General features: G+C 44.3%; 2 protein-coding genes across 2 annotated transcripts; one reads left to right on the forward strand and one right to left on the reverse strand.

Moving 5' to 3' along the window:
• The first annotated feature begins 21,997 nt into the window (after positions 1-21,997).
• On the forward strand, positions 21,998-37,781 carry LOC104840286 (interleukin-2 receptor subunit alpha-like). The gene is made up of 7 exons (XM_010581111.1): positions 21,998-22,058; positions 32,015-32,200; positions 32,423-32,545; positions 32,851-33,078; positions 34,306-34,324; positions 35,585-35,632; positions 37,664-37,781. Exons 1-7 carry the CDS (start codon positions 21,998-22,000, stop codon positions 37,779-37,781), a joined length of 783 nt encoding a protein of 260 aa, XP_010579413.1.
• An 8,858-nt stretch (positions 37,782-46,639) lies between these two features.
• LOC104840220 (endonuclease domain-containing 1 protein-like) lies at positions 46,640-51,504 on the reverse strand. The gene is made up of 3 exons (XM_010581018.1): positions 51,427-51,504; positions 49,419-49,739; positions 46,640-47,195 (listed from the first exon to the last, which is right to left on the reverse strand). Exons 2-3 carry the CDS (start codon positions 49,701-49,703, stop codon positions 46,650-46,652), a joined length of 831 nt encoding a protein of 276 aa, XP_010579320.1. The 5' UTR covers positions 49,704-49,739; positions 51,427-51,504; the 3' UTR covers positions 46,640-46,649.
• Positions 51,505-71,611: the final 20,107 nt, after the last annotated feature.

Here is a 71,611-nt window from a genome sequence, read left to right on the forward strand (position 1 = left end):
TCCCAAAGAAACACAATTTCTTTTTGGTTTTCACGGTGCACATCCAGTGTAATCGGCGCTCTGAGCTTTGTTTCCCTCCTCATGCCAGGAATCCAGTCCCTGATGTGCCTTGTGGGTCCTGCAACAGGGTGAGACCATGATGATGGTGGGAGCTGGGGTCCCCCATAATTGAGGTAGCCCCAGAATTTTGAGTACTTTGCTGTGGTGGGAGATCACAGACGCACTCTGGGGGAGTTCCCAGCTGAGCTGAATAAGACGGGAGTCGTTCATCTCATGGTCTGCATGGGATGTTCGGCATGTCTCTGTAATGATCCCTGCAATAACCCTTTCAAAGAAGGTGCATGAAACCATGGGAATAGAGACAAACAACAATAAACGTAAAGTAAACTTTATTTTGGCAGGATGGTTTAATGCCAAACAGCAAACACTGTCGGATGCTCCGTATAGCTCACATAAAGACAGCCACTTCAAATCCCAGTGGCAACAGCAATACAAAACCCTATGTTAGTCCTGCACTCAGACTTTGAACGATCGTTAAGAGCCGTCAGGGTTTTTCAGGTTTAAAAGCTCGTATTGTATCGCTGCTGAGAAAAATAATCATTATAGGTGAATTGTGAGGTTTTGGGGAGATGGAGTCCAGCATGGAGATGTGTCCCTGAAATACAATGAGCTGCCCCTGACCCTTATTTAGTTGGAGCTATACTGGAGTTTGAAGCAGATTTAGGAATTCTATTGGCAGATGACAGGACTGTATTTATGCCCATCACTGTATTTTCTCTGTATGTTATATCACAGTTCTCTATACTGTATTTCTAACTCCTTAAGAAATCTGTGGTAGCTTCTTGAATGAGTGATCTGGCAGCTTGCCTCCTTGGGCATTCAGCACTTCTAATTACTTACTAAGCACACCTTAATTTGGGGGGAAAAAAATGGAAACAATAATATGAGCCTCTTCTGAGTTTGACAGCAGAGTTGTAGCGAAAAAGTTCAGAAGAAAGAAAACTTACACTCATGTCCCATCAAGTGTATTTCAAACATCCCCATCTACTATTCAGGCATGTTTGTTACCATTTCACTATGCTATTGCTCCCACTAATACTGAGGTCACTGAGTAATCATGTTATTGCAAAGTACTTGGCTATTAGAATTATTTATAGACTTATGTCATTTGGGCCTAAAGTGGGCTGGTTTGGTTGATTCTCTGATTGTCTAGCTGCAGAAATAATTTTTTTTCCCAAAACAATCCCTAAAATTCTGTATCTGTCCGAGCTTGTACACACCTGTTTCCCATCTTTTCCAGGTAGCTCACCCCAAAGTCTTGCACTAATTATTTGGAGTCTTCCTTTTGACAGCAGCAAGAATGGATTTTCTTTTTTGCTTATAATGGGCAGGTGTATCTCCAGCTCGTACCAAGCATGTCAAATGGGATGAGCTGAGAGTTCTAAGAATTATGGCCACTCATACCACATGATAAAGCGGTGCAAATAAACATGCAACATTGTCTGCAAAGCAAAGCACAACCTTCAACCCCAAAGCAGACAGCATTGTCACTTCAAACTCAAAATACTACAAGCACTATCTCTATATTAATCAGAAAGTCCTTATCTCCAGCATTGCTTTCGACTGTGGTACTATGCAGTTTATTTCCCCATGGTTAGCTGAAAAAATGGTGCTAGTAAGCAAAGCTACTACTTAAAAAAGATCTGATTTTAAGTTCTAGGCTATACTAGACTGTTCCCCTCCTAGTTATGCTGCTTTCTACTACAGCAATCTTTCTAGGCAGTGCATTTACAGATGGGTCTATTTTCATAATAACAATGAAAGCTTCTTAAATATAAGCAGAAATTGTCTTCACTTTATTTATGGAGGATCTCCCAGGTATCTTCCTTTGGTTTCTTGCCCTTGCAATGCCTGCTTTTTTAAAGGAAGGATTGATATAATTCACATATCTGTAACTTTGTGGAAGAAAGAAAATCAGCAGGACACTTGAATACTAATTTTACAGAATGACAGAATGACATTGAGAAAAGGACTGGTATCCTATGTTAAAGGAAGGAATCAAATAGTTAATTGTATCAAAAGGTACAGAGAGAAATCACTGTGGATTGAAATGTCACAAAGCAATATCACAGCATGACAGTCATTGGGAAAAACTAAAAAGAGACTAGAGTCTGCAAAGGTAGAAAACACAATAATAACGGGAGACTTCAATTCCCTCTAGGAACAAGTCACAACAGGGAGGGCAAAGGCTAAATTATTAGACCCATAAATAACTACCTATTAAAGCAATGAATCAGATAATTCACAAGAAGAGAAGCAGCTCTTGGTTAAGTCTGGAAAGTGCATTAGGCGTGGATCAAAATTTATCCATCACTGTTTGTAATAATAACTACAATATACTTGTACACACCTGTATAGGAGCAAAGAAGCCAACAAAATCCATCTAATTAAATTCAGGAAGGCTGCAGGCAGGTAGAGAAATCTCACACAGCTGCCAAGTCTAGAGGTCCCAGACAGACTGGAAATGCAGGAGACATTTGCAGGCTCATCCCCAGCAGTACACATCTTGGAGGCAGGTGCCTGAAATCTCTTTTTCAGCTATATCTGCAAAGGTGGGGAAGCATTGGCCAGCTCTGCACCCTCCGACAGACCCTCAATGATGCTGAAGTCTGATCTTCCAACTATCTTTATTTTTTTCCTTTAGGATTTTAAACCTTTCCATGTTGGTGTTTTTCCTCTTGAATCCCACTAACAATTGCCATGTCATCAGTCCTACCTCTGTACCTGTCTTTCTTATCTCATCTGGCTCTGCTCTATACCTTTTCTTGCAGCTCTTTCTCCCAACTTAGCAATTTTCTCAGCAGTTTGAGATGAGTTTGATGCAGCTGTGTCTCCTAAACTCCTGGGAGAGGAGAGGAGGGGGATTATGGAAATGGAGCTACAGGCAAGACCAAAAGGCTGTGAATGAACTCTTGATTTTCACACTGTGAGAAGTGCCACCAGCCTGGGTTGGGACACCTCATCATACCGACAAGCAACCTGGAAAAGGTGAACAGCCAAGGTGATAAAATTTGCGGTGGATCCTAAATTATTCAGAGTAATCAGCCAAAAGCTGAAAGCAAAAAGTTGCAGAAGGATGGCGTAACGCTGGCTGCGTGATGAGATGGCAGATGGGACGCAGTGTTAATGAATGCAAAGCAATGCACGCAAGAGAAAATAGCACTAACAAAACACACACAGCGGCAGGCTCTAAATCAGCTGCTTCCATTAAGGAAAGAGATGCTGCATTCATTGTGGATAATTTTCTAGAAATGCCTACTCAGTGCTCTGAAGGAGGCAAGAAAGCATACAGGCTGCTAGGAAGCATTAAAATAAAAAAAAAAAAAAGGAGAAAACATACTCATAAATCCAACATGCACATGCACCTTTGAGTGGCCATCTGCACTCCGGGGCATCGCATCCCCTCCAAGAAGCAGCAATGCAATGCAAAAACTTAAAGAAATCAGATGCGTTGACTGAAAGAGACAGCTGAAGGGGATCTTGAAAGCATTTAGCATCCAAAATGGTATACAAAAGGTAAATAGGGAGTTCTCATTTTTCTCCTTGATGGTGATCTCTGAGAAGGTGTAAAATGAAACAATGCTGGCAAAAAAAAGCAGCCTATAAATGCCTCATTTCTTGTAATTTCCCTTAAGCATTGCTAGCAGGTTTTGCTGGATGTGGATAATTTGTACTACGTATTACAGATCTCTGCTGAGGACAAGGGTTGCTAATATGCCAAAATGGCATTAGAGGGCAGTGTGTCGCAACCTAACTGAAGGTCTTTAGCGTGGCAATCGTGGTTGCAGGAAACCCCCCGAAAACCGCTGGGGAGCAGGAGAGCAGAGCGGTTCCCACCCACACAGGTGGGAAATGGTGGGGACCACAACGTGGCACAAAAGCTAAACATCAGGGCTGCTCAGAGAAGTGTCGATCGGGTTAAAAAAGTGGTTAAATACCATCAGATGGTGGTGGTTTCCAGCCAATGGTGGAGGTGCGAAGCAGAGAACCAACCCCGCTGCACATCACATTTTTTGTGGTGGCCCTGGCAGCACCTTCAAACCTTTCTGTACTTTTTTTCTTTCTTTTTTTTTTTCAGCAAATACCTGCTTGGTTAGCACTGCCATCTTCCTAATGCCCTTCAGCACTGCCCACAAGGCAAAATGAAATATGAAGAGTATAGTGCCAGAAGAAAATTTATCCTGGCTTGGGAAGATTGGCTTTGGTTTGCTGGCTTGAAAAAAAACAACTTGAAGGCATAACAACCTGAAAGAATTGAAAATAGTTAGAAAGGCATTTGAAATATTCTTTCTTCTACTAAGGGAACAGCCAAAAATGCCACTATGAAAGCAATGAAGAAAACGGCATATTTTTGCCATATGTAGAATGACCCAAAACCCCAGAAAATTGTGGCTTTTTTTCACCTAGATTTTACTTACTTCACATTTTTACCTCATTTCATATTTTGGCTGAGTTCCGTAACGAAAATGACTAAGTGTCTCAGAACAGAAATATTTCATCACAGATGAAGTTTCTGACACACATATTCAATATTTTTGATCACAACTAAAGAAACCTCCGTTGCTATTGACACTGCACAGTGGAGTGTTTTTGTTTGGCCAGTGATGGGGAAAAAAAAGCTACAAATGAGGAAATGACCATTTTGTCCTACTGTCACTGTCTTAAGCTTGTTTGAAGAACTGAGAAAACACGTTGAAAATGTAACAGTGAAAATATTACACATGGCTAGACTCGGTACAGATGGGATGTCTGCTGTCATTGAGGGAAAAAAATGGTTGTGCTGCTCTGCTAGAGGAAGGGTTTGGATAGGAAGTTATTCAGATCGCCTGCATTAGCCATAAAGAGACTTTTTGTGCCAAAAATGCAGGTTTCTTACATGCTTAAAATCCCACTGTCTGAAGCATCAATAAAATCAGAAGGATTTCAGGAGGTTTGTGTTTACTGGGAGTTGGACTTGATGATCCTTGTGGGTCTCTTCCGTCTTGAGATATTATAGGATTCTATGATTTTACAAAAATGAAGAGAGGGGGAGGAAAAAAAAGTTAAACCTCCATTGCATTGGTCATCAGCTTTAAAACTAATAGCTTTGAGAAAGATTTTGGAAGCCAAGGCAAACAGTAAAGAAGGATTTGGAAGAGAAGGAGAAAATCAGCTTTACAAGCTGGCTTGCCTGCCTTTCCAACCATTATTGTGCATGTCTGTGGTGCGGTGTAAGCTTTCACTCTAGCCTTACCATCTCTTTTAGTTTTCTCTAATATCAGAGCCAAACCTTAGCTGAACCATTATTTTTTTCAAAAATTTCATTAGCTTCCACTCCTTTTTAAAGATCAAGTGGTGTTAACTGCTACAGTGGAGATCCTTCACTATTAGACTTGTCTCCAGGTTTGAAGATTTTGTGCCAGGAAAGACCATTTGTTAAATTCACTGAACCTTTTACCTTGTAAAAGGGCTGGTTCCCTTTTAGAATCATTTAGCCTCTTCAGTTTTCCATCCTAAAATATTGCTTCAATCTACTGCAGGTTTAATAGTGACACTAATGCATTTCCTATGGTTTTGAGAGCCCAACTGGAGACCGTTTGAAAGGTTCTGGGCATCTGTTCTCTGCAAATGAAAATATCTTGAGTTGAGTACTCAAAACCAGAAGGAGTCTCAGACAGCAATTTTCACCATCAGTTGAAACATCTGAATGAAAGCTCCCTCCAAATTTACAGGTACATTTTTTTGAACTGAAATACAATTCTGGATTTGAGATTAAATTCTAAGAACTGTGGGTTGTTACTGAGTGATATGACATCTCTCTGGAAATGCATCTGTACTGATGATCTACAGATAGGTAAAGCTAACCTTCCGCTTGCTGCAGATTATGTCAAATTCTGATGAACAACCATTTTCAGTCCAAAACAGCTGAATCCAAGAACTTAAGGTTGCAATGAGAATACTCTGAGCTCCTGTCATGATGGCCATCATGACATTCTTGGCATAACCAGAACTGTCTGGTGTTCTGGTGTTAATAGCACACTGATGGGCACTAAGATGTTCATAGATAGTAATAGGTTGCCCAGAGAGGTTGTGTAGTCTCCATCCTTGGAGGTTTTCAAGACCCAGCTGAATAAAGCCAGTTGGGGTCTCATAATCAACCTTATTTTAAGCAACAGGTTGGACCACTCCTTTCCAATCTGAATTATTCTGTGAGTCTGTGATTATGTCTATGGGTTTGTTACTTGCTATAACTCTCCAGAGAGGTGAGACCAAGGAAAGGACTTAGCATCCAAGCTTGCTCTGGATTACTGACCAAGTGCTCTGACCACTAGGGAAATGTGCAAAAGGAGTTCTCCTCCTCCTCGTCCTCCATTAGCTCAGAAATGGCATGAGTACTGTAAAATGCAAGTGGACAGTGGCATGTGCTGTGTTTCCTGAATCAGCAACCTGCTCAGCCTCACCTCAGTGAATTTCCTGTTGCCTCATTCCAGGTGACATCTTGTTCTCCGTAGAGGAGCACTATGCCAGATGTCCAGATAAGACCTGTTATGTCAATGGAGAGAGCTGGGTATTTCCCTTGAACCCTTTGAATCATTCTAGGAACACCCTGCATTCTTGCTAGTGACCACATGGATAGCCCAAATACTTATGATCATAGAATCATAGAATCATAAAGTGGTTGGAAAAGACATTAAAGATCACCTAGTTCCAAACCCCCTGCCATGGGAAGGGACACCTTCCACCAGACCAGGTTGCTCAAAGCCCCATCCAACCTGGTCTTGAACACTTCCAGGGATGGGGCATCCACAACCTCTCTGGGCAGCCTGTGCCAATGCCTCACCACCCCCACAGTAAAGAATTTCTCCCTTACATCTAATCTAAATCTACCCTCTTTCAGTTTAAAGCCATTACCCCTTGTCCTATCACTACATGCCCTTGTAAAAAGTCCCTCTCTGGCTTTCTTGCAGGCTCCCTTTAGGTATTGAAAGGCTGCTATCAGGTCTCCCTGGAGCCTTCTCTTCTCCAGGCTGAACAACACCAACTCTCTCAGCCTGTCTTTACAGGTGAGGTGCTCCAGCCCTCTGATCATTTTTATGGTCCTCCTCTGGTCTTGCTCCAACAGGTCCATGTCTTTCCTGTACTGAGGACCCCAGAGCTGAACGCAGTACTGCAGGTGAGGTCTCACCAGAGTGGAGCAGAGGGGCAGAATCACCTCCCTTGACCTGCTGGTTACGCTTCTTTTGATGCAGCCCAGGATATGGTTGGCTATCCTAAAATATCATGTCAGATTATTTTACCCAGGCATCTAAAAGGTGTAGGCCACCTAAATAGTCCCTCCATTTCTGATCATCAGCCTACATCCCACATAGTAATCTCATTTTACACATTCCAACACCCTAGTGCAATCTTTTGAATGAAGGGCTGCTGGTTTGGAGTAGTCCTAGAGGACTAGGAGAATCCTGGAGGATTTACACATCAACCCTTCAAGATTGTCTCTGCCACAGAGGTCCTTGATGCAAACAGGGACAGGTATATTGGAACATCCTCATTCTCGAGGTTGGGAATGGACCACTCTGGTCTAAATGGTACTACTCTGCTTTAGGATTCAGACCTTCAGCAAGCCCCAGGCAGCACTTTCCAGCTGTTAAGCAACGACGCCTCCCAGACCAGAGTAGGACTGCGTATATTGGATATATAGACATAAAAGATCAAGCAAGGTGCCTTATACAATTATAGTATAATTCACCTCACCCAATTTTAGCTATCTAAAACTGAGATGCCCAGTAAGTTTTCAAGTGTGAGCTATAGCCAGGTGGTGAATCATCTCTAGAAGACATCCATGGAACAGCACTTTCTTAATTAACTGGGACAGTTTCCATATTCCACCTTATGTCCCAGGAGTTATTCTTGTTCATAGTTTTCATTTTATAAAAAACGTTTGTGTGCCTTGAGGTTTTTGGTAACTCTACAATTCACAACATACTGCTGTATAAGAAACAGAGCACCATGTGTTTATTCAAAGTACGCCATCTCATGCAGGAGACAACTTTTATCTTCCATATTATAAAACAACCCAATGACTGGATGTTAAGACAAGATTAAGGACAAAGGCCGATTATTCCAATTATTCTGCACTTTTCCAGGTATGATTTCTTGCCTCTTCCTTTGGAGATACTATCCTGATAATTGGAAAAGGGCCTGATACTGAACTACATTCATGGGTAATCTAGCCCAGCCTGTCAACTCCTATGTTTCATAAGAAAAAGCACTGTGGCCGGAGATAGGGTACCCTGAAGTCCTTAATGATCTGGTCCCATGGCATCAAGGGAGGCAAATGGAGAAAATTGAATGCTGAGCTTTCATCTTTTAAAATATGAAAATGTTCACCGTGTCTCTTGTTTTTCCTTCTACACTCTTTCCAATTTATGTAAAACCAAGACCTTAACCATAAGCGAGCAATGGCCAGGTGTGAACATTGTCCATCCTTCTGTTCCTGAAAACCAAGGAAGGTATCAGAAAAAAAAAACCAACCCACTCTTCAGGTAACAGCCTTGTAAACATCATTATCTTCACCATCAGAGCAGACCACATGCACGTAAAAGGATGTGTTATCAAAAATATCTATTATGGTGACCTTAAAAAAGTACAAGAAGTGCTAATGAATTTCTTGTTATTTTAGAAAGGGACTTTCTTCTCCGTTGGTACGGAGAGCTTCCTGAAGCAAAAACAAATGAAGCTCTTCTCTATTTCTTTTAAAATGTAAGGTAGAAAACTTTTTGACTAAGCTTCTGCTTGTTTTTTTTCTAGCTATTCAGAATTTGGAGGTGATGCTCTGAATGAAGACTTTTAAAGTATTGTCTTTGCTGAAAGACTGCATGGCGTTAAGCAGAAGAACATAGAGGCATCTCTGCAGTTACAATCAAGATTGTTATCAACAGTTTATTGTTATCAACAGCTTACAGATATTGGGCAGGGAGGAAAGCAGGGAAGTGACTTCCCCGGGCCACATTTGGAGTTAGTGGAAGAGCCAAAGTTAGGATGAGGTGCTCTCAGCTGTATCCTCTGGGCTCATCCTTCTGATGCTTGTTGCCTTCAGTGGCAGGTCCTTCTCATGAAGCTCTCCCTCTCTTAGTTCATCTGCTTTCTCAGTTACATTTGTTGGTTATGATTTCTCATTTTAAAGCCCTGTGATGGAGCTGGATGTTGCTGGGATGGAGCCTTCCAAGGGCAGAGCCAGGCTGTCCCACCATGGGGAGCTCATGGCAATGCTTGTGGCAATGAATCAGTACCAGCACCTCTGCTCTGACAATGTCACTTTTCAGGGAGCCTGAGAAGCTGAGGTTTGGCTGTGCATGGCCATTTGGGATGCCACAGCAACCAGAGTGCAAACCCAATTGCTTTACAACAGGTGCAGTTACCTCCTCCCTCCTGAAACCCAAAGGGGAATTTTTTCTTCTGAGTTTCTCCTGCTAAAAATTATTCCATATGTTAATGCTGACTGGCACTGCAGGCCACACTGAGCCGCAGTGAGAAGAGGGTGCTGGTTTTGTGCTGAGCTGAAGCAAGCTATATCCTTAGTACTCATCCAGTTTCACCATGTTTTCTTCTCTCCCCTCCCTCTATGGTTAATTTATCAAAGCACAAGGGCAGTGCCCATTGAAGACACAGCAGAAAGACTCCAAATCTGGACTCTGTCACACTGCAGAACTTGATAAGGTGGAAAAAGGAGCAAGCTATACATAACAATGTCTGGGCCAAGAACTGGGAAAGAAACCATTCATTTTAATGTCTTCATGCAAATCTTTAATTTCATAATCTTCTTAATTTCACTTAGGAGAGATGATACAGATATGATCATCTTGGTGGACATGGTTTGAACACTAAACAGTCAAGCAGGTAGGTACTATCCTTCTATTATACTTTATATTTTCATATTATCCTTTATCTGTTCTTTCTATAGTATCTCAGCTACACATATCTGGCATAACATCTGGAGTAGTTTCCTCTAACTTTAAATGAGCTGACAAAACACTCCAAATTGAGGAGGCTTAGTATCTGGCTTTTATTAGTCACATCAAATATCTCGGATTTTCCACTTGCTCACCATGAAAATGGCTAATGAGATTATTTTCTGTTGAGTGCTACTCTTTGTGTCATGCAGGTAACAGATGCAATGAAGATGGTCATGAGGGCATCTGAGCAAGGGGCAGTTGGAATCTGACTGATATGAAGTAAATCAGCCCCAGGAAATCTCGTCCTCTCTTCACTGCTTCAACACAAGTCACAACACAGCCTCTGTGTAACATGAGGCCATGTGAAACCCCACCCCCAAAATCCTCACTTTCAGAAACTTCTTTCTTCTACTTTGAAAAGAAAAATTTTTTTTAATAATTTCCTATATTAAAAGAAAGTTACAGTTGCAAGTCAAACTCTCCAGATGAGGAAATGTTGATCTCTGGGAATTAGAAATAAAGAAATTTAGGAGCTTGGAGCATGCACCTTAGGACAGAGCCTGTAATTGTAAGTTAATACTTTCTTCATAGGACCCTATTCTCCTATATGGCTGTTTGTGGTTACCAACATGCAGTGATCAAAATAGACAGGACTTCAGAAGGGCTGAACTGTGATAATCATCAGAGGTATTAATAGAGAGTGCATGTATGCCCATAAGAGATACAAAAGATCCCACATGTTGCTTTTCCATCCAATTTCTTGCCTGCAGTAAATGTTGCTGTACCCTTTCGAAGCACGAGATCATCCCACATGTGACGGGATTCTGCCGGATGAAAGTGGTCTCCAGCAAAGTTTGCACATTTCTTGTGCAGTTGGGAAATGCAATCAGATTCAAAGCCGATTGCACTCACTGTCAGGGCTCAGAGTCTCAGGCTAAGGACCCTTTTTCAGCACTGAATGCTCTCTAGTTAACAATGAGCTTTGTCCTGGCGTTGGGGAAAAAGTTTGAGGCCATTTGCCCCACACGAGTGAGTCCTCTGCAACCTCCAAAACCAACTAGTAGGCAGTTCCCTTGTTTGGATGGATGCAGGTGATGAAATAGGGTCTGGCTATAAAGTGTGGACAGTTCAATTTATGAGGGTCAGTACGCTTGGGGTAAGCGTACTTCTGTTGAACAGCCTGATAAATAGCTGCTGGGTTTTTTTGAAGAACAGCTACAGGGCATGAAATATGAACTGCTTTATGGAAATTACTCCTGCACTTCGTTAGCATGGTTTATAGTCAGCTTGATCCTGTCTAGGTCACCTTTCTCCTTCCTTCTCCTCCCAAGCACCGGAGAGGCACTGCCCATTGGAGGTCCCGAAGAGCACAAGTGTTAGGATTGGCGTGGACATGTTGGACCTTTCAATGCTCCAGATTTGCCAGCTGCAGTTCATTGCTTTAACCTTTAATTGCATTCACCTCCAAGAGTGAAATTGCCCAGAGCTCAGCCCTAAAACCCGCTGTGCTCCAGTATTTATAACCTGTGCGCAACACCACAAGAGCCAGAGGGATAGTGAGGTTGGTGATAGGGTCTGGATCCAGGACTGTTCACAGACATGCTAGCTCATCTGAGTGAAGGGGATAAATCTGGTGGTAGGGAGATTATTTTTGTCAAGGTCCCTAAGCGTTGGGAGACAGTTACAGACACCAAGGCAACGCAGGGCAATTTTTGCTGCTAATTACAGGAGATGGCATTTGTTTGCGACAGTCGAAAACCAGGTGGGAGATTTGGTGGGTATCCTCAGACCAAATGTGACATCCGCAGCATTTGGGCGTTGGGCTTGTTTTTAGCCAGTGCGGAGAAGCAGACAATTCCGTGGTGCAGTTCATCTCACTCAAATGCAGACATCTAAAATAGGTCATCTGAGCTGTGCCTACTCATCTCCGTTGACTGCAACAGCAGATGGGTGCCTAGCTCAAAAGTCTGTGTCTACACTAACATCTAGTATTAAGTAAGAAAAAGTGAAAACCACCTTGGTCCCAAAGTGTTTTCTTGTCTAGCAGTCAAGCTTCCCTCTAGAGAAAGAGATGAAGTGCTCTGAAATCCTCAACAGGCCTGTTGGGTTACTCAGAGCTTTGCACCTCAAACATCCATCACCTCGTGGTCATTTGCTAATCCCAAGGTCTCCATCCCAACCCCACCCTTCTCCACTGCACAAATAGTGCTCAGTCTATGAAAATGGTACTAGGGTAACAGTAACAAAATGGGTCATGGAAATCTAACCCAATGGAAAGGATACACCAGTTAGCTATTTGTTTAATATTTCACCCGTAAGTTTCTCTCTTCAGATGTCCAGCTCTGTTGACTAGCATCAGTGCTCCCATGTTAGCCAGAGCAATGCTTAATTGCCCCATTTTAGACTGCCTTCATCTACAACCCCTTGAATGCTGGTGTCAGTGCAGTATTTGAGAACAGCTGAATGTGCATTAGAAAAACACCCTACAGAGAAAATCCTAGAGCAACCACAGGAAATTATGATTTTAAAATTATGCCCCGAATCATGAGGTCTGACTTTTGTAGCATAAGCTCAGCCTGAGTTACTCCAGCAATAATTTGAAGGGTTGCTCTTGATACTGTAAGAAGCAGCTTGGGGACTCATCAAAAAGATGTTGTAAAAAAGTCCTGACCCTCATTAGGAGCAAAAAACAAGGCATGAACCCTTATTCTGCAGTGAACAAAAGGGTCAGCTTTAATAATTTATGCTCAAGGAGGAAAAACTCCTGTTATTTTCTGTTTCTTAAGCCTGGCTGATGCAAAGTTCTTCCTGACCTTTCTACATTCAGCTTTTTATTTTCTCACTCTCTACTTCCTTCCTGAGGACCACACCAATTTTCTCACTCATACACTAACATTTCTTGGTTAGTGGTTAGATTTAGAAACCTCCAAGTTATTCTAGCTGAAGAACTTTTCTAAATATTTCCCGTCACTACTATTTGCATTTAGAAGTTCTTTTTTGCATTTCTGTAAGGAATCCTCAAAACCTGGACAGTTCAGAAGTTTTTTTCACTCCCAGGGAAAAGGCACTAGATTAAGATAATCTAAAAACTGAAATGCAACTGTTTACGTTTATTTCTGTCGCATAGTGTTTAGCCCCAGTTCTTGGAACATCTACAACAGCTTCCTATGAGGTGCTAAATTCAGAGCTGACTCAACAGAATTCATACAGCTGGTATTAACTCTGCCTTCACTGAACTAAAGGAAGGCACTGAACTGTGCCTTCCTAAACAGAAGCATCTAACCCCCTCATAAAACTAAAGAACATGTAGAAAGCTGCCTTGTGACATGCAGCAGAAAGATTTCTAATGGTGGTCTTCAACCATGGGAAGTTCACTTGGTAATACAAGGGTCAAAGGTGGGATGGGAATAGTATAATGTAACAGTCTGTGCTTTAAAACTTGCTGGAGGTCAGGTTTGCCTCCTCTGATTTTAAATGTCTATAATAAAGGGTATCTATGTGTGAGTTTATTATCTAGATCCTCTTTATTTTCAACTTGGAAAAACCAATACTTACAGGGCATGTTCTATCTGACCTATTTAAAACATCTTTTCTAAGATACAGCCCTGCCCTAGTTGAGTCTACTTGTCTTCATTGATGGTAGAAGGAGTCTAGACAGCCAGCTCAGGTGTTTGTCTCCCATGTGAGTCTCCAAAGGTGTTATGACTCCCACCATTGGTGTCTAATTATCAGCTAAAGAAAGTCTTCTTGGTTAGACAAAGGCAGATATTACATATCCAATGCCCAAGACTCTACTATGTAGAGTTTCTGTCTGACTTCTGTGGCAACAATGCCATTATGTTATGCAAAAATGTGCATTTGTTCATTTAGTCTTAGACCCCTGTACAGTCACAGACCCCTTTAAAACTGAAGGCCAGGCTAAAGAAGGTATAATGTGTACAAAAATCAGTCAGACTCTGAGACTTCCCAGAGAGGTTGGTTAGATGACAAGTAAGAGCTAATGATAATGCAGAAGGACTTTCTCAGACTATAAATTATAGGGTTAGGGCATTGGTTGCAGCTTGCTGGGCTGCGACTCTAGAAAGTGAGGAGGAAGGGCACAATCCTTACCAGACCCTAGACTCTAGTGCTGGAAGAGAACCTGAGGGGTCATCAAGTCCATGTCTAGGCACAATCAACTCCACCTCTATCACTGCTGAAGACTCTTATCTTGTCCCCTTTTCCATCATCATTCCTCAGACAGTCTCAGGTTATTCAGTCTTTCCATTTAGGAAATGTTTTCTAGACCCCCTTGTCATTCTCGTTGCTTTCCTCTGAACTGTCTTCTGCTGGTCCATGTTCTTCTCAAAGTGTAGTGCCCACAACTGGGCACAGCATCCTGTGCATGGCTTTATTGTCACAGCATAAAACAAGGGATTGCTTTGCATGTGTTATACATTTCAGAGTGAGATTTTACATTTTTTATGTGTGACATCATTGTCAATTGGTCTTCTGCATGTAAGCCCTGGTTCGTTTTCAGAAGAACAGCTATCTAATCAGTGATGCCACTACTCCATTTCATAGGCTGTTTTATTCTGCCTATATGTAATACTTGCACTTATTCTTTAAATTGCACCCTAATTTTTTTGTCCAGTGTATTGAGGTCACTTTGAATTTCTTTCCTGCCCTCTAATATATTCACGGTCTCTCCTGGCTTAGTATCTTCTGCAAATGCAGTAAAGATTGTCTATATTTGTCATCCAAATAACTGTTGAAAATACTGAATAGCTTAAGACCCACATTATAAGCTGGGGAACGCCCTTCAATACATCCTTCTCTTCTGACAGTTAATCGGTGCCACTCAATATACTCTTCCATTTGACACAATTTTGAACCATTTTAAGGGCACTTTCTTTTCAGGGATTTTCCAATCAATTTTGTACTCACCTTATAATTCAACTAGGTTATATTTCCTGAACTTGACAGATAGTGTAAAAATTCTTACTAAAGTCAAGCAAAGAGACAGATTGTCTTGGGTAAGGAGCTCACTACAGAGGCTGTCTTAAGACTTGTGCACTTTACAGGATTAAGTATACTTGATTAACTATAACTTGATGGTAATAAAAAGGAGAAGGGAAGGAACAAATATGATCACGTAATCATTTATCAGTTTATTTTAAGGTCCTGCAATTTTTCTGCTCAGGCTAGAGGAATGATGATTGCAAATAAGAATATCTATAGAAGAAAGTTATCTCTACTATGCAGCTGTATTTGCATGGGGAAGTATTAAAGAACCCAATCTAGGCATCGCTGTGTCAATGAAGTTGTGGCAGTACTCACTGTGTGGAAACTAAATATATCAAGAGTTTTCCACATAAGCTGGAAGCTCAGCCAGACACTAAGTCTGAGAAGAATAAGTTTAAAAATTAAGCCTCCTCCAGATCTGCTCATTAGACACTGTTTTATTGTAATAATAATGTTCTTGGTGTTTGATTCCCACAGGGAAATACTAGGGGATGTTTTGGCTGTTGCTGCATACTAACCTGATGATTTTGGAGAACATCACCAACAGCCAAAAAAGCCAACACAATGTTGGGTGTCGTCACTGAGAATGGGACAGAGAAGATTATTTTGCTGCCATATAAAACCTTGGTGGGCCTACACATGGGGTAGCTGGTGCTATTGTGGTCTCTGCATCTCAAAAAAGACGTAGTGGAATTGGAGAAAGTCCAGAGAAGGACAACTAAAATAATCATGGGGATGGAGCAGTTGCCTTACAAGGAGAGACAGCAAAGGTCTAGGATGGTTCAACATGGAGAGGCGGAGGATGTGGGTAGGTTAACTGTGTCATGGAGGTGAGGGATATGGTGAATGCAGACCATTAGCCACCAAATCCCACAGTAACAGCACTAGGAGACATTTAGTAGAACATCAGTTTAAAACAGATAAAAGGAGCCCCTTGATTGCACAATGGGTTCTTAGCTTGCTGCCAGAGGAGGTTGTAGAGCCCAATAGTATTGGGAGGTTGTCACAGTTTAACCCCAGCCAGTAACTAAGCACCACACAGCTGCTTGCTCACTCCCCCCCAGTGGGATGGGGGAGAGAATTGGAAGGGTAAAAATGAGAAAACTCATGGGTCGAGATAAAAACAGTTTAATAATTGAAAATAATAATAATTTGTAGCTAAAATGAAAATAACAAAGAGAAATAAAACCCAGGAAAGACGAGTGATGCAAATGAAAACAATTGCTCACCACCAACCAACCGACACCCAGCCAGTCCCCAGCAGCAGCCCCCCCTGCCAGCCTTCCCCCCAGCTCTATATGCTGAGCATGACGTCCCATGGTCTGGAATATCCCTTGGGTCAGCTGGGGTCAGCTGTCCCGGCTGTGTTTCCTCCCAAATTTTTCTGCCCCCCCCAGCCTCCTTGCTGACAGGGTGAGAAGCAGAAAAGCCCTTGGCTCTGGGTAAGCCCTGCTCAGCAGTAGTGAAAACATCCTTGGGTTATCAACACTGTTTCCAGCACAAATCCAAAACACAGCCCCATACCAGCTACTATGAAGAAAATTATCTCTATCCCAGCCAAGACCAGCACAAAAGTTCAAACAGGCATGACACCACTGATGGACAGCAGGTCCGTAAACAGATCCAAAAGGTATGGACAAGAGATGCAGCTTTTAATGCAAAAGCCATGGACACCTGGAGAAATGAGGGGGTTGGAAGTAGCCTGGTTCAAGTGTCCTCCTGGACTAGCATCTCCTGCTGCCATTGCTGGAGGCAAAAGGCTTGGCTAGAGGCTCTATTGGCCTGATCCATCAAGGCTGTTCTCATGTTTCTTGTACTAATTTGTATAAACCTTGAGGTTTAGGAACTTGCACTCACTGGCCTGTGAGGGTGGCTGGGTTTTGTGTTTTTTTCTTTCACACAGCAAGATCTTTAGGGACCCTGCATTGCACTGGAGTCTTCATACTAGTCTGTTCTTGCATACACAGCTCAGAGCTATTTGTCCAACAGAGAGTTTTATTCGAAGCAGTTTGTGTTTCAGAAAACCAGGGAATTTCCTATCTCTCTGTGGATGTGAACTAAAGGCCCATATACTTAATTTGATAGCAGTGAGCCACAGTATAACAAATACTCATGGAGAAATCTATGGTGAGAAGTATAATAAACACAGAGGAAGGAGAGCTGTAGGTTCTTGCTCTCCACTTTGGACTGGAGGATGAAGTCCTCCTACTACCTGCTGAGGGGCAGGATCGCACCAGGTACCTTTCAATGCACACATCCCCTCCAACTTTTGAGATGGAGCATCATCAGTTGATAAAGGACATAAAGTGATTTGTTTAATGGATTTAGCCCAACATTGAATACTGGACCCTCAAGGTCCCTTTCAGTTTTATGGTCCTCACGTATTTATTACAGAACTCTGCATCAGTGAAAGGAATAGTTAATAAGAGTATAATGAACCACATCCAGGATGTTTGACAGGCACGACTGTTCTCAGTCACTAAATAACCAATTTAAATTCTCTTTTCAAATTCAATATGGATTTTCAGGGTGGATTTGTCTCATCCAGCTGTAGCTGCCTAAAAGACCTGTGTTTGGTTTAAAGCAGTTAGGCTGGTTTAACAGTTGTCTGCAGATAGGAGGGAGGGAGAGGAGTTCGGATGGGTGATTTAGCCAGTAGATGTAGATGTCCAGAAGAGGAGGTGAATCACTCTCTAGATACACTCATTGACTCTCTTCATTGACTCAAGGGGGAACTCTGACAACTATGTTGACCACACAACTGTCTCTTGACTCGAACCTAAATCCTTGTTGACCTTGCAAATATGCTCCATTTAAGATGCAGAATTTCTGTGCCTCATGTCAGCTCTGTCTCACTTTTATGGGTAATAAAAAGCACTTAAAAACAGTTTGGCCATTGTAAATAATTAGGTTGGGTGGAAAATTTCTGATGATGATTTCTAGCATGTGGTATAACTAGGGCTTTTCCATACCTCTGCTTTGCAGCAGAGCTGGATGCTGCTGTGGAGGATGGGAAGGACCGTTGTGCATGGCATCTTTAATGACTTTTCTTGAAAATACTAAGCATAGTCCTCTAGGTAATCTGTAAAGAAAGCCAAGGGTGGCCTATTTAAGTGCAAAACCTAGCTATTTGAGCTTCAGCTGTTCAGTAGCACTGTATCCCATGCCTAAGGTAAAATTCCCAATAAATTTCCTCCCCAGTAAAAAAAAAAATAATGTGAGTTTACAACCACCATTACCATAATTTCAAGGACATATAAGCAATATACTGATTAACAGAGTTTAGTCAGCTATTAGAGCCACCCCCACACCCTCCTGGCAAGGTCTATATGAAGTGTTATTCCCTTGAATAGAGGGCTCATGTAAGAGTGATTCACGGCAGAAAAGTTGAATTAAAGGAAGACAATACAAAGCTTGCTTATTTTAGTGAGTTATGTGGATATTTACTGCTGCTTTGAACTGGGAAGGGTTGCAGTAAGATCACAGCGTTGTCCTTTCTTTAAGCTGGCTTGTTTCTGCTTGCAACATCATTGGATTTATAAAACAAGCAATGCCCAACTGAAAATTTAATACCACTCAGTTTTATTTGAGGTGGTGACGTAAAGAGGCCAAGTCTCCTAAGTCTCAGGCGATCTTGATACAGACATCTATGAATTTCTGTTTTCTCCCCAGCTTCTAAATGATTCTGCCTTTTTCCATCAGGTAAAACTGCACCAGGTGATTCACTGTAAAATCAGCTTACTGCCTCCGCTACTCAGACCTCCAGACCAAACAAATGTGTGCGCTAAGAGTTTTAAAAGCACTTGCAGGATTTCAAAAGGCCCTTGTTAAACCTAGACCTAAAGAAAGCTGGAGCTGTGTCTGTGTTTTACTCCCTGGCAACTCCATTTCATCATCTTTCTTGGTCTTGTGGCATTGTATAAAAATAACCTTCATAATCTTGTCTGTGGTAACCTGGGCCATGTGACAGGCTCTTTTCCTGCCAGCTCTGTGGTGAAAAAGAGGACTTCTCTGAGCAGCAAAACTCTGGTGATCAATGGAAGAAAGTCAACAGCACCTTCTTTTCCCCCTACACCTTCCTAGATGCTCAAGATGCTCCTATTTCCCTCCATCACTTCCCAATTTTCCACTGTTTTCACAGTGCCTCCCCTCCTTTATTGCCACACACCTCTGTGGCTAACATCTAATGTTAACCATCTAAATTATAATGCTAATTATGTATTTTTCTCTTCAAGCCCTGTTTTTTCCATGCTTAGATAACTTTCCCCTTTGCTGGGTCCCTCTGGTCTCACCCTCCCCTTCTCTGCCTCGCTCTGGGTTGGGTCAGTTGCTTGCAGAAACAGCACTGTTTTTTCCTGGAATCGTTCAGCAAGCTGACCTATTTCACAAAGCTGACCTAACTAATTGCTCTCGCAAGCGGTAACCGTTTTTTTCTGACCTTTAAAAGGTCTAAATGCTGAGTTACGGGTCTTTCTCATGCAAACTGTGCTTGTAGCAATTAGCCACCTGGGGTCACCGTTCTTTCCAGTACAACAACTGACTGTACATTGCATGTTCTTGCTAGGATAAAAACTCACCATTTTTAATAAAATTTTAGTAGCTATTATCCACCTACACTGAGATTTGCTGCTTGAAAGCAAATGGCTGTGTGAAAGAGGGAGCGCATCTCAGCTCACCTGCTGAAAAAAGACCTTTTTTCAGCAAAAGGAAAAATTCAGCTTGTTGAGAATCTGCATCTGCAGTCCAAACTGCTGCCCTCTGTTTAGAGTTTGCAATCCTTAATTGACTGGCAGGATTCTGAATAGCTGAGAGAGGCAGATTGAGCTGAAGGACTGCAGAAAAAGTCCCCCATCTCTGTCTCCATTGTGCAAACAGCTATGAAATTAAATAGTTTGACCAGGCAAGAAATAGAAGGAGATGTTGGGGAGTGAATACCTGCACCTCCAAAGAACACACCCCATGTTTAGTAGGGAAGGGACAAATTGTGATAAAAAGTCTGGGATTTCTTTCCAGACAATGTAACAAATACATTTTACCAACCCAGATGGCTGCAGTTCTGCATATGCAGTTGCATATCTCCAGGTATCTTGGAAAAAGGTGAAGAATTGGAGTCTAAGACTTTCAGACAGACGTTTCAAGAGAAAAATCTCTCCAAGTCCTTTGGTGGGCTTTGGTACGAGAGTTTCCTGTTATGCTATTAAATATGGAAGATGATTTGGTACTAAAGCAAAGGCAGTAAATACCTGTGGAGTATGGAGCAGCCCCGGGGTGAGCAAAGCACTTTACCCACAGCAGTTGCTCCAGAAGTCTTACTCGTTCTCTGTGCCCTGTTGTATTTGAGTTCGGGCAGCAATCTCCTGGCCAAAGCCTTGCTGCCAACAGACCCTCCAAGAGGACTTGTCATCTGCATCCATGAAGCTGCACAAAAGCTTTCATGAAAAGGGCAAAGGGAGATTTATCAGGAGAGAGGGAGAGCAGCGTCTGTAGCATCTCTTCTGTCTGCTGCTCTCATAAGCACTGCCTGAAGTCTTGCTTGCACCTTTCCACATGCTGAGGGAAAAGATGCACATTTGTGCAACCTCCCATAAATATGGCATCACTGAGCCCCCAAAAGGTCTGGTTTGGGTCTCACTCGAAAGAAGGTCCCTTGTGTCGGCTGCATTTCACAGGACCATCACCCTTACGGGTGTGAGGACAGGAATGTCTCTGATAGTGAGGAACAGAGATACTAACAGCATCCTCTGTGTCTGTGGCTATGACTGATGGATGCAGCCATAGCGGCATTTAAAAATGTATCACATACATAGAATCATAGAATGGTTTGGGTTGGAAGGGACTTTAAAGGTGATCTAGTTCCAACGCCCCTGCCATTGGCAGGGACACCTTCCACTAGACCAGGGTGCTCAAGGACCCATCCAACCTGGTCTTGAACACTGCCAGGGATGGGGCAGCCACAACCTCTCTGGGCACAACTTGCTCCAGTGTCTCACTACTCTTAGAGTGAAGAAATAGATCACCTCTATTTCTTAGCATGCCTGTTAGGAAGATTTCATTCATTAAGGATTTATAAAGGGCAAGTAAAAGTCCAGCATGTAATAATCATGATAGAATACCACAAATAGTTTACACTTGTTTTTCCATAGTCTACGTGAGATAATTCTCTAGGTACTAACAGACAATAATTTCTGTGGAAACAGCTGAAGAAAAACTACATAAAGTGTGATACTTCCTTGATCATTTCCAGTTTTCTGCTGACATTTGGAAGAACAAATTTCACTGAAACATGGCAAACCCAGACAATTTAGGAACAAGAGAAACCCTTTCCAAATGTGCCAGCCTCATCCTCATAGATTTTTTTTGGTCAAACTGTCCATCCTTCAGAAGCTCAGCTGTCACTCAGAGAAACTGCAAGCATGCATACATCAAAAAATGAATGGAGTGTGACTTTATCGTCATCAGAAGACCTCAAAAAAGCCAAAACAATGCCCCATGGGACCTTTTCTTTGTAGGCAGAGCCCACGGATGGTGTCTGAAAGTCCATTGTTGCACACCAGACAACTATTCTACAGCAATGGTCCCTCCCAAATGCCTGTCCAGCCACAGATTTGGGGTTGAGTGGCTGCACAAACCCATTAAAATCTTGCCCCCTTTTACTGACCTCAGCTGTAGTGGTACAGCTCTGGAGTCAGTAGCTCTGATGTGACAAACCACTTCCTACACACGACGGCACACTCCGGCACAGCGAGCATTAAGTTTGATTTCCTGGATAAAAGCTACTAATACCTGAACAGAGAGCAGTCTTTATTCTCTCTTGCAGAGCCAGCCAGCGAAACGATGATCTGCTGACCAAAGAGCAAAGTCCTTGCTGCGCACGCAGGGTGGTGCTCCCCACCAGTCTAACCGGGCAGTAGACGGCTCCTTGGCTTGGTCGGCACCAGCCCATCACTTCTGAGAAACTTCACCATCCTCGGTGTTGCGGAGAAAGGATGTGAACAAGTCCCATGGAGCTCAAGTGCCTTTTGATGTGGCTCTTGTTTGGATCCGTCAAGGGGAACCAGCCAGGTAAAAGACTGTTTCTGCCTTTCAGGGAGGGAAAATGCGATCTGCTTTTTTTTGTGGTGGCTGCTGGAGGATGTTCGCAACATCCTGATTCCTTTCAGGTAAGGAAAGATGTTAAGAGCTTAAGGAATTTATTATTCTAAGGAAACGAGACAAATGGGGTTTGTGCCCACAAACCATCAACTGCAGACAACCCAGAGCACTACAGGATATTTTTTGTGTGAGTAATGTATGTATCCTCCAACCCATCATTGGAACAGTGGGCAGATCAAAGCAGCCTTGTGCACCTTAGGTAGGTAGCTCTTTGAATTTGTTTTTTTCCATTTTGCATATAACTTTAGGAAATACAAAAATAGACACTGAAATGTCAGTACCTCTGTAGGTAAAATTGATGGCAATGCTATGAGTTAAAAGGTGCCATCCAAGTTTTCTATGGGTACTATAGATACCAAGTATTCTTTCAGCCACGCCTCCCAACTAGTAGTGCCTACAAACTGTGAACGGAGGCAGCTAATTCATTCAGCAGAATTTTACACTTTATAAATTGTGATACTGCTTATATTTGGCTTATTTATTGTGACAAGTGTGTGCACTGAGAAATGGTCTGGTGATATATTAGCGTATTTGAATTTAAACTGCTTTGTTCAGAGGGGAAAAAAAAAATCTTACGCTCTCACTGCTCCATAAATGTGATATTTCCTTCTGTATCTGATGATGATGTCGAGGTTGGGAGGTATGAGCAGAAACAAGCCTAAGTCAGGTTCTCAGATGCAATGGTACTGTTACTGCTGATGGATCACCTCTAGCAGGGCTGCGAATTTTACTAGGGGCAGGGCATCTCAAGGGAAGACTGTGTCGCTTGTAACCGAACTCGTTAATGCAGGAAGTACCTTCACAAATATTTAACCCCCAGGTGATTTTATTCTCGTTAAAGTATTTTGCCAGTAAACGCTGTACCTTTTCATTCACGGGGCATTTTCATTGCCAAATGAAGTGCCAGTGCCCACGGTGAGCGTTTAAGTGCTGCGTGCAAGAGCATCAGTGCGAGACATTCAGCCAGAGATATGTAAATAGGATCGGTTCTGGGATGAGTCAGGTCCCCTCTATCACGCTTTCTGTATTACTGTGCCTGGGACACATTGTGAGATTTCTTGCTGGCAAGTCTCATTTATCAGAAATCTTTCTGGTTTTTGGAAAAAAATTGCGTGGTGTTAGAGCAGTTGCATTTTATGCTATTTGATGTGATTTAATTCTCTGATGAATGAATAAATGCATAGCATTGCATTCTTCACTGTAAGCTCTTCTTTATTCAGCTTCCTGTATTTATTTTCAATGTCTCTCCCAATGTTTAAACATAATATTTATATATATTTTTTAAATTTCTCCCTGCAAATAATACGCTAAGGTAGAAATACCACCTTTTACCAGTTTAGGGGGGTTTATTGTAGAGATGCCTGAAGTATTGTGGCTGTAAGACCTATTGTTTTTAATTCCTTAGGGGGATCAACAAGGAGATTTGGGGACAGACATAAGCAAAGAAAAGGGAAAGAGGCTAGGTCAAACTGGTCAAAAATCAAGTATGTCTCAGAACATACAGTGCTATTCATATTTTTTTGCCTTAGTCTTTTCAGCTCATCCCAGCACTGCAAGTTCAGTTTTGTAAATAGATCCTGCCATAGATGTTGTTTGCAAGAGGGATTCTGGCAAAATGCACGATCAGGGATAAATACCATTAGGGGAAAAACAAGATAAAAAGCCTTTGTTTTACAGAACAGTTTCACCAATAGATCTCAAAGCGCTTTGAGAGGGCAAAGTCCTCTGATATGTATCGAGGGAAACTAAGGCATGGGATGATCATTCATTTAGTAAAAATTAAACTACACCTTAGTGCTAAAGAAGATAAGAGAAATGCTGATTTTCTTGTGAGGAGCATCACATTTATCTCATTTACTCTGCACAGCAGCAGTGCCTAGAAGTTGCAGGCATGGATGAGCCTTGAAGTATGCTAGGTGAGGGTCAAATACAAGATAAAAGCTGGTCTGTGCTCCTACAACCTTTCCATCTTGCTATTCATCTTACAGGAATACATTGAATAGATTTGCAAGTTAAACCTGGAAAGGATTAAAACTCACAAAAGAAAGAATTTCATTCAACTGAATTTCATTCACACAAGATGGGTACCAGATCTCAGTCATTTAAATGAGAGGAATTTCTTTCCCATTATACTTGCATATTAGTGCTCGCTCCCATGGATTTGAAATGCAATGCAGAATAAATTAAAGTTGTCAAACACATACAAGTGTTTCTTGTAAGGTCACCTAGAGAGCAAATGCCTTTATAAACCTTCCAGCTTCAGTGGCCCTCAGCAGCAAAGTGCCCAATATACAGCTAAAATTAAAAAAAAATTACTAAAAAAATTGTTAAAAAATTGTGATCCTGCTGAGGAAAAGCAGATGTTATGGACAGAGATCCTGCAGTATCTGCTTCTGCCTTCAGATGGAGAAATCTCCCTACATCATCAGAGATGAGATGTTATGTCCTTCCCTTTTATCACAGCAAAAATCCACTCTTTAGGAACTGCTAGAAAGCCACTACCTTTGACTTTGCTCACTATTGCCTTCAGAGTATTGCAGTTTTGGTCTCCCTGCTTTCTTCCTCGATGTTCAGCTTTGTCTCTCCTGTTTTTCCCGTTGCATTAATTGTATCTTCAGAGACCAGCTTTTGGATGTTTTCTATGCACAGTTTCCATCTCCTGACCCTGGTCCTGAATCTTGGAACAGCCTCCTCCATCTCCTCCAATGCTTCTCCAAAACTCACATTTCCAAAGTCATTCCATGACTTTCTTCACTTGAATCTCTGTTCCTCAGCCCTGCCAGGGTAGCAGCACTCTGTCATCTGCTGCTTTTTCTTTATGTTCTCCATTTGGAAAGTGCGAGCCCCCAGGTAAAGAATGAACAGCCCTCTTCATTTGGAAAAACGTTTCTTGCATTACAAGGTCAGAAAAATCATCAACACTAACAAATAATTTCCATCCTACTCCTGAGAGCTCCAGCAAAAAGCTCAATGACCACGCTAAGGCCACAAGTCAAATGAAATGAGTGTTAAAGCCACATCTGAAATCAGAAGAGTCCCACCAGACCTTTTTTCACTGTTACCCAAGACTGGGACACATGCTTGTCAGTCAGTTCAATTATTTTCAGAGAGGATATTCTCTACTGCCCTTCCAACCCAACAAAAGGCAAGGCTGAGAAAGCTCCAGCTGAAGAAAAGGATCTGAGTTTCTGCTGCTGTTTAAAAAGCCAATTTTCTTTCTCTGTAATGTGTTTTTCCCTTTAGATGAAAATACCGAAGAGGCGGGTGTTAGTGAAGTCACAGATTTAAGCAAAAATGTAGCCAAACCGATTCAAAACCCAAATGTCACACCAAAACAAGGCTTTCACGTATGATATTCTCAAAACCAGACTCTGTGTTCTGCTACTATACCATGTAGCTTTACCACAGAACCAAGAAGGTTATAAACACCCAGAGTAAGAAAAACAAATGTTCTCCATTCTCCACTTCGTACATTTTCGATGCAGTGCACTGTGCTTGGGCTAATTTTCCTCCCTCTCCCTGCCTTAGGAAACACTCTCCCTCTTTGTAATGCTCCCTCTTCCAATTCCACATTTGCAGTCCAAGTCCTCAGCCCAGCCTCTCTGCCAGGGCAGGCGTGAGATTCATCTCATTTAACTTCAGGCATCTGCACCATCTTCTCTACTGAGCTGGACATGTGGACGCCCTTGATAGCCAGGGGAGAGAAAGGAGTGCTTTCAGGGCACAGTTCATCTACCAGATTGCAGATAAGGGTGCAGTGAGTCATGTCCTGTGTTCGTCTTTCTAGTGACTACACAGGGAATTGAAACGTCTGCTTTTTGTCGGGTGGGTGGCACTCAGTCCATGCCTTAGAACAGGAGTGAGTTGGTGATGAAGAGGGATAATTGTGTATGGGAAGAGGGGAGACAGATATTCAGTCAAGAAACATCTGGGTCAGCAGAAGACACATCTGCAGGCTGCTTTCCTGGGAACTCACAGTAAAGCGAGCTTTAAAATGGTATCGATGCGTTAGCTAAACCACACTAATTATTGATATGAGCATGTAAGAGCATTCTTCCACCACTGTAGCTAATAAAAAGAGAGAAGCACCTTTAGGCATTGCTTTGGAGAACTTAAGTTAGGTGTCTGCTGTCCTCTAAAGAGGTCTGCCCAGCTCCGCTTCTTACAGAAGGAGCTAAGAAGGCAGGTTCCTGAGGCTAAATTACGCTTAGCATGGGAAAGCTTAGTCCACTTTCAAACCAACTCTAGCCTTGCTGTATATAGAACTTCTTTTTGCTTTAGATTCCATGGCTAGGTCAATGGCAAACAGCTGGTTAGCATGATTAAGCCAAGAGGTAAGAGAAGTGCATGTCTTCCAAACCTAATTTTCTATGGTCCTACAAAGAGTTAATGGACAGCTCCTGCTGGTTCATATTCCAGTATATTTCCAACAGAAACATCTAGTACAGAAAACTCAGCAGGCATTGAACTGCCTAGTCCTTAGAATAGGACATGCCTCTTCTTCACTGCTAGGAATATTAAAACCCATCTCCTGCCCCATCAGGCCAATCTCTCCTCCATCACAGTTTGCATTAAAACTTGCGCCTGGTGATTTCATCTGCATTATGTTTCTGTCATTACTAGTCAGATGACTTTGTAAAATAATCTCTGTGTAGTCTACAGTATAGCTAATCAAAATCTCACAGGCCAATTACCATAAACTTCAGGTCTGCACCCCAGGCCCAGAGCTGGGATCTATTGCCAGCTTACAAATCCACATAGACAATAAATGACATTAATCAGAGGGGAAAGAAGCAGGCAGCGCTGTAGTTAGCTTGTTAACGGACCCTTTGGGAATAAGTTTTGAAGTTACAAAAAGTTCATTACCGTTTCAGTCCAGTTGCTGGTATCAATTCCTTCTCTCCACCCGTATCGGTTTCATCTTCAAGAACGTGCTCTATTTAGAGAGCACATAGTTTCAGGCAGCATATGAACCCCCAGGGCTGAATTAGCTTTTCAGGCACATCTGGATAAATGTCTTCATTTTGGCATGGTTTGATTTCTTGGTATCTCAGGGGAGAGGTTCTCTTCATCTGTGAACTAGGCAGGTGTGTGAAGTACCTGGTTTCTTCCACTACTTCTACCCAGATCTTCAGGATAGCTGGTTTGCTACTGATCCTGTCTTACCACCTTTGTATTTAGGGGAAAATTGTCCTATTTTTGCACCTTGCCTTTTTAACTTGACATAACAAAAATGTCAGCGCTGGTGACACACAGCCACATGACAGAGGAAATTCTAAGTTTAGGTTATCGTGGCATGACTCACTGTCTGTGTTTATCTAATACTAAAAATACCTGTTATCAGTTTTCCCTATTCACTTCTTCTGGACAAAAGGTGTTGTTCTGATGCCTCGTCTAACACTGCTCTGCCAACTCAGGCATGGAAGAGAAATAGGCAGGAGAGCTTCATAAATCCTAATACTGTCAGCACATCTACTATGAGCAGTTTTGCGTTGGGTCAGTAATGTATTTGAATGGGAAGCCTCAGGGAAGAAAGCCAAGCACTGAAAGAACTGACGGTGATTTAGCTAGTGGGTTTCTTTCCCCTGAGCCTACACCATGATGCTAGATGCTGAGGGCAGCCAAAAGCTAGATGCTGAGGTTAGCCAAAGACAGTTAAGCTTTACTTAGCACATGGCAATGAACTTGCAAAAGACAGGGCATGGCAGGGTGTTCTGCCTGGCACCAGCCTCCAGTAATTCCTATGTGATATCTGACAGCTCCCACATGCCCCAAGACACCTCAAATGGCATCAGGCACCGTTGCTTAAGCAGGAATAGCAGGAATCCCACCTATCTCTTGGCTCATATAACAAGGCTTGCAGGTCTCAGAAAACTTACCAAACTTAATTTTGGGAGCACACCAGAAGATGCAATAACTACTTTTTAATTTTTATGTTTCATGGATGTCTATCATCTGAACCCACTAGTCTCCTAATTCCAAGGGCATGTTTCCATCCACTATACGATAATAGTTGAAACCGGTTCCAAAATTTCCAGAAATGCTGTAGGCACCAAAAATCCACTATTACGGGGAGAAATGCAGATTCCCAGCTGCCTTAGGAGAGCTACGTGTTCTAGCAATTCTGCAACTGATAGCAGTGCTAAATCCCATGAACGCAATTACACCACCCTCTTCAATACCCACCACCCATTTCAATACATCATGTTAGTACCTCTAAGTGCAAAGAAATCGAGCCATAGGGCACTTTTGGGGTGTAGGAGATGAGAATGGTAGGTTGGGGCTGATGAAGCTTGTGAATGAAGGAAAGGGAGGGCAGAGGACATTGAGGTTGAAAGAGAAGGAAATAGGGATGCGCAGCACCTTGTCACGGGGATGGAGAATTGGAGGATGTGGGGAGGGAAAATGAGGAGGCAAACAAAACCCCAAGAGATTTGAAGGTGATGTCAGGGCAGTCTTTTAAACCAATACTAGCAGGAGTGTAGCCCTGGAGCAGCTGTGGAGGGAGGCAGAACGCAGAGGGAAGCTGGGCTGTGCAAAACTGGGCCACCAGAGGCTATAAGGCAGGTTACGCCTAGGTGTGCTGGCCTTTGTAAGATTTATATTTTCATATCACACCAACTCAAACGAATCAACAGACTAATTCCCAACCAGGTGTGAAACAGCAAAAAAAGCAAAGTTAATCTCCCCTAAAAACATAAAAAGTCAGAAATCTAGTCAAGGAGTAAATGTACACTGCCATTCTCTAGTTTCCTGGCTTCTTCTCATCCCTTGGCTCTTTTATCACCCACACAGCAGGAATGTTGATTTTTTTAGAGGCAAACCATGCAGTCTCCTCAGGCACAAAGATTGAATGAAGTTCTAGGGATGATTCACTCCAGAGGTCATTCCATGTAGGCAATATGATCCAGACCTCACCAGGTCTGCTTCCTCTCTGCACAGTCTTCCCATGCTATCCCGAGAGGTCCAGTGCCATGAAACACCCCTGCAAGCCTATATGCCACCATCTATGGCCTTTGCAGCTTTGGAGGATACTTATTCTTCCCTGATGGGAGTTTGAATACTGCAATTAGCTGGGACCTATGATGCTGCTAAATGTCAAAACACTGGGAGCTCTTCTGGGCAAAACTATAGCTTCCATTCTCAAATAGACTTCACTGAGTGTGTAGTCATTATAATGAGTTATTATCACATCTACCGCCACAATGCCTGGAGTCCTGGCTGATAGCTAGGACTCACTTGTGTAAGTGTGGTACAAATAGCTGGCGAACACAGAAAGTTTAGGATCCAAATGTAAGGCAAGCAAGTACAGAAGTAATACTGATCAGCATGTTGGGTGCCTACCTGTTCTTGAAAGATGAGTAAAAGACTACTTAAAGAAAAGCACCTCTGAAGATATATAAGATATTTAAAGACAGTGAAGAGGAATAATGGCAACTTGAAATGTCCATATTCATGCAAGGCTTCTCCAAGTGCAAGGACTGGTACAACAATAAACCCCAAAGCTGATGACTTTGATAGCAAACACGTTGATGAGTTGGTCTAGCATGGGAAAAGAAGCCAATGTTTTGAAAGGATATGGTTGATAAGGAGAAAGTTCTTGAAAATGGGAGTGAAATATTTGACATGACAGTGAAGCAGCTAGAAGTCAACAGAGGGAGGCAAACAGAAGGTCACAATGAGACGTAGGAAATTCATCTTTCCAAGCGCTTTCTGGATCAGAGATAGGAATGTGGTTGTAAAGGCCAAAGAAGTAGATACTGCAATGGTTTAGATGTGAGAAGAGAGAAATGAGAGTGATGTGGATGAAATGAAAAGGTTGGATTCTAGAAGTGTTGTGTGAGATGCAGCTGCAGCATGGATGTGTTGATCCAAGAGCACCAGCATAGTGGGTATTGCTCACCATCACCCATGGGCACCATTTCTGCACAATCCCTATCTGATGCGTCCAAGTTCAGAAGAACCTTAACTTCATTTGATCATCGATTAAAACAACAGTTGCCCTTTATGATGAGTAGGCTAAATGTTGTGGGTTTTCTGAAGAAGAGACTAAAGAGTTGTAGGTTTGAGTGCCTCGTGCTGAGATTCAGATCTGCAGTCTGCTTCAAAGAGGCTTTTGAAGTCTTGAGGGAAACATGCTTTTAGCTTTCAGGGAAAGTGAGAGTACATGATCTCAACTTGCTGCTAATCTGATAACTCTTTAATTTTAATCACCCTGACAGTCTGTGGTAAACCATGTGGTTAACTATTTCGGGTACAGTCGCTTGTCTCCAAGCCACAGTCTGATGTAGTTTACAAGGCAAACCCTTTGATTACACAAAGATACAAGGGGATTAAAATATCCCTTACGCAGTTTAGCTGTTAAGCCGCTCACAATACTTTTCATTGTTGCCTTCTTCAAACTTTGTGACTTTTATTCAGTGGCAAGATAATGGAAAGTAAAAAGGGCAGAAAATATCAAGGCAAGAAAATGATGGGTGGCTCTGAAAGAAAAGGGCATCACAGGACTGGGTCTGGGAGTCACTGACTGGGTTGCTGTAGGCAAGGCATGGCTTTGTTTCAAGGAGAAGGCACTTTGGGAGTCAAGGACAGATGCCAAACGATGAACAACTATCAGGGATTCAAGGCTCTTTCACAGTCATTCTTGCTGGTTGCTAAGGCTGCATTAATTACGGCTGCAGAAAATGTGAAGACATGATGATGAAGGAATTTAACTCGTAATAGCTGTTACTATTATGCATAAGTATAAAGGGCCACAGATCATGCACCGAAAGATCCTGAATGCCAGCCCTGATGCAACCAGCCTGTTTTATCTTTGAATTTCTCAGCCTTTAGGCCTTAAATAATCATTAAGTAGTGCCTTTATCAACTTCTGGGTCTCCAGCTCAGCTTCAGTGGGCTTTTCAAGTGCACTGAAACGATCTAACTTAATTCCTTCCAACTGATTGAGACGTATATTTAGATGTGATTTGCTGATGACACAGCACTTCACGTCCTTGTTTTGGGACAAGTTATATTTAGGTTTGCAAACTTATTTCACAGTAAGCTGCATTTTGGTGTGCTCAGACTGAACCGAGACTCTACTCCCCTTTCCGATGTTTGCAACTTTTAATGGCTTAGTTTTGCTTATTATGCCTCACTCCATAGAGCGAGGGCTGCACACTCTGGTGCAGGCAGCAGCTCTACAATGTGATTGTATACAGCTTCATTAAGAAAATGCTGGTAGTGTTTCATGTTGCCCATCCGCTGGGTGCAGAAAGAAAGGGCTCAACAGCCTGCTTCAGGCAGGAGGGGCAGGAGCAGGCAGATAGGCCTGGTGCCTCCTACCACCGCTCCCAGCTGCTGCGGAACATCCTTGCTCCAGCATCCTTTCTCTTCTAAAAGAAAGACAAGGGAGTCTCGTTGGCCCCTCCTAACTAAAAAAGTCTAGACAAATACAGGCTTCATGTCACTTGGTGGAGACACTCACAAGGGATTTTTCTGCACCCTGAACAAACCTGTACTTAAAAAAATCAATGGCAACAACTAACTCCAACGTGAAGAAGGCTTTGGATGGCGGGATTGTTCTAAAATTAAAATGAAAAATGTTCACTTAAAATAACTAATAGTTTTGCCAGACACTCAGAGCCCCTCCTTGGCTTAGAGACAATCAAAGAAACAAAGCTTTGCTACCCTCATGTTCCCTTCATGACATCCAGTTTCATCCCTCAGCTGTGATTTCAGCCCTGTGGCTGGGAGCAGAATTAGGCTTACTTTGCTGAGCTCTGGGCATGATCTGGTATTGATAAGACAGAAAGATGTGGGAAGTCCTCAGTGAATAAGGTAGATGCACAGGCTGTCCTGATTCTCAGGCTTTCTCTTTGCAGAAAAATGCCCACCTCTTCCAAGGACCAAATTTGCTGATATTACTGCTGATACATATGCACTGGGGACCAGACTGTATTATGAATGTGACAGTGGCTACAAGCGAAGAAGTGGACAGTACCCGGGAATTAGGTGTCAGAGTACACAGCATGTTGCTTCTTGGGTCTACAAGGAATTTGAATGCATTAGTAAGTGATTATTGTCCTTTTACTACACTTGTAGAGGTGTTTTTCCAATGAGTTAGTCTGTGTAAGACACATCTGGGCATTGCTCTAACAAATTATCTTTTGTGCTTATCTTTGCAAATTGGAAATTGCAACAATTCTATCCTGCCTCTAAAAGTTTGGGTGCTCTGACTTTGCTCCGCTATTCATCCTGCTGTAATTCAGCAAATATAACTTCTCCCACAGATGAGACAATTTTGTTGTCAACGGCTCCCATGATGGAATTAGATTTTACACAGAAGCCAGAAAACAAAACAGAGAGCCCTGCACCCCAGAGGCAAGAAAGCCTTTCAGAGTTTGACCAGAAAGGTAGGTAAGAGCCCATTCATTACTGTGATGCTTCTTCCACTGATTTCCATGGAAGCAGTGTAAGAATTATAAGTAATTTTTAATTATTTTGACAGGCAGAGAGAAAGAAACAATTGCTATAATACCTAGGCTGAACAAGTGATACGGTGTAAGTGAATAAGTATTTTATATCCTAACAAAGAATTAGGAAGGCTTGTTATATCCTGCTTGTCTACTTTTTGCAAGAACACAAATCATGTTTCAAGAACATAAGCAGTAGATAAAATCTATCTGCTTTAACCATGTGCTGCCTTGTGATCCCACAGATTTTTGTGGTCCTCCCAAGACTATTCCACATGCCTCTTTAAGCCAGAACGCCCATTATTACCTGGAGCAAGTATTACATTTCAAATGCCAGAGCGGTTACGATAAGCAATCCCCCACCTCTGGCACCAGCACGTGCAAGAAGGTGAATGGCAAAATCATCTGGACCCATCTTGACGTGCGATGCACCAATGACAGTGATGGGTGGCCGACACAGATTATTACACCAGGTAAGATGGTTGCTTTGGCATCACATTGGTGTCATGACCTGCTCATGTAGGGTCCAGAACCCCCAACTCAGCACATGAGTCCTAGGGAACAACCTGCTTGGGGTTCAGGATGGAGAGATCAGTGACCTCAGGGCTCTGACACTGATGGAGATGTCATCTCTGACTGATGGAGATGACATCTCTGGGGAGGACGTAGCTGCGTCCTACTTTTGTCTTGGGTGTCCTTTCATACTAACTGCAAAATTGCAGGAATTTGTGAGCAGATAGAGCCACTCTCTCATATACTGGGAAGAAAATAGAATAAGCCTTCTCTTTTTCCTGCCTCCCAGCAGCTATAGGTCATCTATTGTCACTTCACAGTAAGGTACTCCAAAAAGTATATCTAAGCATCTCTCATGATTGCTCAGGGTTTTAGGATCCAGAGTTTAGCTAGTCCATAGCTAAACCTAAGTGATGTGGCTCGGTTCTTAATTTAACACCTAGGATGCTGTTTTGAACAAAGAGACAGCAAAAAGCCCACCAATATTGCACCGTAGCCCTTATGGACCCAGATTCAGCAGGACATGCACTACTGCAGTCTGGCAGCTGGAGTTTCACTGCTCAGGGAACAAGCAGGGCTCTCAAGTGAGGCTGTGGAACGTCTACCTCTTGCTTTTATGCCCTTAGATAGGTTAATGCAAGAAAAAAGACCTTCATGGCCTCTACCCCACACAAATTACCCACCTTTTCTGATGGCATCTCTCCTAACTCTACAATGCATGAGTTCAATATGCAGAGAGAAAACAGAGCCCCTTTCCCAAGTATCTGTGATATCACTGAGGGTCTTGGCCCCTTTCTGGGTGGCAGGCAGAGCCATTGTAGGTGGACGGAGTCAGATGTCCACCATCTCTGCTGTCCTCAGGCTTTCATTATCTTCCCAACCTCCCCTGAGGTAGGGGAGTGCTGTGGGCTGAATTTTACAGGCAGCCAATGCAAGGTCAACATGAGAGGACTTTTCCTACCAACTGAGGGTGGAAAAATCTGATTTTCACCAGTACTTGGGCCTTTTAGAGGAAATTAATCTTGCAGAACTGTAGACATCTATTGCATAGATGCCTACATCTGAGTTGGACTGCCTTTATAACTGACAGATGGGAATAGGTGTTGACGGTGCTGTGTTAGCTGCCGTATTTCACGTCTATTTTAGCATGGATGACTTGCATCCTATAAAAACTTGTTTCTCCCCAGTGGCTATAGCAGATCCCAGGTAACTATCATCTCAGAGGCCACGTCTACATAACAGTAGGTGAGATGAATGCCAGCCCTTGTGACCCATACCAGGCCATATGGTGGAGCAGGATGGTTTGGGCAGGCCTTTTGCATGCAGATGACCTCTCAGGTGACACTTGGCCATCGTTGCCTCTCCTTGCTGCTCTGACTGCAAGAATGAATCACCTTACTCACTGGACACACTCTTTCAGCATTAACCCAGGACTTTCTCCCCTTCCTTACAGATCCGTCTGTTTCCTTGGGATGCCCAGTTCAGTGTGTTCCAGATACAGCAGTCACAATTTGTTCTTTGGTCTTGCCTCCTCCTTCACAACAGTCACTTTTTTTCCATTGATAATTTCACTGGTACTATCAGGATGAAGGAACTTCTTGCTATGATGGAAATAATCCATCAACATACCAGTCCTAGAAAATGATACAACCTATTGAATAGTCAGAGATTACAAATATTTGAAATTTTAAAGTTAGGATTATGAAAGACATGAGAATGGATGATGAAATAGGCCATCTTGGCCTTTAATTCAACAGAATAATTCCAGTTTCCTGCAAAAGTACACTCAAACCTGACCAAGGTCAGGTCTTTGTAATTAGTGCACCAAATATTTATTCCCCCCAAATGTTGCCTTTCTCTTTGTTATGATGTGATGTCTTTTATGGGGCTGGATAAGGGATATCCTCCCCTTTCTCAGTTCTCCCCCCAGCATTCAGCACAAAGAGATTTATCAACAGACCACTCTTACAGGACCTCCTGTTAAAAATCTGTCCATATCTCATACTGGCTCAAGTTCAGAGCTTCCTTTTCAGGATAAGGGAAAAATTAAATTAATTTCTTGCACCAGGGAATTTTTGGCTTACATTTCTGGGGAAAAAGAGGTCCTGTTTGAAGCCATGTTTCCAAATCCTAGCTTGGCACCTTGAAAGTCAACCTTCCCAATTTCATATGAGCTGGATCCCATTCCCTGGAAGATACAGTTCACTTCATGCCCACCATTAACAGATATCAGATCAGCACATATGTTGATATCCAGGCTGGAAACATCTATTGATGGCCAAGAAACAAACATGGCAATTATTAAGTCTTCTGTGCAGAGGGAGAGCTGTCAGACTCTACCCTCGTCACTGCTTCGATGTTGGAACGAGCTGGCTCTTTGCCTGACTCTATCCTCATCACTGCTTTGATACTCTTCACTAGAAAAGCAAATCGATACAAAAATCAAGAATTTCTCTCTCTTCATAGGTTCGACTCATCCACCCTTTTCCTCATCTGCGATACTGCCAGTGACAGGTATGCCATTTTGTTAATTGGACTCAGACTTCACTCCATCCCCCAGAGAAGTTACTTTGCCTTTCAATTTGCTGTTCTACCAGAGAGATCCATATCTGTTATAAGAGCTAATAAATACACTGCAAGACACATCTATGTCCTTGTATTGGGTGAGAAGTCAGTAAGAAAAGTGTAAATAGAGACTGTTTAAGCACTTAAGATTTTTATAAGGAAGTTTTCAAATACTCATAAGGGATGTAAAAGAAAATAGATCTACCAAAAGTCTAGTTTTTAAATGAAGCAATTTTCAGATTCTTTCTCTGAGACTTTCTATGAATTCAGTGAATAACTTCAACTGGAAAAAACCAGGAAAAAATGTAAATATTTAAATGATGTGTTTCTTTCACATTTTCCAAGGAGTAAAAAAAGATGGGCAAATAAAATATTTCCTCACAGCTAAACTGATGCGTTTCGATCAGTCTGAAGAGATTTTTCTTCTCCCCCTTCCCTATCTTCCATTTAGCCATTAGCTGCGAAAATAGAAATTGTCTCTTACTGTGCATACATTCAAGACTTTGTACAAGGGCTCTTGATTCCAGCTGGAGTCTGCTGACAACTGTGGCGCACATTATAATAAGGAGGAATAATGGAGTGAGATAAAGGAAGGGAAAGAGGATTGTTGCAAACTATGCCAGAACCGCAGCATCAGTAGTCCCTGGTTATTTGGCTGCGGTCAATCTCTAGTTGCCCAGGTGCCCTCTGGCTGGGTCCTGTTTGCCCCAGGGAGGAAAGCCATGGGGCAACATGGAAGAACTCTTGCCTCTGGGCATAGGGGCAACATGAGACCCTATCCCAGGTCTTGCCTGTTTCTCCCAGTTGGAGTAACTGCAATAATTAAGATAACACCAGGTGCTAACCATGTTGATTTTCTGTTTTAACAGATATCTTTTTTGTTCTGCTTATCATTCCTGCTGTCTTTGTGTGACTCACCAAGCAGAGAAGACGGTAAGTGGGACGGAAGCAGGAAAATGTGAAATCTAAAAAAAAAATCCCTAGCAGTGGAAGATCAGCCATCTCACTATTGCACTGCTTAGACTTCTGAATACCTTCTTTGGAATTAAATAAATGACCCTGGATTTTGGGTTGTTTGGTTCAGCTATTAAATACTGGCATAAGAAAAGAAGGAATCAGAGCTTTTGAAATCAAAAAGCATGCTTGCTTTGTCCCAGTCATTGTGGAACTCAGAATGGCAGTTCAAATAACGAGTGGAAAATTAATCCTGTGGGGAAATTAGGGTTAATTATGCAAATATGTTGGTTTCAGATAGATTACGCAATCAATCTTTTTCTCTCTGGCTAACCTGTGGGAAGTCTGGTGGAGCATACGCCACCACAACCACGTAATTCTTCTTCCTTCACCCTCCTGATTTCTCAGTCACATCATGACACCTTTGTACTTCAAACTTATTTTAGTCTGGCCTCCTCACTGTTTCTATTACTACACTGAGATGCACCAAGGCTCCTCCTGTTCACAGGCTCCCCAGCCTACTTAATCCAATTTGACATTTGGGAGTTCTTCTTTTCTCCTCTCTCTTTGCTAATCCTCATCCCCATTTCTCTTCATGCTCCTTACTAAGTTCTGATGGGCTCTGCTTCTCAGCTAAATGGGGATTTTTCTCGAAAAGGAGGAGGGGAGGACCTTGTGAAACCACACCAGCAGTGTTGTTTTGCTAGTTCACGATAGGATAAAGCCATAGAAAGTGTAGACAATGCATTGAAACATGTTTTAGTGAAGATGGTCAGCCATGGTGCAGATTGCCTTTGCGGGATTTCTGAGAATATGATAGGTGAGAAATTGTCAAGAATGATCGACATTTCACTGGCTCTGTGGTGGAACAAATGATGAGATGGCTGATACCAGGTGAAATAGTAACTGAGACCCTAAGTGGTGTCTTCTGCAAAAAGTACTGTGTGGTTTCTCGTAGTAAATATAGAAGAAGCCATGGAAAACCTGCCTCTTCCCAGCTGCACTAAAGTCTTTTTCCTTCTGTAGAGAAAACTTCTTAGGGAATTGTGGCATTCAGATCCAAACTCATGAAATCGATGACCTGCCACAGAAGAAACCAGTGACAGATTGTACCAGCGACTCCAAGACCAGCAGTGGCAAATGAGGAGGAAGCCTGGACGCTCAAATCCAACACGTGAAGGAGGCAGAAAATATTACAGCCTAATTCTTCTGGGGACACAGCAATTTTGCACCTACAGAGTGCAGGTAGAGGGATTGTACCCCATCACGGACAGACAGGGAAAGAGCCCTGCCTGAAACTGCTTCCCCAAAACACTTCTCCTCCTCCCGCCATATAGCAGATGTATGGCTAATATAACCGCAGCCTCTGCCGAGCGACCAGCTATACATATGGACCACTCACCCAAGTACGTTTGATGATGGCACCGTCATCACAGCCCGCATGCCTCCTTCCCCGCAAAGAGAGATTCTGGATGGCTGATGTCCCCCCATCCCTTCCCTACCCAGACAGGTCAAATGCAGCCAGTCACACTTTTCTCCTCCTTACACTGCTCCTCTTGGAAAAGGAAATCAAACACATTTACCCTCTGCACGTAAGCTGAAGATCTTACTCCCTCATGGTTCACTATACACATGCATTTGTCATTGCCCTCTTCTTCCCAATTATTTTGGACCAGCCCCTTCCACAACAGTTACTACATTATTCCTCCAGCTCAGAAAAGGATGCTGCAGATTGTGGCAGCTGATTAATTTGACAGCTCCTTCGTAGCTGCAGAGCACCAAAGAACCTAGCGCAAAGGCATTTGAGGACAGACTCAAGCATCCACGATACTTGACACATATTATTAGGAATTTGTGAAGTCTGAGTAGTCTTCTGCCTCTCTTTAGCCACGTTCAGCCTGGCAGGATGGGGTTCACCTGATAAAATGCAAGCATCTCTGTCTGAGGCAGACAATGGGGAGGAATAAGTCCCTTTAGAGGGCTGTTCGCCTCACCCTATTGCCTATATATGTGTGTATGTGCATATTTATTTATTTATGCCACATATACACACACAGAGATGTATATATACAGGCCAAATGACTCATGGTCTAAAGGCACCTGTTTCTCTGTATTGACTCTAAACGATGCCCAGATTGACCAGACTAGCTATAGATGCTTACATAGCATATGACAAAAGCAAAATGGGATGAATCCCTTCCTCGTAATTCAGGAGGCAGGAGATCTTAGTGTAGTTTTCTATTTTGTGATAGAGTGTATGTGTCATTGTTTTACTGGTTTGTATTCCTGTTGAGTTATTCTCACTCCATAGCCTTGATATTTATACTTCCCCTGGCTTTTTTAATTCCTGTTGGAATAGGACTTATTTGTACTACGTATCTTTATAAAGATGGATATGTAATGGTCTATTACATGCTGTTATTATGTCTGGAAGCAAACAACAATCTGTATTCACGCAATAGATGATAGGTTTTCACACCTGTCAGCTGCTCTGAAGGCTGCAAGCAGTGCTACTAAGCTTTTCTGCTTCATTCGGTCGATACATATTACTTATTGCTAACATACCTCCGTTAACTGCTGCAGTTAGGCTGGCATGGTTTGTCCTGCTCAGGGCATTTCACTGGAGAAGGCAAATATTTCATCTGCTCCTAGCATGCACATTTTTATGCAGATAACAAGAGCAGAATCATATGTCTTCCACTGCTCCAGTGGTTTTTCCTCCTTTTCCTAGCCAGCTTGGCTCAGGGGCTCTCTCTCCACATTTTGCCTTCGTTTCTTGGAAATTAAGGGAGACACACTGCTAGTAAGGGACCTGTAAGCAGTAGTGGGTTACAGACTGGACAACTATTATGGGTTTTAATTTTTCTAGCTATTAATACTATAGAGAGGCTGAACCCAGGTCACCTCTAGCATGGGAGCTGTATTTGTTCTTTATCGGGAAGCTGTAACTCTCAGCTGAGCTGTACTTTACCTCTCGGTAGGGCTTGTTGGCCCTCGGGGGAAATGTTTGTGTCTGAGGCTTGAGCCTTCAATACAACAAGCAGAGAGCAAGTAGAAATCAGTAGGACCCATCGCTGGAAGAGGCTGTGGCCAAAGGGGCACTGTCACTGTTGTGCTTTCTCCATGGCCACTCTCATTTGTTTACATGAGATCTGGTGGTTGGTATTTTTATTTTGTAGACTTTGATTTCCTCAGCATGAAACAACTAATAAACTATAACAATAAATTGTTCTGGATATTTGAAAGGCAGCTTGTTCTTCTTGCTATTGATCTCAACTTTGAAAAATACATGATTTATTTTCCGTTACCCTCTCATTTTAGCAAAAGGTATGACAAACTCAGGAACGTGTTACAGGAAGGTTTATTCTGAAGACCTGTGCTAAAGCTCACACGTGTACTGTCACAGCTAACCTTTAAAATGCAGGAGGAAACTAAAAATATTTGGGCACAAGGATCTCTGGCAAAGATGTCTCCAAAACAGATAATAGAAGCAATTAATAGATTTTTACAATCTAAGGGCAGTGCAGCTCCCTTAACCCTAACCCATCCCAAGGGGTGGAAATACACATACTCTTATACCATGGCCGGGAACCCAAGTGTGAGGAAATGTGTTTTTCCAGAAGTCTGCAGTGTAAGAATCAGCTTGCACATTGCAATGTGTCATCATATGTGCCTTCATACGGGCATCTCCATGTGAGCTGGTCCCATCACAGTGGAGATAAGAGTAGTCTAGAGACACTCAGCTATCAAATGCAGGTGTCCACCCAGGTTTAATAGTTTTCCAGACCCCACGGACCATATCAACCATTGACTCTACTGGGAGGTCAGACAGCAGCTCATACAGAAACACCTACAGATTGATCTGGTTGCCTAAAGATAGGTGTCTGCCATGATCTGAGACACCCAGGGGTGTTGGAGACATCTACATAGGGCTGGAAGCTACAACACAGGACCTATGGGAGGCCTGTCCTCCTCTGCATGGGTAGCTGGGAGCCAAGCAGCATGATTTGTTTGTGCCCAGCCTGCAGAATTACCCCCACGTGTAAACACCTACTATAAGACTTCCCAATAAGTGAGCCGGATCCCAGCCCTAGAAGTCATGAATACTTGCAGAATCTGTCACTCACCTTTGTAAATGCATCGCTGAAGAAACCTGATAAAAACATTTCCTGCCACGCTAAGAAAAAAAAAATTCTTAAGTTTAAATGTAAGCAAGTTTTTTTGGTTGCAATGACAAATAAAAAATAATAATAGGTGGGGATGTGATGCACAAGTACTGTTCAGTGGCCAAAAATGGCCCGTGTCTTAGACAATTTAGACAGTAGATATAAGGCAAGGTTGAGAAGGAGTGCAAGGAGGCAGCAAAACAGTACAGATCTGCCTCTCAGTCACAGACTTAACACTCCAGCTACTTACATATTTTCTAGATCTAATTTTTCTGTAGGAATAACAGCATGGCAGGGCAAATATGTGCTCACCTGGGGAGTATAAAGGCATGTGAGCAAAGACTTCAGGACTCCAGCAAGCACCAGCTCCACCAGTCATTTCCAGGTGTCTAATTATTTTCTCCTCCAGTCTTTCTGCAGAAGAAATTTGGGGAAGATATTCCCTAACTAGATTTCATTTTGAAAGCTGTGGCATACATACCCACACCAAATATGACCCTTTCTGTCAAGGTGTCATCCCAACTGGGGGAGGTCCATGAGGGAGGAGGGTGCAGTCCACGGCTGCAGGGCAAAGTACTGCCGCGTAAATGGTTTGGGGCTTTTTTCAAGAAACGAAACTGGTCCTTCTTCCCTGCCACCAACCTCCACCATCCTCTGTCTTCCTAACACAGCCCTTCCAACCACCCGACGTACCGCCAGAACCCAGCTGTGCAACCCCCAAGAAGCCCAGCAGGGATGAGGGCTCCCAGACGAATGCTCGGACTCCCGCGATTTTTGGAGAGGCTCCCGGGGAGATGTCACCGTAGGTGTCCCCCAGGAAACCTCCCACCTCCACGGGGAAGCTGGTGGCAGCACGGCTGCAAGCTGACGAGAAAGTCGATTTCGCTCCGCGGGTCTGGGGCGGGAGGTGGGTATCAGAAACACCCTGCTTCAGCGTTTCCAGACCAAAATTCTCAGAATTTCCATTTCAAGGGGAATTTGGAAACTCTTGGGGTTTTGTTCTGATTCAGACTGAAACCACATTTTGAAGCGACAAAATTTCCTGTGCATGAGGAGCCCTGTTTTCCAGCTCGCTCTGCTCAAAACCAAAGGTTTCTCTCTCCTCCAACTTTTAGTGTTTTCATGCTGCTCAAACTCCCTCAATCCTTGGTAAAGTTCTGATTTAGGGCAGTGTAAGAGGAAAACAATAAAACTGAAGGTTTTTATACTCTCCTTTTTAGCCTTAAGTTACAATGCACAGTAAAATGAAAATAATTCTATCTTTGTTTTATGGATTGGAAATGGGGGCACTGAGGTGACTTTGTAAACCAGTCTCAGTCCCGGTCCTGTGCTCTGAACATTCAGCGTAAGATCGCAAAGCCCCAGGAGTAAATTGCTATTTACAGTTTATGCATGTAGCAATTTGTTAAACCAAGTCTTCATTTACTGAATGAAGAAAATGTGAGCAGGTTACTCAGAAAGATATTAGATTCAGGTAACATAACTGGTGAAGGAGATGCGGTTGTGTAATTTGTCAGAAACAGAGTGCAAATTTACATTATAAGTACTTTACAGAAGCCAAGGTGATGCTTAGAAAACAAACATTAGTTCATAGCAGGAGACCTGGCATCTTGGATCTGAAAATATTAATCTCCCTGATATCATTATGGCATGTGGAAAAAAAAGTATTCCCAGCAAATATCCTGGGAATTATGTAAAATAGTACAGACACAGCACAAAGCCTTTCAGTGTGAACTCAGCACGTGTTTTTCCTATTCCCTCTCTTCCCCAGTTTAAAATCTTATTAATTCCCCCACATCAGATCTAAGATGTCTGTTTTAATTCCTGCTGAAGCTTTCCTCCAAGCCCAGTTTGTGGCTGGTCTGGCAGAAGTTTTTCCTTTTCCTCGTCTACTCATTTACTACCTCTATGCAAATATGTTCAATGACCCAGTTGTTTTCACGGTGCCATTCCCCTTTTATAAGCTCTCAACAGACTTTTCTGCTATCTCAAACCTCTAATTCATATACTCAGGGCCCTTCTGTTTATCCCACACTGCATTTTGCTCTAGAAGTTGCTGACTATGATTTTAACTCTTTGATTCAAGAAAGACAAGACAGAAGATGCTGTAGAGATGCAAAGATCCGTGATTCGTTGTTCCTCCATTTAACTGGCCAACAATAATATTTCACATATTTGGATGAAGAATGAAGAGGAGGAATTGTTTTGCAAGTCTCCAGGCTTTCCAGATTATTTGGTGACCTTGCAACAACAATGCGTAACATGTGAAAATAGAGATGTTGCTTGTTTTTCAATAAACTGAACATTCCTCTCTTCTACTAGCTCCCAGCAAGAAAAAGCAGTTAGGTCAATGGAAATGATACTTTTTTTTCCTTTTTGTAGATCCACATTTAACTGAAGGCAGGAAATTCCCAGTGGGACCTCCTGTGAGACTCAGGAAGGACCCTCATGGCTTTGAGCTTCATTTCCCAGGAAAAAAGCCTGTCCCTGCAGGGTGAGATTAAGAGATGGGCACCCCCCTGGGCAACCAGCTAGGAGATCAGCTTGGTCGTACCACAAACAGCACGTGTTTTGCTCAGAACCACGCACAGTACATCTGTTGCCTGCACAAAAGAGATGACAGGGAGATCAAATAGCCTCTGCCTGCCTGACCCAGCAGATGGACATGGCATGTCCTTCGTCCAGGAGATGGCAAAGCCCCACCAAGGTGCTCCCAGCCTGCCTTCCCCATGTGGCAGCCCGAGACGCACCCAGAGAGCTTTACAAATAAGCATATTGTATTTACTCTTGCGAAATGTTATAGCTGCTCAAAATCCGGATGCACCAAAGGAGTTTTGCTCAGCTGCTTTCTCAAGCAGAGGCTAAATGATGCCACTCTCTTGATTTTCTTGTTTCCTTCTTTTTTTGGGACAGGATGTGACAACATGTTCAGTCCAAGGAGTTTGAACCATTGGCGTTTTTGGAAAAGGACTAAGCAAACTGCACCATCCAGCCCTTTGCAGTGAAGTGAGCTTAGACAGCGGCAGGGCCCTCTGCAAGCTGCGTGCCCATTCAAACAACCCCAGCGAGCGACGCAATGAGCAATAGGGCTAACGAGGTTGAGCTCCCAGCATCCCCTCACAGCTCCTGGGCAAAATAATTTTTCCTTTGTGTCTAAAATACCAGCAACCCACTAGTGCCCACGGCTCACCCCAAAAATGGACGGACACAGAGCAAACTGCAAAATTACCTTCCCATCTCAGTGCAGGTGTATCTTCCCAGCGGACAGAGGAGCTTCCCATCCCACCGGGGGCACACACATGATGCATGGACTGGCTCTGGGCTCACCAAATTCCCCGTTCATAGCCTGGGTCAGCAGCAACCAGAGAAAAATCACAGATGAAAGCTGCCTAAGAGGATGCTCCTGGAGCTGGGGACCACAGGGCTGGGGCAGCCCTCTGCTCAGCTCCAAGCCAGGGTGCTGTGTGAGGCACCTTTGGCATCTGCTGGAAGGCAGCCCCCAAGCTGATTCATTTAATTTTTTTGGCTTCCTAGGTGTTTTACATGCATGCTGTGGAAGGGAGAGCATTTCTGGGTACTGCCAGGGGAAAAGGTCCTGGGGAGAGCGCGGGGAGCTGATGGAGGGGTGACTCACAGGGGTGGTTGAGGAGCAGGGGATTCCAGCAGAGGCTGGAAAGCGGGGGCGGTGGGGCACGGGATGGGCAGTGGTGAGGATGAGTGTGGTTTCAAGCCCCAGCAGGCATGAGGAGGTGGGTGAGCGAGTCAGAGGGAAGCCCCATGAGCAACACCAGAGGTGTCTGCAGAGGTCCCTCAACCTGCAATAGCACTGATGGTTTCACCCCATCAGTGGTCTGTGTCAGCGTTTGGACGAAGGAGCAAAAATCCATTGGGGCAGGGGACCTGGGACTGCAGGGGCTACCCAGCAAAAGGGGGATGTGAGTGATGTTCCTACCTCGTCCTCCTACAAAGCAAAATATTCTCCCACCACACTGAGCAACACAGCTGGCACAAGCAGCTATTGCTGCTCTCACCACGGCAGCTGGAGATGACAGGAGCAGAAGTCTGCGGTGGGAGCTGGTTGCCTATGCTCAGGTGTCCAGAGACACTGGAGATGCCCTTGGAGAACTGGTCTGGCCTCTGGCTGCTGGCCCAGATGGGTGCGGGTGTCCCCCAGGATCCTACAGCAGATCAGCCAGCCCCACTGGATGTCTTGCAGACATCAGGGCATCTCGAGTGGCCCGGGATGCCTCTACTTATGCAGCTGAGCCACACCTGGATCTCTGCTGGCTGCAATCAGAGCTCAGGCACTCAGCACCCACAGAGAAGCCTGCATAGAGGTGTCTGACTCTGCACCTGAAGCCCTCCCCATGTCTCTGTGCAGCCTCCAAAGAGGTTTGTCCTGCATGAGTGATGAGACCCAGTAGGCTGATGAACAGCTCCCAAGCTGAGAAGTTCAGGCTCAAGCTGGTATCTCTGTGAGACAGTTCGTATGAGTCATTTGCACCATGATCCACTTTGTTCATGCACACTCATAGGAAAAGTAACTGGAGTCTGACGGTGACGCTTTTGTAGGTGTTATGGCATCTTCAGATTGGATTTGGACAGCATACCTCCTGCAAGGATGCTATGGGTACTAAGACATTACTAGCAGTGGAAATTTCAGTGGGAAGCAACTTCTGTTTATATGTAAGGTGACCCTATGATCCAGCACTGAAGAAAATAATTTCTATTGTAAACTACTCAGGAACTAAATTATATAGCATACATTGATCTTTTATACCCATTGAATGCATTCCATAAAATCAGTTATACATAAATCTGCAGAAAAGGTTCAGAAGCAGAGCAGAGAATGAAATTATCCAACCAGTGTATCACAGAAATGGTCAAAGCTTGCTGTATATCTGATCTCTGAGCCTCATTGTCTGGTACCTCAGCTCCTGCTCTCAGGGTGCAGGTGCCAAAAGCAAGCAAACAAAAACCTGCTAGCAAATTTACATAAACACAGACTCTGCGTAAGCACAGGGTTAGGGAGCTTAGTGATTAGATGTAGGTTATTTGCTTCCTTCTCCTTGTTTTATTTATTTACAGACCTCAAGAGAGCTGGGATGTTCTTCCTATGCTTATATAGTTGTATTTCTTCTTTCCACCTTCCTCTCTCCCTTTATCCTTTGCTGTTGTCATTGGCTCTGTTGGTCAGAATGTATTTGTAGGATAAACCTTACAGACTCAGCAATCCTTGGGCTCTTTGCTTTCCTTGTCCCTGGATGAATCACAGAATCACTGAATTGTTGAGGTTGGGAGGGACCTCTGAAGATCCTCTAGTCCAGACCCCTGCTCAAGCAGAGTCAACTAGATCAGGTTGTCCAGGACTGTGTCCAGTTGGGTTTTGAGTATCTCCAGCAATGGAGACTCCACAACCTCTCTGGGCAACCTGAGCCACCCTTGTCCCACACCCTTCCTAAGGAGGTGAGGGACAAGTCAGCAGCAGACTATCAGTGATACCTAACGAGGAGAGGAAGGAACTATGATCTCTATATGGGCATGAAGCAAAAAGCAAAAAAAGGCAAAGCCCTTCTAGTCTCAGTGAGAAGATCTTTTTTCCTTGCCCAGGGGCTGTAGCCCAGCCTGCCGGTCCTTAGACTTCTTCCTAAGAGCTCCCTCCAAGGGTGGGCAGGGGAGGAAACCAGCTGGAGGCTCTGCTGACCTCTTTCTCCCTTTTATCGGAGGAGGAGGTGCTCTGAGAGACAGAGCTGGAAAACCACTAGAGAAGGAAGCAGGATGGGTGCTGCACAGGACATAAGGCGAAAGGTCCCGAGCCTTTTTACACGCGGGATGTGAAGTGGGGCTTATTCCCGGGGACAGTCTCTGTGAAACAGAGAAACCTGGTCCCTTCCATAGAGCTGGGTCAACACATCCTCCAGCTCCCCCAGAGTGAGGAGCTGGACCTCGTTCTTGTCGTTCTCGGCAATGACCGCCCAAGCCTTCCTGCGGTGGGTGTCCACCTCGCAGCAGGCGCTCGACCAGATGTGGCTGGGTTTATTAACCCTCCCCTTGGCAATGTAGTTGTTCCCAGGCACGGCACCCACGACCACGTAGGTAGTGTTACAGCCCTGGGTCCTCCTGGTCATTGTTTGCTGCTCGTAGTTGTTCCAGGCACCTCCGTTGAGTTTCTCGTTCTGGGGCACTATGTTGGTGAGGGTGAAGGTAGCCGTCCTGCTGCTGGAGTCAGGGTGGTGGCTGCTGGGGTTCAAATGGCCACGGTTCAAACCTGTCAGGTTCTTATAGTCTTTGAGGATAGCCTGGCTCTTGCTGAGTTGGTCTAAGCTGACGCTGAAATAATTTAAGAGGGTCCACTCTCTTTCCATAGTTTTGGGATAAGTTGGACTCATCAGCTTGATAGGTAAAGAGGAAAAGGTGTTAGTGTTGGGGATGGGAGAAATGGAGCAGGTTTCTCTGAAGCAGAAGTCTCTGAGTGCTGAGCACCTTTTTTTTTGTCATCTCAGTGTATGAAAATGCATGAATCAGAAAGAAATCATAAAGCTGCCCCTCCCTGATGAACACAAGAGATGGGGGGAAAAAAAAAAAAAAAGAAAGCTCAGAATTTGACTGCCCTCAATTTGACTTGTGACCTTTGAAATCCAGCCTGCAGCGGGAGTGTGGGTAGATGCATGAGACAATGAGCATTTTCCACTCCCAGGTTTGAAAGGTGACTTTGGCAAGACATCTTCCCTGCCGTATCTGGTTCCCTTTCCTCCCCTCTCCATATCTGCCCAGGGCTCACCCCAGTTCTTCGCACTCCCATTAATCACATCCAACCTTTATCACCTCCATCTAATCACGCCATCATCAGCCCTGGCCTTTGCTCCCTTCAGACCCATTTCCACCAGAGTTCTCTCAGTCTCTATGGAAGGTTTTCATGCCTTTTTTAATCCAATCTGTCAACACCCTAGTGTTTTACAAGCTTAGGCAAAACAAGCACACAGACATCCTCTTTGAAGGTCTTAGGGAGTCCTTGAAGGTGGACAGGTTAGGAAGAGGATGAGTAGAAGAGCCGTGGAGCCCACAGGACTCCCAGGAGAAGATGAGAAGGACTCAACCCCTTCTCCTCTTCTCCTGCTTTGCCCCTCACTTGGGAAGAAGTATGTGTGGCTGCTGCAGGTGTATCACACTCCTGAAACACCGGTGTTTGCCTTCTCTAATCCCATACACAGGCAGATGTGTTGGGAAACCAGTCCTAGAGGTGAGGTTTCCCTGGGAGGGCTATAGTTCGTTGCGAAGGTGAAGCTTTTTGCTCAGTAAGCAAAAATACCTCAATCCAAGTGGGATCTGCTACTGCAGTCCTAATAATACATCTCAGAGCTGATCTGTGCCAGGGAGCACAGATGTGTTCCTTCTGCAGCATCACTGAACGTAAGTTAGAAATGATCAGCCTCTTAAAGGAGCTCATCATCCCCCAAGAGACCAGGGGAACCTAAATACTGCAAAAAGACATCTGAAGAAAGTTAACAAAATCACAGATTTCACAGATGGCCTGGGGCTATGGTCCCAGAGGAAAAGAGAAAAGTTTTTATCCTCTCTAAATGTGGAGGCTGCAGTGGTGCAACACCAGATTAATTGCTTGAGTTCCTATGAGTAACAAGTGTGAATGCTTTCTTTCATAACTATAACACCTTTCTGTTCATATTTACGGAAACATATTTAGCCGTCCTCTGGAACAGGGCATATGGCTTTCTTCTGTGGCTCATTTTCACCTAAATTCCCTACTGCTACTGTGCCCCCAGCAATGACCTGAATTTCCTCTTCTTCTGTTCCATAATTTGCTTGGTCTTTTTTACCGAAGGTCTGAAGTTTGTCAGAAGGATGTTTGGGAGGGCTCTGTAGTTTGCAGAGATCTGTGTGTCTGGTGGGTCCTTCTGAACCCTGAGGCAATGGTGGTAAGGGGCAACTGCAGGTGGATGGAGATCATGCACTTCTGACTGGTACTGATCCAACTCACTTTTCACTGTCTGAACACTCAATAAATTCACCCAGTGTTAACCTAACTCTCTCATCTCGGAGTGCCTCTGCCTAGAATTTTTCACTGTGTCATCCCACCCAATTCTTGACTTTCTCCGCACTTCTCTCACACCGCTTACAAAGCCAAATTGACTCTTAACTGGGAGCAAATAAGCTATGCCAGGAATGCAAAACAGCTCAGGGCGAAGTGGAGCTCAGGGCCCGGCACAGTCGGTCCCTCAAATTTAGCTGCTGTTGGATGTCTTTTCCCCATTGTTTGTTCCCCCACCACAGCATGGGACAGGGAGGGGGGGCATTTGACTTAATTTAAAGTAAATTAATGCAATGTAATGTAATATAATTTGACTTAATGTTCCTGTAAGGTCAATGAGGAAAAATGGGCACTTTCAGGATATGACTCATCTCACCCTCCTGCTGATGTCTCAGACGCATCAGAGGAATCGTGTGGTGAAGGTGTTTGAAGTTAGATGAGATGAATCCCATCCAGTGGGTCCATTTGCATGTGTGTGGGGGTGGGAGAAGAAAGAAATATTTGGTTAAATGCTGCAGTTCATCTTTTAATGACTAGAGGGTGACGTGCTGTAAGAGAGGACACTCACCTGGGGTTCAACCAGCCATGTTTTAGGTCTCGTGCCAGGTCCAGGCTGGTAGAGGTAAGCAGAGTATACAGGAATACGCCTGTTCCTGTCATACAAGGTGGCAAAATAATACTGGTTCTTGTAATTCTGGCAGATCCAGGCTGGGTTCTCGGGCTGCAGGGCTTCATTTGGGGGGGTTTCCCGGAAGAAAAACTGAGGGCATGAACTTTCAAAGGATGTCACCACCTCGCTGCCTGCCAGCCAGAGGCAGCTCGCCAAGACCTGCAGCAGCAGCAGCAACAGCATCGCGGGAAGGATTTCGAGCGAAGGGCTCTTGTTCACCTGGAGGGCAAAGGCAGAGGTATACTCAACTTGGAGAAAAGCTCACCACAGCCTGGAGTCATTTTTGTGCTTGTGGGACATGGCTGGCGGAGGAGGGGACTATGAGAGACCAAGGAGGGGCAACTTCTGTACTGCTGGAGATGGAAAAATCAACAGGGGAATAAGGGTGAAACCTAAAACAGGTTTTAGGTGCCTAGAGGAGGCAGCAGTGGGAGAATTTAACCCGTCCAAGGAGGGATCCAAACCCACCCCACATCTAATCAGCTCACACAGCGAAGCTTTCTTGGAACTGAGGCACGGTGTTGTGTTGGGACAAGGCCACCTTTTCCAAAATACCCGTGTTGGCCAAGAGCTCAGCTTTTGTGTTGGCACTGGAGAAAAAAGCCTGAAGCAAGCCAGGGGCTGGAAGCCCCTGTTTCAGAATACCATCTTGCTCCTTTCTGCTCTGAGGACCTTCCCACAGCAGAGGACCTGCAGCTGGTCACATACTCTGCTCAGCCACCTACAATGCTGAGCTGGGCTTTAGTCTTGCAGGGGATTTGGAAGGGAATTAACAGTGATACTGCGCTTCCTACATGTCTCTGGCCCCATCCAAGTTCACAGAGATATGCAGCTCTTCTGTAACTCCTCTGTGCTCACAGCAGGATCAATCTCTCGTAAAGTTAGGTCAGATCTTTAACCCAAAGTGGTCCAGCTTGGGGTCCTGGCTCTCGGCTGACATTGGGAAATGTGTGTCCTGCTGCTCAGCTTGCATTTTCAGGTTGTCCAACCCCAGACAGTGAACTTACAGACGAGAAGGGGCCGAGGAGATGGTAGCAGCAAGCACGAGGGATAACGCCTCTATCTCATTGGCACCCTGGCTGCTGCTCTAGCAATGCAGATATTGAGGGGCATCTCTTCCCACAGTTGCACAGGATTCCTGCTGGTCCACATCTTTAGCTTTGCTGATTGTTTTTCCTGTACAGTAAAAGGCGCTGGTGCAGGATTTTCTATTTCTTGAACAGAAATAGGTCCTGTTTTGTCTTTCTCAGGTGTTGACATGATTTTCAGCAGTCAGCTCTTTTTGGAGAAAACTGCTGAAAAATTCCCTGTGATGCTGGCAGCGATGCAGGGTGCTTTACCTTCTTTCAGATGCACCACAGGCTTTGAGATAGCAGTGATATTTCCATTTTCGTTGCTAGACATTCGACAGAGTGGTTTTAAAATAATCATCATTTTAAATAAGGCAGGAAGGACAAGCAGCTAAAAGGATTCATGGGAGAGAAAGCTGCCATGGCCTCTAAAACACAAAGCTCACCTTTGGCTGGGGAAGTGTCTCAGCTGAGGGCTACTGAAGGCTTGAAAAGTCACCTTGCACATTTGCTCTTTCCTTATTCTTTTCCCTGACCCTCATCTATTAATTTCCATTGGATCCAGGTTATTGAGCTAAATATACCCTTGCTCTGACCCAAGATATCTGGTCCTTTATCTCTTTACTAGCACTGGATCAGGAACATGTTGACCAGTAAGCTGAAAACTGAGAAAAGCGAACCACAAGAAGTGGCTTATTACAGTACCCTGCAGAGCATGACCGTATCTGCCCCAGCCCAGGCAGAAAAGCTACTGAAAAGTCCTTTCGCACCACCCCCTCCACGAGCTTAAAATATATCTAACTAACTTAATATCAGATATATAGAAACCAACCTACCGTGTGAAAGAGCGGCACATAAATATTTTTATTCACAGGACTCTGCTCGCAGCCCCAAAGTGGTAGAGGACTTTCAGATGCCTCTACTACAGTCTGAAACTGGCTGTGACCTTAGGGTGGTTTATATATAATCTGCAGGAAGGCAGAGTTGTTAGATTTCTCAAACAGGGTTTAGAGTAAGTTTGTCTGGGGTGGAGCCAGGACCTGTGTTTTTCCAGAGGTTTTTTGCAAGGTCATGGGTGGGTTATGGTACTCAATAAGCTCCCCCCCCCCATTCAACAGTTTGATGTGAATTTTCCAGGTGACTTGGCAACTGAAACTTAATTATGCAAGGTGTTTTATAGCATTTCTGATAACCTTGAAGCAAGTCTTTCCTACAGCTGTGAGCCAAACTCTGTCAGTGGGCCAAAATAAGACCTTGAATCTACCCTTTCCCAACCTTGCACATGAAAGAGGGTACAAACCCAACTCCATCTGCTTGGTGCATGCTGTAATCAACTGGCAGTAATTCATATGATAAGTGATGTTGCCAGATCAGGTGTAAAGGAGTGGCCGGCTGCATTAGCCACCCTCAAATCAGGAGGGGAGTCTGCACCCAGCAACTTCAAGGCATCTTGTACAACTTTGTCAGACTCCTGTGCTGCAGGCAGGGGCATTCAGATACAACCCAATGCCTGCTGTTTGCTCTTAGCTAACCAAGACCTTGCTGGAGCCCAGGCAATAATCCATCCTCAAATAGATGACCAAGACGTGCAGGAGATACTGCAAACATCAAGATGAATAATTAAAAAAACCAAGACAGGATCTGTTTTCCTACAATCGGACATCTCAGTTCAACATCAGGCATCTCCTTGTGCATCCATTCCCAAGGCTTCCCATGCTGATCATTTCCCCGAAGCATCTTTGGCCAGGTTCAACATTTGGCTGGGGCAGCAGGAACACTGCCACCACTTCAGAGTGTCCCACCAGGTTTTGGTGACTTTTCCAGATGGGATGACACATTGCCAGAGCTGCTGAGGGCTTCAGATCTAGTGGGATCTGGTGGACCAGTTTCTGGGAGTGCCAGTTCATAGTGGGGTAGTTTATTCCCTTTGGGAATAGCATTCCTTCTTTGAGGTTTTGATCTCAGCATCACCAGAAGTGAATTTTGTCCTGGAGCCCACCTGATTTTATTTTTTTTTTCCAAAGACCAGGGATTAGTTCGTGTAGTGACAATTTCCAAGCTTCTTCCAGTCTCTTCTGCCTCTAAGTGTCTCTCTCGTATTCTCCAGATCTTTACTGTTCTATGTTTGAATTTCTTTTCTAAGTCATTCCTTCTGTCCTTGCCCTCCTTAACATAAAATGTTAAATAGCTGCAAAATACAGTGCATGCATAAACTCTCATTTTTCTCCTTGGCGGGGTATGCTAGAGCTCAGCAACTGCAGCCCACCCTTTGTCTGATGTATTTATTCCGAAGCTAAGGAAACACTTTAAATATTGCAGTCACTGGTGAGAGCTTACCTTGAAGCAGAGTCTCAGAACAAGCAGCTGAACCGTTGCTTCACTCTTCTCTCTGGAGAAACAGTTGTCTGACCCCTCCAGAGTCCCACTGCAATATATACCCGGTCATATATATGTGCCCCTTTTCATAAAAAGGGAAACTCACAGAAAAGAGAGGATTTCCATTGTTACTCAGGGCAGATTTGTTCATGCCTGCCCAGAAACGGGGTGACAATTTCTATTTTCTCTTATTTCCTCTGGTTTTCTCCCAAGTTTGCTGACTTGCAGCATCACATGTCAGAAGCAGATAACTGGGTCTGGTGATTTCCATTTCCTCATTCCATGGGGCACTGCCACTGCTGCTGCAGCGCCTACACGCTCTTCTGTTCCCTGCAGACTGTCTCTGGTGGCATTAGACCGACTGGCCTGTCTCTGAGTACACACAGATGTTCATCGTCTGCTCTTCTGCAGCCCCTCAGAATATAATATGGTCAGGCTATGTATTTTCCCTTGCCTGATTGCAAAGGCTTTGTAACAGCACTTATTAATGCCATCCTACAGATCCTGGGGGCACACCTTGGTCTCTGCTTGCTGCTGTACAGCCACTGCTGAGCCAGTGTTCACACAGGATCCCAATCCACTCGGAAAGGAGGCTTGGTGAAGACAGGGTTTCTCCCCTTAGGAATAGATAAAAGGGATTTTGGGGGATAGATACTGAGATCAAGGTTTGGTAGGCTGCGCTCTCTTGACCTCAGAGGGAATGAGAAGGGTTGGTTCCTATGGTCTCGCTAAGGACAGCTGGAAGAAAGATGCTGTTTTCCTACATTATTAGTGGGGTGGAAATGGGACTAAAGATTGTTAATGATTATGACCAAGAATCATCAGAAATTGGTATGACAAAAGTCAGGCACTCTAAGAAGGGTCCCTTGTCCTGAGCCGCACATTGGAGCTGAGTTTAAAGGGGTTTGGCAATATTTTGTACAAATGTTGATTAAAAGCTGCAGGGAGCATATGACTATTTTATCTAGAATTTTTCATTTTTATACAGATGCCTAGTCCCCGGGCCACACGCTGCATGTCTTACCCTACATATCTCTGAACCCCAGGGGTTCAGTTTCCCTGATCTGGCAAATGCTCCCTCCTGTAGCCCAGTAAAAGCATCAATGGGAAGCAGTTTCTCGCACTGGATTTCACTCCCTGAGCTCTGCCCTTGCCCTCTAGGTCTGATCCTGCCACATTTTGTCAGTGCAAGAGCTCGGCCATTGAAAGCATGTCTCAAGGTATTGGAGCAAAGGGATTCTGCGACTCTACCTTAAAACAGCATTTGACGGACATTTCTGAAGAAGAATAGCAAGGTGCTGAACTTGATGTCCAGGTAATCCTTGTTGGTCCTCTGCTTCTAACACAGTAAAGTATCAGGTCATGGTTGGAGTGCTGCCACTCACAAAAAGTCATTATATACAGAGAAAGGAAAAGGACAGGCAGTCAACACTGAGCTGCTGCTTTCTTCAAAAAGGACTTGAAATAACCACAGTGAAAGAATAAGCAGCCAAAGCAGATACCAGCTTAGGTAATACAATCAATACCTAGCTGTGATATCAAAAATGCAATGGAAACATAGTGCAAGTTGTCAAAAGGCCTGATGGTGAAATCCCACGCAGAGCAATTTGCAGCAAGTCTTGGATAACAAACACTTTTTCCATGTAACTGGCATCAACGAAAGCTAACCTGGGTTAACTCCTACAGTGGACCAGAGAAACTGTTTAAAAACCTTATGTGGGCACTCTTCTTTTGGAAGTGGAAGAAAATGTGTCCAGTTTAGTTGTGAGCAAATGAGCAGTGGGAATGAAACCAAACTTTTCCACTTGGCCACAGTTTTAATTAATCTGGGCAAACTTTCCTGAAGGTATCAAAAAAATGTACTATATCTAAAATCTAGATAACAGTCCAAGAATACTGTAACAACGAGTTGATTGTTACAACCAGAAATAACCAGAAGAAGCCACGAATGTCTCATCCTACTCCTGAGGCCTATGAGGTCGTGCTTTTGCATTTCACTGATTTTTTATAAAGATTATGCTCTAATGCTTAATAATTGGCACTATTCTGCCTTTCATGTCAGTGTAGGCAGTGCCTACGTGTTGTCCAGAGCTGTGCACTTTCTGGATGGAGAGGTGATGTCAGTGAAGTTGGATGAGCTCTCCTGCAGGCCAGCTCCCATGTGGTCTGTCCTGTAAGATAAACCTCCATTTCTTCAACTTGTAAAGTCAGAGATGGAAAAATCCTATTGGATCCTCTAGCTTTCTCCCAGTTGGGAGCCCAGAGATTCATAGATGAAGTACTTCCAATAATTTTTCCATGTCATGGTTGAAAAGAAACAGGACTTGCAGCACTTTTCTAGGGAAAGTGTATCGATGTTCAGATCTGTCTTCTCCATGAAGATTTCTCCTGATATCTACTGTAGTTTTCTTTCTCTCAGATGCTAAAGAGAGCAGTCCAACCTCCTGCTCAAAGCAGGGCAAGCGATAAGGTAACTGTCCAAATGCAGGGAAATGCAAATACCTCTTGTGACTGCAGTGCAGGACAAAGGGCATTTTGAACCAGTGGTGTCAGAGGAGGGCACTATTTCCACTGCAGAAAAAGAGGTGCCACAAAAGCCTTCTCTTGATTCTTCTGTCCTCATGGAAGAAGAAAATGAATAGGTAAAAAGATGCTAAGCAGGTTGAGCAGGTCAGGTCTTCAGGAAGGAGTAAATCAAAGCAGCAGAAGCCAAATGGGCATGAGAAAACAGAATGTAGGGAAGAGAAACGTCGCTTGGACATGTGAATCGAGGAGATGTATGCTGTTTGGGACTGTTCTCCTTAGAGGGCAGCAAAGATCCTGGTATCCTATGGCCACAGACAGGAACTGAAGACGTCCGGATGCTGGACGTGCGACCTTCATTGACCTGTGTGTCACCTCTGTTTTGGGGAGGTACTTACTAATGTGAGTGAGGGCAGACTGGGGGAGCAGACACCCCAGGGCCAGCGCACTCTTTTGCAACAACCAGGATGCTGAGACACGAACATCTCACCTGACTGCCACGCCAGGTATGTTCACACTTGCCAGGTGTTTGAACGAGTGTCAGTTTCAAATGAGGGTTGAAAAACTGTCCCAGACCAGACTAAAGATTTGAGGTGCCCAGCAGAGGCAGCAGCTGCTTCTTCTGTCCCTCCCCAGTGTCCCAGAAATGGTCTCAAAGCAGCTCTGCCGTGCAGTTCTCCATTAAGGAACACGTCCCATCTCCCATGCAAACAACGCAACCCTTGTCCACGGCCATGTAAAAAGTATCACATTTATGGAGAAAATTCAGGAAAAAGGTAAGGATGTAAAAGATTTACTAGATTGCCTAATCCCTCCAAGGACAATGGGTACATATTATTAGTTTTAAACTATTTACCTTGAGCTATTCTATGCAACATGCTAAATGCTGACTTATGGCAGCCCTTGCATTTTGGAGACAAATGTGTTCAATCCATCCTTTCCCCATAAGGAACAAGCAGTGGTTTTAATATATTACAGTTCAGCTGAAAAAGCTGGCATGTGATTTGGGTAACTTAGCTATATTAACTGAGTGCCACGGTCCCTGTGCATGCAGAGCAGGTAACGCTCAGGTGACAGTAGGGTCTCCTCTTGTCACTGATGAAGCATCACCCTGCTACAAATACTCACCAGCCGAGAGCTGTCGGGTTGCCTGTGGTTACTTTCACTCTTTCAGTTTTGTTCAGCTTTGGAGACCAAAAATCAGTCCGTTATTTTCACTTTCTGATTCTCATGCAGCAGCACGGAGTCCGCTGGGGAGGATTAGGCAATAACCGAAACCCCTCATCACAGATGCTCGCCAGTACTTCTGTGGGTTGGGTGTTGATGGATGAAGAGATGGCAGCAAGGAAAAAGCAGGCTATTTGCCTGGGAGCAGAGATAAAATGTGGACAGCAAGAGCAGTGATGTAATGTTGATGTAGAAGGAAAATAAGAGTGCTGTTTTGTACCTGTGACACACGGAAATCTTAAAATAATCTTATATAAAAATCTTATAAAGGAAGAAATAGTAAGAGATGCCCATCCCCCAAATCTCTCTATATGGGATTCATTCATCCTAACTCGGGCATTTGAAAAAGAGATTTCCAAACCTGCCCTTTATAGTCAGTGGAGAGAAAAAGGTGTTTCCAGAGATGAGTTCGTGTTAGCCCAAATTAAGCAAATGTAAAATGTAAAACTGTAAAATAGTTCAAATTAAAGTGTTTATTTCTGTGTCGAGTATAAAGGCAGTCAAAGCTGATAGCGCAGTCATAGATGTCTGACTTTCAGATACTTAAAAGCCTCGCACAATAAATCCACCCCCCTGTCTTGCTGACTCTGGTTTTGGGGTATATCTGGAAAAGCATAGCAGGCCAAGTCACACCATCACTGGGGTCACGTCTCCAGGTTTCAAAGCAGCTCTTTCCCACGTACCCAGGAAGAAGGTCGGTTCTTGCACTGTGGTATGAAAATCAGCAGAAAACTTCTGCGTCTTAACACCTTCTGTGGACTAGGAGTGGTTGCAGATGCAGTCTAGGTTATGTCAGACAGATGGGTTTCCCCACAGAAAAAAAATTGTTTGCTCGAAGTTCAAGAAACTCACCCCCATGACTCAGGGTGGGGAGGGCTGGCTTCTTGCTGATTTTATGGTGCTGCACTAAAAAAGGCAAGTGTTGAATCGGTGGGGAAATCCTGGCAGCGAGGTCGGGGCTGGGTGGTCAGGGATGGAGGAGGTGTATGTTCGCGAGAGGAAAAGGAGGGACCACGCACACTCGGATCACTCCTGACTAGATCTTCCTAGTGATGCCTCCTCACATGGCCTGGGTCATGAAAGATTAGCACCAAAGGGGAGGTCTAGACAGATCTGGGATCTGTCCTTTTACATTTTCTAGGGCTCATGAGACCCCCTTCTTCCATTTCTCCAGTTTGCTTCTCCCTCAAAGGGCTCCCTCATTCAACTTAGCAGCATGGTGGCTTCACTGCTGCACCCAAAGCAGTCTGTACTGAAACTAGTTCATGGCGTGGTTTCATACAGACATATTTTTAAGAGGATGAAATACCTTTACTTATTAATACAACCTATTTATTAAGCCTCCTTTGATTTCTCTTCCTGGAAGACATTTGTATATTAGGACCAGGATTTCACCATGCATGTGGACTCCCAAATTCTGTTGTGACTTGGCTGGTTTGAAGCTGCTCTGAGATATGCTACCAAGGTGGTCTGAGGCATGGAGCACACGTCTTCGGAAAATAGGTTGAGGGATTCAGGCTTGTTGAGTCTGGCAAATGGGAGGCTGAAGGGCAGCCCAATAGCTGCCTACAGCTACTTGGAAGGGCAAAGACAACAAAGCCAAGCTCATTGTGGTAAAGCCAGACACTAAAACAAAGGGCAGTAGCCACAGACTGTGGCTTGGGAGGGGTAGGTTGCACAGCAGGATAAAAAAAATGTCTCTAGGTGGGTAGTACAGTGCTGGACAGGTTGATGGGAAATGACAAATGATGAATTGTGAAGGTGACTCAAGGCTTAGCTGGATAAAACCACGGCTAAGCCAGTCTAGAGCTGACAGTGCTTCCACTTCAAGCAGGACGCTGAATTAGAGTCCTCCAGCTGATGTTGCCAACCAACATTTCTATGACCCTATGGTAGATGCACCTCCCATCTCCTCCCCCCACTGCCCTTCCCTGCCCCGACACACTCAGATATTTTCTAGAAAATTACAACAAGGCAGCAGATGGCCAAATTCCCCAGTCCTGAGAGTTGTACATTAAAGTCTTTCTACAGCCCAAAGCCACAAAAAACACACCACGTACCTCAGAGAGCCAAGAGGAGGGCACGTTTCCAGATTCCTGGTTCAGACTCCTCTGGGAGATAGACACCAACCAGATGAGACCCCATCAGCTCATCTGCCCCCGCAAGGAGAGACTGATGATATCCAACAGTTCTTCTGCTAGCCATGCAAAAATCACCCCACCGTGAGAACTGCACTTCAACCACTCGGGAGCCCCAGGTTGGCCCTCTCTGCAATAAACACAGGCTGTGTTACTGCACATTAATTATGCTGAGGGTAATTAGCAGTTACGTCAACATGAAGATTTCCAGTTAGGCTGGTGGCTCACTCTATATGGAAATCAGGTTGTTGATTGTGAGCGGAAATTTGTCAGACCAAATGCCAGAAGCAAAGCCTCATCGCTAATTAGGAAGAGCAGCCCCTTTGCCCAGGGGTCGTGCCTTGGGTTGTCTCTGCCAGATTTGACGTCCCCTGAAGCCCATGGATGTGGCACGGCAGGAAGAGCCAGCTGTCCACGGTGGGCAACCCTGATCTTCACTTCACCTCTGAAGATGTCGTTCAGTGCTCACTCCGTCTGGCCAGAAGAGGGGTGATAATGCTGGATCGCAGGAGGGTGGCAGATCCTGCCGATATACAGGCACCATCTTCTGTTAGGAGACAGGAACTTGTGATTTAAGAGAAAGCCCTCGGTGATGCTGAAGCTGCCAGGAGACACCTTATTCCTGCTAAGTATAATCTTAACTATGTGTTTTGTCATTTTGTATTTTTGTGACTTTCTTGCCATTACTGAAAAATCTAGACTTCTAAGTAAACAGGTCCTTCTTTCATAAATCTTGAGCTTAGTGCTCATGCTCATTGATTCCTGAACATCTTTGCGATAAAAGGATTCAGACATAACACTTAGCTTTTGGGAAGGAGATAACACCACTGGGTATTAAGTGTTAAAATGCCACTTAAGTTGATCTTAGGATCATTCAACAAACTTACTAAGTTTAAGTTAGGATCCATGTTTAAGAGAGCATGAGCAAACAGCCTGCGCTTCCCAACTGCAGGGCGATGGTTTTTCTTAGAGTGGACAAGGAGCATGAGCCAACCACTTAAGTTGAGTGCACAGGGTGGGAGGTCAGCGTGAAACTCTTTGCATTTTGAGTGCCTGAGACATAAGATGTTAATGTTTTCCAAGTGCATTTCAAGGATGTGTATGTTAAAGACTGTGACTAAATCTGAAATCAAGAAAATCTGCTCTCTGCTACCTGCTACTTAAAATTTGCATCTGGAATATAAGCTGAGGACCAGTGGGAACAGGGAAACAGCACTCAGACACAGACGCCTGCTGCTGCATCACCGATGCGTGGGTGAAGAAGGTAGCCAGGACACAAATCATGGCCAGGAACATTTCCAATTAAGCTGTATTCACCAGAAACTGGCCCTTGAAGCCAGACTAACACAGACAAACAATTTCAACAACCCCCTCCTAGCTCAACCCATGAGAATGACTCAGACGCCCAGATTTGCTTCTGGAGCTGTGGTGATAGCTAAGCAGGATTTGCCCTGTTGAAGAGGTAGTTCTCAGCACTCTCCTTAGAATCAATAAAAGATGAATACACATTTTCAGGGCACAGTTCACACCAGGCAGATGAAGTGAATTATACCATAAAAGTGCTTATTTCTCTCTGATGACTGTAAGGGATCCCAGGGTGACAAGCTCTGATTTACACCTCTAAGATTACATGAGATGAGTCCCACTTTATGTTGCTATCTCTATATATATGATGTTTATTTTATATATTTACTTAGCCAAAGCATAACACAAAAATGCAAAAGCTATCCTTTCCCAAAGGCCTTTCCTTATGGACAGACCTTGGATGCAAACAGTCCCTCCTCATTCGTTCTCATGACCCTGGCATGTCAATCCAGAAGGAATTTCAGGGGAGTTTCGTAACCCTCTGGGAGGACCTGCTGCACTCACAGCACCTTTCCTGTGTGGCAGGATGGTCTCTTGAGAGCACAACAGAAAAATAATCAGTGTAGCAAGGAATAGGAGGGAAGGATGCACTTCATGCAATTCGGTCTTAATGTTCTTAGATGTAGTCATTTGATGTAGTTGGAGAAGCCAACAGAGGGTGAGGACCAGAGATATTTTTTTCTTACTTCTTGGCAGGGTTGGCTGAGTTTAGAGTAGTTCTCTGCAGGTTCCTCAAGCCCAAAATAGCTGTTAGCACCAGAAAATCACCTAGTGTGAAGATGAGCTCATGCTAAACTACCTATGGGCTAGATGCAAATTTGGGGTGCTTGAGAAGTGAAGTGAAAAGCTCTTTGTACAGGTGACTTGCTCTGAGTCACAGCTCCTTCTAGACCAAGAGCTAGCTCATGGATGCAATGGAGCAAGTCAAAAGTCAGCTTATGCCTGCTCTAGGCTGACTCTTCCCCCTGTGATGCAGCCTCACCCTGTAACACTCCCCTTTCAGCCCAAATAGAGGACCTCAGAGGGCTGAGCACAACCCAAGAGCACCAGTGACACCTTTGTGGCTTGGTTTTCTGCTGGAGATACCACTTTGTGGAACATGGCCATTGCCAATAGGATGCGTGAGAAAATCCTGAGTTCCGATGCTATGGATGCAGAATTCAATGCTCGTTTTCACTATAAGCATGTGGAGAACAAGTTTACTATAAAAATACACCCGTGTCCATAATAAGCAAGTGGGGAAATTTGAAATGGGTATTTCCAGGAGTATGTCAACAAGATACGGTGAGTCACGAACTGTGGTAAGCTAAACTCAGCATTTCCTTTGTTTTCTGGGTTTCTGCACTGACATGGTTTTTAAAGTGTTGTAGATGGGCAGCACCCATCTTTCCAAGTAGGAGAGAGAGGAATGGGAACACAGAGGGCTGACAGGTCTGCAGGTCTAACTTGAGAAGGGTGAGAAAATGAGCCATAACAATGGGCAAATTCTTCAGTGATGAACAAAGATTTTCCTGAAAGAGAGGCAGACATGAACCCAGCAGGGAAATGCAGAAACCTGCATGCAGCCACTTAGACCTCACCTCAGCTGGCTCTTTGATGCCTTTCCCAAGATGAAGGCGCTTCCCTAGAACACGAAATTCACAGCAAGGACCGACTGCCAGGACCCATCTCTCAGCAGGGGATATTTGCCAGGGCAGAGAAGGTAGCTGATGTGGTTACAGAAGCATTGGATGGCAAGCAGCCTTGTGTCTAGGCAAGCTGCAACAGCAGTTGACCTGCAGTCCACCATATGGGTCTAACCAGAGACTGTTTCACTCTTGAAAAGCAAAAGCAGAAGTATCTGCTGACACCAGCAAGGAAACCAGGCCAGCAAAACTGTTTTATAGGAGATGCATTTGAAATCCAGACTGGCTCAAAAGAGGCAGATCCCATTAGTAATAAATCTTTGGAGGTTTTTTTTTTAAGGTGTTTCTGCACGTTTAATCTTCGGGGTTGGACCACGCCTGGTTGCCCTCAATGGATCTCTAGGTTGCCTTTGTAGAAAAAGTCAGATTCACCAGTTCTGAGTATTGACTGTTGTGCCTAGGCAAAGCAAGAGCAAATGACACCCGTGGCACTTGGGAGTGGGGAACCCTAAACCACAAACACACCAACTTCATGGTGGAGGTACTGGATGCAAAGTGCTGGGCTGACTCAAACTGTCCAACATCAACCCTTGGAGACACCCTAAAACTCGGGATGGAGTCAACCTTGAGCAGCCTGATCTAGCATTGATGTTAGATCTGCTGCAAGCAAAAGTTTGGACTCTCCAGAGCTCCCTTCCAACCTCAGCCTTTCCAGAATGATCTTTTTGTTCTTGCCTGGGCTTCACAAGATGTGAAGCGTAGCTTCAGCAGGAGCCAAATCTGTGTCTCTCATGCCCAGTGTGTGGACACTGACCCCCCCCCCCCCCCCGGGAGCAATGAATGAGGAGACTGACCTGAAGTTTCCCACCTACATCTCTTTTTTTCTCCCTTTAACTCCTGTATCTGCAAAAACTAGAAGTTTCTGTTAAAAAAACCCACCCTCCTATGGTTACAGATGATGCTCCAGTGACCAAAGACAGTGGGGGGAAAGGAGTCAGCATGGAGTCAAGTTCAACCTCAAACGTCAAAAGGCAAATCTTTACAAAACCATGGGCATTATGAAAAAGATTTGGAGAGTTATTCAAAATAAGACCAAAATACAGGTCAATGCGGGTTGGACTGGAGCAGTAAGAAGGTTTAGAGCTTGGTTTCTATGTGCTGGTTCTTGTTTTTAAGTCAGCCACAGACCTAAATCACAGAAATTAGCACAAAATGCACTGGCTGATACTTTTCAGTTTTTTTCAGTGGTAAGAAAAGTTTCTGATAAATGCAGAGCTCTTACCATCAGCCCCAGCAGGGTATCCTGGGAGGTGTGCTACAGGAAACACAACACTGAGAACACGACTTTCTTTTTTGTACCACTCTTACACTTCCTCCTGGATATTCCCTGTGGATGCTTTATTCGGAAAGCACTTCGGGGTTAGTGGCACAAACTTGCCATTAAAATCCATGCATTTATTTAATATCAGCCTTTCAAAACATAGTTCTTCGGCAGAATTAAAAAAGTTAACACCCCTCTTTATTGTAACCTAGGGCAACTGCTCAGCCAGATTATTCCATTACAGAGCTCATCTCTCCTAAAGATCACAGGTGCCCTCCAGCTATTTGGGTATTATTTGTCAGTGCGTATAACATGAAGTCTTCTGCTCATTCGAGATTCTTTCTCCGCGTGTCATGCTGTATATTGAACTTTTATTTTTGCTCTTGGAAATCACTCAAACGTTCAGAAGAGAAAATAGAGGAACAGACTTAAAGATATTATTTACTCTCAAACTACTCCTTCGTGCTCGAAATTATTTTCATTTAGCATCCATTCAGGCAGCTCATCTAGGTAGCCTTTGAAAGGCTGCATGTTGTTTATTCTCAGTCATCCAAACAAATTGGCCTGCAGGAACAATCTGTCCCCGAAGATAAGTAAATAACATTTACTAATGGCAGGAAAAAACTTCTAGCTTTATTGGTTTCTCTACCAGTCATGGACTGACTTCCTAGTAGAAGACGAATTTCAGTGCAAGTTACAAACATTGCAATTAATAATTTTCAATTTTATTATTGCAATTAATTGCAATTAATTGCAATAAGGTTAGATACCATTATTGATAAACGGGGGGGGGGGGGGCGAGAAAAGCCAGTATGGAGAATTTTGTTATCTACCTTCTGCCCAGTGATGTTCAAGGGCAAAACACACACAGACACAAGGTATTGAACACTCTGTACTTTTTTGTTTCGTGACTACACTGCTTGAACAAAACCCACCCTGAAAGTCCCACCTTCCCAGACCGAAAGCTGTCGGGCTCTCAGCAACCTACATCAGCAACCAAACACAAGGCAACCCGGTTTTACTTTCCAAAACAACAACTATTTTTAATACATGCGTTTCACTCCATTCCATCCAGGGCATTCCGAAGACGTCACGCAGGGAGGAGGAAAACAGCCTGCCCGCCGCACGGCACCGAGACTGGGTCTCGCCAGGGAAGGGGCTTTCCCCGGGAGCCAACATCTCTGTGCCGCTTTGCAAAAGGGAAAGCAGAGCCGGGACGTTTTTCAGTCATTGTTTTTTAGGAGAAGCAAAGCTGCCCTGCTCAGCGTCAGCAACCCCGACACAGGAAAGGGGGTTGTGCGCGGCGTGTGCCCGAGCGCGTTCAGCTACCGCGCGTGGGAAGCGGTGTGGCACTTCCACGTACGCTGCAGTTACTGCGACCGCAGCACCTCGGTTTCGGCTGGGGACCGACACGAGCGCAGCAAGCCAGCCGTCTTGGATCCTTACCCCAAAGCAGAAAAGCTCTTTATCTTTGAACCGAGCTAGTCCAGTCAGCAAGAGCTGAACTGCAACTGGGTTTCGCTGGCAAAACACGATGGCGTTTGCTTAACTTGCAAACACAGGGGAAATTCTTCATGAGAAATGTCAGACCTGGTCGTCCTTTGACCTGTCTCTGCTGTTGTGAAAAACACCCCGCCAGCTGCAGGAATGGGAGCCAGGATTTCCTGAGCTCCGATCTCAGCTTTGACAGGGACTTGCCGAAGGACCACTGCAAACTCCTAAGTCCTCAGCCTCAGCCTCCCTACCTTGATACGACCGACATAAAACACTTGGGAGCTTGTGAGGGTCCCAAACAGCACAGCAGATGGACATGGAAAGGACATTTAGTTCATTGCCAGCCTTGAGAAAGGTTCAATCCAGAGTACACCATTCCTGGCAGCTGCCTGTCCCATCTACTCACAAAAACTTACTTACTGTAGACTCCACCGCATGCCTGGGCAATGCATGCCTACCTGCATTACCTAACTGCATTGGCTGCCCTTGCTACTGGATTATTTTTTTAACTATCGTAAACCCTAAATGCGTTTGTTACTGAAATTGCTGAAAGGTTGGTTTAACCTTCAGTGCATCAGCACTTCAAAGAGGAGATGGTCAGCCTTCCTGTACTACAAGCTGTGATTCGGGACAGCTCCGCAGTCTCATAATTGAAAAGATTTTTTACATGAGACAGGCCACAGGGGAAATAACACACAGATTCACTCTTTATTTTAGGTCCCCAAATCTGCTCTTTCCCATAGTGAATGATTTTATGACTAACCATTATTTTTGTTCTTTAAAAGTGTCTGTTTTGAAGAGTTTTGAAATTCAGATTTGCAAATGCTTGTAGCTGAACACAAGTGTGCCTGCATGCTTGACTTGTTTCTCAATTTAAAATAAACGATAACGAGATCTCAAGTACAAAGTTCTCTAAAGTGAAGGAAAGAAGCATCATTACAGGTACAGTAAATCTCAAGCTCTTCAGTGACCTCAGCGTCAGGAGGCAGCATACAGAAAAGTAGGAACTAGGTCAGCTTCAAAAAGATGAGCCTCCTTGTATTGAGCATGCTGGGACTAAATCAGAAAGGCCAAAACATAACACAAAACTGATCCCTTCTTATGTGCTGCTCAGTACCCAGAAGCAGCAGATACCTTCAACTTGCCTGGGTCTCAGGGACACTTCTAGGATACTTAAAAATAGCCACTAGAAGTTGTCCTGGGGAACTTGAGCAGGGTGAGAAGATGCTTTCATATTAAGAAAGGGGAGGAGTCATACTTATCTTTAAAAAAAAGGATTGGGAGGAAAAGACAGATCCTGGAACCTCATTTCATTCCGGAATGACTTCTGAGACAAACTTACTGCAAGCACCTGGAAAGTAACAGGAGAGAGGAGTTTGTCAAGACCAGGTTTTCTCAAACCAGTCTGATCTCCTCTTGTGACCTGGTAACAGACCTTCTGGGTAAGCGAGAGGCAGATGATTTCACATCGCTTCTCTTTACAAAGACTTTGGATCATGTCTCCCATGGCATTATTTGAGGGACTGGAGGCTGATGCAGTGCACTGGGCTACATGTGGGAAGCGCTGGAGAGCACTGTCAGGGAGCTGCCTGCAGTGGTCCATGGTCCATACCAGAGTGGAAGAATGTAGCCACGCGTTTCCACAGAGCCTGTCTGAGGTCCCGTTCAACGTCTTGGTAGCTTAGCTGATGGAGGAGACTGTATCCTTATTAAATTCACAGATTGTTCCAAGTAGTCAAGGAGTCGAAGGACGTGGGGGAGTGGGACTATTATTCAAAGAGATCAAAACAAATTAGAGAAATATTCTGGGGGGGGGAAACCACCTTGAAATTCATATGCATGGTACAAGAACCTTCAAGACATATCAAGTAATTGTTCCACTTCATCCTGCACTGCTATCCCTACCCCACACCCATAATTAGAGTTAATAAAGATCTGAGAAGTGGAATGAATCGGACAGAGACAGAGGTACTGTGGGGTCAGACCAGCCTGGGCAGCCATTTGAGGGCAGAGCACAAGACTGATATTGTAGATATCAGCTCTAATCTGAAAGTTTTGCTGCCTAAGGCTATTGGTATCTGGTGGAGTGATGCTGGCTGTGATGGTGCTGAATCCTATAATTCACCATGGCGCAGTACACTATGGCATCATGATACGACATTTTGGCATGAGCTTCCTCAAATATTCAAATGCCATCCCCAACACCAACACCAGTAAGGCCTCAGCTAGAGTGGCAGACCAAGTTTTGGGCACCTCACGTCAATAAAATGACTCAGCCAGGAGGAATCCAGGAGTGAGAGATCTCTGTTGTGAAAAACACAACTTGTGATGAACAACTGAAAAAATGTATTATTTTTTAAAAGGAGATTCTGGGGGGACTGGGCAACAGCCTTCAGGTACGCACATGGTTTCTGCTCTCCTTATCCATGCTGGATGAGACAACCATGGATTAAACTAAGCAAGACTCACTGCAGTTTGGGTTAGACATTAGGAAGGTTTCTCTAACTTTCTGGATACTGGAACAGGGTCTCTGGGAAGATAGTGAGGTCTCCATTATGGGACGTGCTTCAAGTAAACCACAAGCATAATTACTTCTGGGGTTTTGTTGGGAAATGCATGGGAAGACCTTTGAGGTGAGCCATATGTCTCTATCTCTAATCTTATGACTGTGCTTGAGTTTGCTGTTGATTTACTGTATGCCTGAGATCAAATGACTCAGTTTTTTGGAGATGTTTTCCTCCCATCACTAAGTCATAAAACGGAATCTTGCTCAGTTACCCTGAAAATTAGTAACTAGTGAAAATGTGCCCTGAAGGTGTGAAAGGCTCCACAACTGCCTGTTTAAACAATACCTGATATGCTTCTGACCAACATCCTTCCAAAATGTTAAAAAGGGCACGATTAATCGCCGCCAGTGTCTTCCAGCTTCACGTCTTTGCAGCTGCCATCGCGTCCCTGTAGATTTGGTCTTTAGCTGAGGGAAATGAAGACAAGTCTTCCCTGAAGTCCTTCAGCTCGGTTGCATCTCTCCCAATAGCAGCGATGAAGACATTTTTTGCTGTTCTGAGCCCTCTGGGGAACACTCAGCAATGAGGGACAGTTCTGAGTCACAGCTTCTTTCTTCTTTCATTTTACCCAATCTTTTAACTGTCTGGATCTGCCAGAGACACCAGTCCCTGGTGCCACTTTCGCATCTCTTTTCTTTGAACACAAAAGACTGTAGACCATAGTGGGTGAGGAAGACGCTCCCATTTGCGGGTAGATGCCTCCTGTTAAAGTCCTCCTTTTCAATCACCGATTCAACTGTCATCAAAATTTGACTAGGCCACCTAAAAAAGATGCATCTGTAACTGGAGGTAGCAGAGGTCTCAGCTGGCGACAGTTTCTGGGAAAACCATCCTTGTATTGCAGAGGCCTCCAGTGGGTTCCTCTTGCTGCAAAGGAGGAGAGGAAAATAAATGGGATCCAATGAAAGGGGGCTGGCCACTTTTAGGCAGCTGTCGGGAGTCAAACCACCTAATTCAGTAGCTCTGGGTTGACACGGCAACACTTACAGTCAAAATACACCCTGAAAATGGAGCCACAATCCAAGAGCCCATTACCAAACTCACAGCAGTTTCCTGACCATCAGAAGGCAGGAGGTACCTGGGGGACTTCAGGCCCTAGGATGTGGCAATCTGGACACTTGTGTCATCGGCACCTGAGCCCAGCTCAGCATCCCGCAGTGACGTACCTGGAGTGGCACTGGAGGGGAGCACGGGAAGACAGCCTCCATCTTCCTCTCCAGCTGAGGTCGAGGCTCTGCAGGAGGCCTGGGAGCCACAGGAGCACCACGAGACACAAACCTTCATCTGTCTTTAAATTCCCCTTTGGTCCCCATCCAGCCTCCTCTCCTTCCCTTTGAATCTTACTATTCTGCTTCTCTTCCCCTCCTGACGCCCCTGGACCCCATAGCGCTGCCCTCCTCCCTTCCTCGGTCCCTGTCCCAGTTCCCTACAACCTTGGCTTCAGTCTCACTATCTTTAACCTCACCATATGTTTACTCCTATATTAGACATACTATTAATATAAACATATTTATTCATATATCAGAAATCTATATATAGCAGACAATATAGACAGAGATGCTTTTATATGCTATGTATTCATGTAGTGTATCATATACATGATAGGCAGATAGTGGTGACTCAATCATATAGATCATCTATAGTTTCAGAAGGTTCAAACCCAGCATTAGCTGCATGATATTTATTCTCCTGGTACTTGTGGTCCTGTCTGTTCTCCCATCTTCCTTGTGTCAATAGCAATTTTTTAAGCATTAGACCACCTGCTCCCTACCAGGTGTAGCTTTGTACCGTAAGATGGAAGGAAAATGAAGGCTTTTCTCTCTGAACAAAATCTCTACTGCAGTCAAAGTGATTTTTGGCTTTCCCCTGAATGGAACATCCAACATAGGCCATTTCTCTGAGCCCTGTTTCTCACTAGGCAGAGAGAAGGTCACGGGTGCTGTGGGTCATCCTTGGCCTCCAGCTTTGGTCATTGACTACATATCTCCCAACTGACTTTCAGGGCTGTGTTTAGGGGTTTGACTTGTCCCCATGTCAGCACCGCAGATGTTATTCCCTTCCCATCCAGCTGTCTGTCCTGCCAGAAATGCCCCTTTTCAACATAGACCTTGTGGGAGCAAAGCAGCACTTCAGGTGACATCCAATTTACGAGTAGTTTATGAATCTAAACCAGCTACCTTGATAGACCTGCAGAATTTATTTACATTATTCTCCTTTGAGTTTCAGCATTAAGTCTTTCAGAGGTGGAAGGTCTATGGGACTAGCAGACCATGGCTGTCCCTTTTTGTGGTGGGTCAGCATAAGCAGATTTGGGCTCCACCTTTCCTGGAGCAAGCCCAGTCCCAAAAAATCAAGAGACTTTTAACTGCACAACATTAATTTCTAACTGCTTCCTGGGTACTTGTTTCAATTTAAATTCATCTAAATGAAAGGGGGTAATGAGAAAGGCAAAGGACAAAAGTTCATGGAGGGCACGAATGGGGAAGAAAGACAGCTGTGGGTTTGGGACAACTATTGAGGAAGACGATCGGGCAGTGGTTGCACTTTGTCAACTTTTTGAGGAAACAAAGCAGCAACACAGGTGGTGCAAAAACCACAGGGAAGACCTTCACAAAGGAGGTTGTGGAGGAGGAGATAAGGGTGGATGTCATGAACAAAAGCAGAGTCCTAAAGACCCAGCCATTGGGAGAAAAAGCTGTCCTCCAGCACACAGGATGGAATAGCTCAGGAGATTATGTGTGGGCCAACAGTTATTTCCCCCCACACTTGAAAGTACTGAAAAATGCAAATGGTGAAAGGGTGGATTAAAATGAAGGCAAGCTCACAGCTTAGGTGTCCACATGCAACCACTATACTCCCTGAATTATCCATGACTCCACGTGGGCAGTGGGTAACATAATGTTGTAGGACACACTGTGCAGCCTTTGAGTGTAACCACGCTTGTGCATTCCTGCTAATATTTGACCTTCAAACCCAGAAAGGTTGCAAGAAGTGGCAGTTCCTGAACAGGGACAGGGGCGAGCACATGCACGATGGAGGTGACGTTCAGGAGATGCTGAGATTTGAAGACCAAAGCCTCACAGAGGAGCAGAAGGGAGGGAACCCACAAAGCTCTGCAGGGACTGGAGCGTGTGAAAGGGAAACTACTGCATCTGTGTTAGGTGGTTTCTCACTCAGGGGTGGGGGAAATGTATGGTTGCAAATCACTTGCTGGGCAGAGGGTATAAGTCATCTTCACATGGGGTGACGCAGAGGTACTCGTGCGACTAGGGCTGAGCTGCTGCTGCTGGGAGGATTTTCCCAGTGGCCCCCAGGCATGGGGATTCAGGCTGCTGATCCCCCACGTCTGGGGTGGGGGCAGAAGAAAGGGACTCATTCCTTTTCTGATTCCTGGAAAGCGTAAAGGGGAACGAGGGCTTATTTTCTCTTCTTCTTTCCAGAAGAGAGACACTGCTCATGCATGTCTTTTTGAGGAAAGGAAGCTCCTCTCCACATGGTCCACATCTTGCCTAGGGAGGAGGAGGATGGGGCATAGCCTCGGAGCCATTCATTTTCTGCAGACATGCCTAGAAATTATCCTCGAAGCACCACCAGCAGCCTCAAGCACCATTTCACGGTGCAAGCCCACACAAACAGGGTCTGTCCAAGGAGGAGGAGAAGGGGTTTGTAATTCAGTCCCCTAAATCCCTCATACGCTGGTCATTCCCAAAGTAGGCTACAAAGCCGATGACCTCCAGTTATTACAGCACCATAACGGAGACGGGGGTCACTGACTGACTGACGTGACACCACGTTGCAACTCAGCACCCAGGGGAATTTTCAGAGGCTTCTTGCACCGTGAAAGGAGGGATACGTTTCTGTGCAAAACACAAAGACATGACTAACAGCTTGCATGCAGTTGCTCGCTCAAGGCTGTGACAAAGGTCTGTGATAGCTGGGCTCGCTTGGCAGGCTCACTTGTGTATGGGGGAAGAGGCTGACTTTTGATAAATAGTATTTGTCAAACACGCTGTCCCTGCAGCATCGCCTCAGAAGGATTCGCACTCTGAATACTTGAACTCTGGTTCATGTTCAACAGGCGACACAACTCCCAAGAGAAAATATTGGCCATGGATGGGAAGTGGAGGGAAGTTTTCCCCCCGTGTTTTCTGAGCTAGAAAGAACTTTAGTCATGCATGGGAAACTTGCTGACTGGGAGCGTGTGGGTTCATCAGCACGGACACTTACGATGAGAAAGTGAAAAGCAGAAGCCGAGAAGGTCACACGACTGTTTCTTACCCCTGAATGTGAAAGAACAGCAAATTCTCCTTTTAAACAGACGCCCCGGTGCAGTCAGGGGATGGGAGCAGCATGGTGCCTCGGTAAGCTGTTCTGATCTGCCCAGT

The sequence above is a fragment of the Haliaeetus leucocephalus genome, unplaced genomic scaffold, assembly GCF_000737465.1.
Source record: "Haliaeetus leucocephalus isolate CR32 unplaced genomic scaffold, Haliaeetus_leucocephalus-4.0 Scaffold751, whole genome shotgun sequence".
Lineage (NCBI taxonomy): Eukaryota > Metazoa > Chordata > Aves > Accipitriformes > Accipitridae > Haliaeetus > Haliaeetus leucocephalus.

Bases quoted from the DNA above. Each gene is read 5' to 3' on its own strand.
- LOC104840286 (XM_010581111.1), top strand. From the start codon at position 21,998: ATGGAGCTCAAGTGCCTTTTGATGTGGCTCTTGTTTGGATCCGTCAAG. The intron at 32,546-32,850 runs GTAGGTAAGAGC...GTGATCCCACAG, and splicing joins TTCAGAGTTTGACCAGAAAG to ATTTTTGTGGTCCTCCCAAG. The intron at 35,633-37,663 runs GTATGCCATTTT...TTCCTTCTGTAG, and splicing joins TGCGATACTGCCAGTGACAG to AGAAAACTTCTTAGGGAATT.
- LOC104840220 (XM_010581018.1), bottom strand. From the start codon at position 49,703: ATGCTGTTGCTGCTGCTGCTGCAGGTCTTGGCGAGCTGCCTCTGGCTG. The intron at 47,196-49,418 runs GTGAGTGTCCTC...TTACCTATCAAG, and splicing joins CATGGCTGGTTGAACCCCAG to CTGATGAGTCCAACTTATCC.